The sequence below is a fragment of the Sebastes fasciatus genome, chromosome 22, assembly GCF_043250625.1.
Source record: "Sebastes fasciatus isolate fSebFas1 chromosome 22, fSebFas1.pri, whole genome shotgun sequence".
NCBI lineage: Eukaryota > Metazoa > Chordata > Actinopteri > Perciformes > Sebastidae > Sebastes > Sebastes fasciatus.
In genome coordinates, this window is record NC_133816.1 from 22837461 (window position 1) to 22898408 (window position 60948).

At 36.5% G+C, this 60948-nt stretch overlaps 4 protein-coding genes across 6 annotated transcripts in view; 3 read left to right on the forward strand and 1 right to left on the reverse strand.

The window, feature by feature from the left end:
- Positions 1-8480, forward strand: part of txk (TXK tyrosine kinase) — a 14846-nt gene extending 6366 nt beyond the window's left edge. Inside the window, exons 3-17 of one of the 2 annotated variants that reach the window (XM_074624707.1) lie at positions 1341-1389; positions 1581-1662; positions 1783-1914; positions 1999-2063; positions 2964-3023; positions 3188-3242; positions 3337-3416; positions 4098-4222; positions 4306-4380; positions 5536-5707; positions 5799-6015; positions 6678-6742; positions 6909-7027; positions 7980-8137; positions 8306-8480. In XM_074624707.1, coding sequence (XP_074480808.1) covers positions 1341-1389; positions 1581-1662; positions 1783-1914; positions 1999-2063; positions 2964-3023; positions 3188-3242; positions 3337-3416; positions 4098-4222; positions 4306-4380; positions 5536-5707; positions 5799-6015; positions 6678-6742; positions 6909-7027; positions 7980-8137; positions 8306-8377 — 1526 coding nt within the window. In that variant the 3' untranslated portion in view covers positions 8378-8480. Of the gene's footprint in view, positions 1-1340; positions 1390-1580; positions 1703-1744; positions 1915-1998; positions 2064-2963; positions 3024-3187; positions 3243-3336; positions 3417-4097; positions 4223-4305; positions 4381-5535; positions 5708-5798; positions 6016-6677; positions 6743-6908; positions 7028-7979; positions 8138-8305 lie in introns of those variants that run through there. The other variant, XM_074624708.1, reaches the window with a different exon arrangement.
- An 820-nt stretch (positions 8481-9300) lies between these two features.
- On the forward strand, positions 9301-17812 carry LOC141761355 (uncharacterized). Of its 2 annotated transcripts, none has more exons than XM_074624699.1 (11): positions 9301-9449; positions 10468-10641; positions 12016-12210; positions 12295-12479; positions 12571-12683; positions 12768-12907; positions 13030-13118; positions 13249-14979; positions 15869-15947; positions 16026-16179; positions 16443-17812. In XM_074624699.1, exons 2-11 carry the CDS (start codon positions 10474-10476, stop codon positions 16577-16579), a joined length of 2991 nt encoding a protein of 996 aa, XP_074480800.1. In that variant the 5' UTR covers positions 9301-9449; positions 10468-10473; the 3' UTR covers positions 16580-17812. The 2 variants fall into 2 exon arrangements, with proteins under 2 accessions (XP_074480800.1, XP_074480801.1); XM_074624700.1 differs by having other exon boundaries at positions 9354-9449; positions 10451-10641.
- Positions 17813-23196: 5384 nt separating this feature from the next.
- Positions 23197-38016, reverse strand: abcg2a (ATP-binding cassette, sub-family G (WHITE), member 2a). The gene is made up of 19 exons (XM_074624710.1): positions 37862-38016; positions 36706-36781; positions 35947-36077; positions 32069-32128; positions 31829-31943; positions 31516-31668; positions 30790-30947; positions 29027-29129; positions 28421-28469; positions 28244-28333; positions 28033-28137; positions 27772-27917; positions 26323-26405; positions 26074-26163; positions 25761-25885; positions 25009-25163; positions 23898-23987; positions 23684-23751; positions 23197-23585 (listed from the first exon to the last, which is right to left on the reverse strand). The coding sequence occupies exons 2-19, from the start codon at positions 36754-36756 to the stop codon at positions 23438-23440; spliced, it is 1920 nt and encodes a 639-aa protein (XP_074480811.1). The 5' UTR covers positions 36757-36781; positions 37862-38016; the 3' UTR covers positions 23197-23437.
- On the forward strand, positions 31956-60604 carry LOC141761360 (type II inositol 3,4-bisphosphate 4-phosphatase-like). The gene is made up of 27 exons (XM_074624709.1): positions 31956-31971; positions 38057-38117; positions 40591-40779; positions 41125-41183; positions 41855-41936; positions 42034-42249; positions 43268-43315; positions 43448-43557; positions 43669-43788; positions 48503-48582; positions 51882-51963; positions 52151-52220; positions 53195-53342; positions 53453-53583; positions 54357-54464; positions 54630-54738; positions 54996-55161; positions 55248-55448; positions 55518-55662; positions 55831-56051; positions 56228-56351; positions 56452-56578; positions 56676-56816; positions 57125-57222; positions 57356-57453; positions 58137-58291; positions 60266-60604. Exons 3-27 carry the CDS (start codon positions 40659-40661, stop codon positions 60384-60386), a joined length of 3081 nt encoding a protein of 1026 aa, XP_074480810.1. The 5' UTR covers positions 31956-31971; positions 38057-38117; positions 40591-40658; the 3' UTR covers positions 60387-60604.
- Positions 60605-60948: the final 344 nt, after the last annotated feature.

Below are 60948 nucleotides of genomic sequence, written 5' to 3' on the forward strand. Positions count from 1 at the left end.
GTGTCTCGAAACAGAACAGAATAAGAATAAGTAACATGTTTGATTTGCATTGAAAAACAGGTTGAAATATTCATAAAACACTGCAGTTTTTCATGAGAAAATACGATTTAAAGGACTCAATTCTAGTCTAAAACGACTTTATAATAACAATGCATCATATACTGTATGTTTTGTATGAAAGTAATCTGCAAAATCTGGAAAGTAACTACAGCTGTCAGAGTAGAAAGTACAAAGTCACATAAAAAGTACCTCAAAATTGTACTTTAACTGCAGTAACTTTCATGGTGATGTGAATAAATCACATCACCATGAAAGTTTTGTTGATTTTGGGGTGATTCTCTTGTAAAGATGTTATGAAAAGCTGCATAAATTTATCTTTAATTTATCCAAAATGTAAAGTTTTTAAGGAAAGAGGAACTTGTGTGTTGAGCCAATAGAAATCTCAGAGATGGGACGTCGGTTCACCACAAACCACCAGAAGAGTTCATCGCTCCTTATGGCGTCGACTCGTGACGTTGGGATGCTAACAGACTAATCTCTGAGGGCTTTTATTTTGGCAGTAAATCACATGACGACCATCGGTTTGTCTTCAACTCACACATGAAGAGAAACAGGAAGACATGCTGCCGTGTCTCTGCTCACTCACACTAAGAAATGACCCACACACACACTCGCCCACAGAAACACACACTGACAGAGAGAGAAAGAGTGTGTTAGTTCTGTAGAAAAGGAAACTGTACTTTCTGACAAAGACCTCCTACTCAAAACCACAACGAGAGAGTTCAACTAAAACAAAACTGAGAAACACCGTGAGGTCGTGTTTAACACTATTTACATCCTGTTATCCAGCAATCAAAGTTTGGTTGTGTGCCATTCTTCTTAATGGAGCAAGAGGCTGTAAAGAAGTATTAATAAAATGCCTGTTTTATTTATTAGTTATGATGCTTTCCAGGCCCGAAAAGTGAAGCCAATGATGAAGTGCCTTAAACCTGCATTCTCTCTAACAGCTCTACTCGACTCCTCTGGTTGCATAAAGAAGTCTGATTGTATAGAAGTCTATGAGATAATGAGCCTACTTCTCTCTTGATTTATTACCTCAGTAAACATTGTAAACATGAGTTTATGGTCTCAATCGCTAGTTTCAAGTCTTCTTCAATACAGCATGATGTTCATTTAGTAAATTATGGTCCCATTTAGAGTCAGATAGACCATAAAGCAGGGGATGCTTTAGGGCGAGGCTACCTTGTGATTGACAGGTCGCTACCGCTGCGTTGTCCGTGTCTTCGATTTATAACTTTAACCCTTCATAACCCCGGGGTTATGTCTGTTTCCTCCTCCAGATCACTCCATCTACTCGATCTTCTGCTGCTGTTGTGCCTTACAGACCAGGTACCAACATCAATCTTATCTTGTTTATAACTTTATTGATTAGCTTACTGTGGTAGCCTTTGTCAACGGCTGAGTGGGTGACTACAACTTGAGACAAAGCTGAGCATCTTGTGTGTCAGTTTTGTTCTCGTTACCAAAACATTTGGCGAGGTTTTCCAGACCACAGAGACGTAAACGTAATATTGTTTCAGGGAGATCAGCACCCGCATGGAGCTGGAGGGAAGCACCTCCCTGTGTTTCCAGAGCAGACGACAACCAGGGCACGCCTGCCGGGTAAGAGAGAGAGAGTGTGTGTGTGTGTGTGTGTGTGTGTGTGTGTGTGTGTGTGTGTGTGTGTGTGTGTGTGTGTTGTTAGTTTTTATGTGTTAATGTTCTCCTCTCCGTGTCTCTCAGGTCGACAGGTCGAGGAGGAAGCTCCCCCTCCCGCCTCCAGATGATGAGGACGGTGAAGGTCAGGGGTTGCTCAGTGTCGTCGCCATGTATGACTTCACCGCCAAGGAGGACACTGACCTCACACTCAAACAGGTACTCACACACACACACACTCAAACACACTCACATATAAAGTAGGCAGTAGATGTGTGATGATGAAGTGTGTTGCGTCCACAGGGAGAAGAGTACGTCATCCTCCACAAACAGGACCAGCTGTGGTGGAGAGCGCAGGACAAACACGGGTACGTCTGATTAAAGACTGTTTCACACAAAACAACACAAATATACAGGAAGAGTTTCACATCTATGGGTAATACTATCATTGAATCATAATCTGTGTTTCCATTCACATATTTTTATGCACATTTTGAAGTATCGCATTACAAAAGCCACATGGAAACGGCAAAATTCGATAAAACTTCCTTTTCGCTAAAAGTTTTAAAGATCCCATATCGTGCTCATTTTCAGGTTCATACTTGTATTTTGTGTTTCTACTAGAACATGTTTACATGCTGTAGTGTTCAAAAAAACTTTTTTTCCCCTCATACTGTCTGTCTGAATATACCTGTATTCACCCTCTGTCTGAAACGCTCCGTTTTAGTGCATTGCAACGGTATTGCGTTGCTAGGCAACAGTTTGGGTCCATGTTTACTTCCTGTCAGCTGATGTTATTCACATACACTGCAACAGGAAATAAACTGGGACACTTTTAGAATGTTTACGTTTAAAACCGTGTAATGGTCTTAATATTGTATGTCTGTGACATCACAAATGGACAGAAATCCTAACGGCTTGTTTCAAACGCACAATTTCTGAATACGAGCTTTGTGTATTTCTCCGTATATTGAGCATTTTGATAGTTTAACAGTATTTATATAGCACTTAAACCTGCTTTATAATATAAAATATATGAAAATCTCACTTTTTATAATATGGGACCTTTAACGTTTGAGGTGGTTTCTGACAATTAACCGTTGGATTGTCAGAAACCAGCCGTTTTGATAAAGCATGCTGACAGCTTTGTTTGTCTTGTTAACACATTAGCATGGTAACATCAACATGTATAGTAGAGGGTGACAAAGTTTACGTAGAATAAGTTGAGCCTTCTGCAGACTGTTCATGTTTCTACTTGTTTCTATCAGGAATAAAGGCTTCATCCCCAGCAACTACGTCACAGAGAAAAACAGAATCGAGGCGAACTCGTGAGTCTTATAATATAATTAATTCATATTTTTAAGTTAAATTATTCATTCTTTTTAACCATAAATTAATTTTTTTTTTTTTTATCAAACTGCAGCAACAGTGACATTATAAAAACTATTATTAAAAGAAAAAAATGAATTGTGTTTTCTTCTCCTTCCTGCAGGTGGTACTGCAAGAACATCACCAGGACAGAAGCTGAGCAGCTGCTGAGACAAGAGGTAACTAAACCTGTCGATGTACCTGCTTTAATATCTGTCTGTTTATCTGTACATGTACGGTGTTAAAGTGGAAGTACGTCTGGTTGTTTTCCAGGACAAAGAGGGCGGTTTCGTGGTGCGGGAGTCCAGTCACACGGGAGTCTACACCGTCTCTGTCTATACCAAAATGTTAAGGTGATTCACAGCATGTAAACTGAAATCATTTATTAATTAAGCTGAGAAGACACAGCAGACATTTATGGAGTCATAGGAGTGCAATAAAAAGCAATAAATAAAAGAAAAAGAAAATAAATGTGGAAATATAAAGAGAAATTAATAAAAGAATAAATAAGTATATAATAAATGTGGAAATATAAAGAGGAATAAATAAAAGAATAAATGAGTAAATAAATAAATGTGGAAATATAAAGAGAAATAAATAAAATCATAAATGAGCAAATAAATAAATGTGGAAATATAAAGAGGAATAAATAAAAGAATAAATGAGTAAATAAAAAGCATTTTCATTTATTTGTTAATTTATTTCTCTATATATTTAGATATTAAAATATACATTTATTTTTTTCTGTATATCTTGTTTTTAATATTATTTATTTTTTCCATATAATGTTATTTATTTATTTATTTATATCCTTTTATTTTTCCTTATTCTTTTGCCAAAAGTAATAGGGATTAAATTACTTGTTTTTTAATTACATATTTCTTCTTTTATTTATTTATCTTTATATTTCCACATGTATTTTCTTATTCTTTTACAGATGTATTCTTTTTTTATGGCATTCCTGTGACTCTATATAAATTCACATAAACAGTAAATCTTTACCTGTAAACATCTCTGTTTGTTTTTGTTTGCAGTGTTAACGCGATCATTCGGCATTACCAGATCAAAATAAGTGACACCGGACAGTTCTACCTGGCTGAAAAATACACCTTTAACTCCATACCGGATGTCATACAGTACCACGAACACAACGCAGCAGGTTCATACACTCACTCTCTTTAAGACAACAGTACTACATAAAGTATAATGCTTCAGTTAACATGGTTTGGTACGTATGTGTAGGTCTGGTGACCAGGCTGCGGTATGCAGTGGGTCCGATGGGAAGGTGTGTGCCCGCCACGTCAGGATTCAGCTCAGGTACATAAATAAATAAATACACACGAACACACATTTACATTGAGTTACCCCATTTAGCATTCATATGCATGCATATGTATGTATTTAATAAAAACCTCTTGAACGATGAACACTGAGAAAAAACTCACTAATTTATGAGAAAAAAACTTGAATATTTTCTGAGATTAAAGTCACAAATTTACGAGAATGTTTTTTAAAAAATAACGAGAAAAAAACTCACAAATTTACGAGAAAAAGTAAAAAACATTACAAGAAATAAATTCACTAATTTACAAGGAAAAAACTTGAATATTCTTTGGGATTATAGTTACAAATTTACAAGAAAAAAAGTTAAAAAAAAAAGAAAAAGAAATTACAAGAAACAAACTCACTAATTTACAAGGAAAAAAACAAATAAATTAATGACAAAAAAAACTCACAAATTTACTAGAAAAAAACTTAAATATTCTCTGAGATTATAGTCACAAATTTATGAGAAAATTCTTTTAAAAAAATAACGAGAACAAAACTGACAAATTTACAAGAAAAAAGTTTTAAAAAATGACAAGAAAAAAACTAATAAATTTACGAGAAAAAAAACTAACAAAATTACCAAAAAACTCACTAATTTACATGGAAAAAAAAAATATTCTCTGAGATTATAGCCACAAATTTACGAGAAAATTATTTTAAAAAAATAACGAGAAAAAAACTGACAAATTTACAAGAAAAAAGTTTTTAAAAATTACAAGAAAAAAAGTCATTAATTTACAAGGAAAAAACTTAAATATTCTCTGAGATTATAGTCACAAATGTATGAGAAAGATATTTTTTAAAAATATTGAGAAAAAAACTGACAAATTTACAAGGGAAAAACAAATAAATTTACGAGAAAAAAAACACAAAAAAGATTACCAAATAAAACTCACTAATTTACAAGGGAAAACTCACACATTTATGAGAAAAAATAAATCGGGAAAATAGTGTAGTCATTTTGGTTAAGTACATTTTGAGTCTATACATAATGCTGTCAGGCGGTGTTCCACACTTAGAAACTAAAAGTATGGGATTGATGAAGATCTAACTTTCTCATTCTTCTGTTTCTACCACATCTCTTCCTCTTTTCTGTATTTTCTTCTTCTTCTTCTTCTTCCTCTTCTCGTTCCCTCCCTCCAGAGAAGTGGGAGATCAACCCCAGCGAGTTGACCTTCATGAAGGAGCTGGGCAGCGGCCAGTTCGGCCTAGTGAGGCTCGGCAAGTGGAGGTCTCAGCACCGAGTCGCCATCAAGGCCATCAGAGAGGGAGCCATGTACGAGGAGGACTTCATCGAGGAGGCTAAAGTCATGATGTAAGGAGGGAGGAGGAGGAGGGTGGAGGATCAGGACTGACGGAGCAGAGAGGAACTGAAACTGTGTGTGTTTTTCTGTTGTCTCTCCCAGGAGGCTTTGCCACCCTAAACTGGTGCAGCTGTATGGCGTCTGCCTGCAGCAGCGCCCCCTGCTGATCGTGGCCGAGTTCATGGAGAACGGCTGCCTGCTGAACTTCCTGCGTCAGAGGTCTCGCTCTCTGACGGACGCGTGGCTTCTGTCCATGTGCCAGGACGTCTGCGAGGGGATGGAGTACCTGGAGGCTCAGAGTTTCCTCCACAGAGACCTGGTGGGTCTATAGTCACAGATTTACAAGAAAAAAATTAATTATAAGGAAAGAACTCACTAATTTATGAGAAAAAACATACTAATTTACAAGGAAAAAATTACTATTTACAAGGAAAAAAATCACAAATTGACAAAGAAAAAAACTCACTAATTTACAAGAAAAAAACGAAATAATTTACGAGAAAAAAGGTGAAAATTCTGAGATTATAATCACAAATTTACGAGAAAAAAAAATATGAGAAAAAACAGACAAATTTACAAGAACAAACTAACAAATTTACAAAAAGAAAATAAAACAATTACAAGAAAAAACTCACTTATTTACGAGGAAAAACTTAAATATTCTCTGCGATTATAGTCACAAATGTACGAGAATAAAACTCACAAATTTACGAGAAAAAAAATTACACCCAGAGACCTGGTGGTTTGTTTTACAATTTAATCATGAAACGAGTCACAAATGGGCGGCGTTGGAAGAAGTATTCAGATACTTTACTGCAGTAAAAGTACTTAAATCCACACAGTGAAAGTACTCCACTACAAGTTAAAGTCAGACAAAAATAGTGGAGTAAAAAGTACAATATTTACCAATAAAAAAGTGAATATTGAAAGATAAATTTATTTGTGGTATTTGAGGTTTCTGGTTATTTTTCTCTCGTCCAGGCGGCCAGGAACTGTCTGGTCAACGAGCACAACGTGGTGAAGGTCTGCGACTTTGGGATGACCAGGTACGGCTGACATTTCATTTTCTAGTTTTAAAGGAGCAGTGTGTAACATCTGGGGGGATCTATTAGCAGAAATGGAATATAATATTCATAAGTATGTTTTGTTTTAACCAGTGTGTTGTGTTTCGGGTGTGCTGTGGCTGTTTTGACTCTGTGTTCATGGTTGCAGGTACGTTCTGGACAACCAGTACACCAGTTCTAGTGGTGCCAAGTTCCCAGTGAAGTGGTCTCCTCCAGAAGTTCTCCACTTCAGTAAATACAGCAGCAAGTCGGACGTCTGGTCCTTCGGTGAGGAACCACAGACCCACTCGCTCTTATTAGTACTAATTAGAAGTACAAAACCTTATAGAGGAGAGTCAGTCACCTGTTTTGTACAATAAATTAAGAATAACAATTTTCATATTGGTGAGAAAACATCTGGATATGTACTTTTGCTCCAAATAAAGGCAGATATTTTATTTTCCAGTTAAAATAAAATATATATATATATATAATCCAGAAGCAGTAGTATTAACAATAGTAGTGTATGGAGTCATAGGAGTGCCATGAAAAAAAAAATCTGTAAAAGAATGAGAAAATAAATGTGGAAATATAATTGATAATAAATAAAAGAATAAATAAGTAAATTAAAATGTGGAAATATGAAAAGAAAGAAAGAAAGAAAAGTAAATAAAAACGTGTAAATATAAATAAAAATAAATAAAAAAATAAGTGAATAAAAAATGGGGAAGTATAAAAAGAAAGAAAGAAAGAAAATAATAAATAAGTAAATAAAACATGAAAATATCAAAATAAATAAATAAAGTAAAGCTAAAAATGTGGAAATATAAAAATAAAAGAAAGAAATGTGGAAATTTAAAGACAAATAACAAAATATAAAATAATTATTATTTCACAATTGTCATTATTTTATTTATTTTCATGTTTATTTGTTCACTTATTTCTGCATATATTTATATATTATAAATATTAATTATTTTTTGCATATAAATTGCTCCATTTTTTCCTGTATATCTTTTTTAATTTTATTTTCATCCCTTTATTTTTCCTTATAGTGTTTTTTTAATAAACTTACTTATTGACTTATTTATTCTTTTATTCATTTCTCTTAATATTTCCACATTTATTTTTAAATTTTTTAACAGATGTATTCTTTTTTACGTGACTCCTCTACCTCTATAGCAGTAGTGGCGGTATTACAGTATTAGGTTAATGTATCTCTCTGTGTGTGTGTTTGCAGGTGTGGTGATGTGGGAGATCTTCTCGGAGGGTCGGACTCCGTTTGAAAACAGCTCCAACTTGGAGGTGGTTAATGACATCACCAGAGGAATCCGGCTGTACCGACCTCACCGAGTCTCGCAGCCGCTCTACGCCATCATGTACCGCTGCTGGCACGAGGTACTCCACTTTGACGATACTTTCTCATCACTTTCAGCCACATCTAAAGATATTTGTTTTAGTTTTGATGATCACACCTATTGTTAACCACCGAATCACTTCTTCTTCTTCCTCCTCTTCACCTCAAACCCTTCTTCTTCTTCTTCGGTGGTGGTGATGGCGGTGTAGAAGCCTCAGGGTCGGCCATCTTTCACAGAGCTTCTGGAGGAAATCAGAAAACTGGCAGAAAATCCGGATTAACTCACACATACACGTATTATATCTCTGATTATCAAACTGTTTTTTATCATGAATGTACACAGACTGTATTTTGTTATTGTAAATAACAATTTTTTCATTAAAACCGTTTCACAGATTATTTTTTTTATCTTCATACAAACACATTATAACCAGAAAATACATAATATAAATATAATCTATATAAATATAAATTCAAACTTCCAGTGGTTTATTTATGGGCATTTGCTGGTCTTCATATGGCAACTTTTACTTTTCAAATAACATTCAGTTGTAACTGTGAAATTGATATTACACATTTTTGAAGCTCTCAGAATAAATAAGTAAATAAAAAATGTGGAAATGTAAAGACAAATAACAAATATATAAGAATAATCATGAGCATTTTAATTTTTTTTTTTTAAATGTCTGTGTATATTTGTATACTAGAAAAAATATATTTATTTTTTGGAATATAAATTACTAAATAATTAAAATCTATTTTTTAATTTTATGTTTTTATTTTCAGATAATGTAATTTATTTATTTGTATCCCTTTATTTTTCCTTATTCCTTTTAAAAATATTTTTAAAATTGACTTATTTCCTCTTTTATTTATTCCCCTTTATATTTCCACATTTGTTTAATTTAATTATGTCCTCCTTTATTTATTCCTCTTTATATTTCCACATTTTTATTCAATTATTTCCTCCTTTATTTATTCCTCTTTATATTTCTACAATTTTTTATTTAATTATTTCCTCTTTTATTTATTCCTCTTTATATTTCCACATTTTTAAATTTAATTATGTCCTCTTTTATTTACTATAATAATAATATAATAATATGTCATAATTAATATTGAAAACAAACTTTATTCAGCCTCCAACACGACCAAAAGGTTGAATCAATACATCTCTGCATGGAGCATGGTGGGAGGTGTTACCATGGCAACGTGTTGGGTGACACACACACAGGGTCGAGTTACTGCACACACACACACACGCACACACACGTACACTAACAAAACGTTACTCCAGTGTTTACGTTGAAGTTCAACGCTGCAATTTAACCGATAAAGGAATCCACCTGCAAGGTTAGTGTGTAACCTTTATTATGACTTTATTATATTAAGTTCAGTATCCTTTAATACCACGCTATAAAATACTCACTGAAAATACTCCTTCAGTAAAAGAATGTCAGTATAATCAGTTAAATGTAGTTAAAGTATTAAACTGTGACTGTTGTACTATTATATATCTTATGATTATATTATTATTACTGATGCATTAATGTAAAAGCAGGATTTTACTGTTGTAGTCTGTTGAGCTGGAGCTACTTTTGAACTATTAACTTGATTATTTTCATTATAGATTAATCTGCTGATAATTTTCTCCATTAATCGATTGATTGGTTTGTAAAAATAGTGAGAAATACATTATTACTAATACATTAACAATGTTAACATTACTACTAATACATTAATATTGTTAATATTATTACTAATACATTAACAATGTTAACATTATTACTAATACATTGACATTAACATATTACTAAAAAAAATTACATTATTAATATTATTATTAAAACTAATACATTAACAATGTTAACATTATTACTAATACATTTACATTGTTAACATTATTACTAATACATTAACATTATTACTGATACATTAACATTGTTAATATTATTACTAAAACATTAACATTAATATTATTACTAATTCTAATATGTTAACAATCTTAACATTATAACTAATACATGAACATGATTAACATATTACTAAAAAAATTACATTATTAATATTATTACTAAAACTAATACATTAACAATGTTAAAATGATTACTAATACATTGACATTAACATATTACTAAAAAAAATTACATTATTAATATTATTATTAAAACTAATACATTAACAATGTTAACATTATTACTAAACATTAACATTGTTACTAATACATTAACAATATTAACATTATTACTAATTCATTAACAAAGTTAACTTTATTAATAATACATTAACAAAAACAAACATAAACTATTAAGAGCAGTAATAGGTTATTAAAATGTATTTTTGTGTGATATTAGTGTTGTCGTCCCTCCAGTGTTTCATGGAGCGTTACGAGTCTCTGGGTCTGGTCGGAGAGGGCAGTTACGGCACCGTGCTGAAGTGCCGTCACCGAGACTCCGGCCGCCTCGTCGCCATCAAGAAGTTCGTGGACTCGGACGACGACAAGACGGTGAAGAAGATCGCCCTGAGGGAGATCAAGCTGCTGAGGGTACCTGTCAATCAATCAATCAGCCAATCAATCAATCAATGAGTCTGTATGAGACTGAAACCGGAGAGCAGCCTGTCAATCACAAGACAAAAAAACTCAGAGTCATATTCTTGACATGAGAGGAAACACTGGAAGACGAGACGCCGTCTGGATTATTACTATTATTAGTCTCAGTCTTTAATATGAGAGTGAGTACAGGGCCCAACAATAAGGATTACCTGCTTGCCCGGGGCAAGTAAAATGCCACATCGGGCTACTAAATCTATCAACTCTGCCTGATCGGGCAGTAAAAGAGAATTAAACACATTGTTTTTTTCTGGAGCTGACGATGGATATACCTATTAACCTCTAATATATAAAACAATTTGTATAGCGGCAAGTAAAAACTGACTTTGCAGGACAGAACAAAAATGAATTGTTGCTCAAATATCAAGAAAATAACTCTTGATTCTATAAAATGTGTCTGTCTTTCCTTTGGCAAATATATTTCCTATAAATATTACACCTAAGCTTTTTGGACAATTATTAATTATTTTACTGCAACATGTTGCACAATAAAATCTACATTTAAGGCAGCACTTAAGAACAAAAGTATGACTGATTTAACAATAACACGCAGGCTTCTTGGACTCACACTTATGAAACTAAAACCATTCAAATCAGCCGGTGCCAGAAGTCCATGAGTTTCAACCTCCAGGGTCTGAAAAGTGAAGCCAATGCTGAAGTGTCTTAAAGCTGCATTCTCTCTACCAGCCAGCAGGGGGCGACTCCTCTGGTTGCAAAAAGAAGTTTGATTGTATAGAAGTCTTTGAGAAAATGAGTCTACTTCTTTCTTGATTTATTACCTCAGTAAACATTGTAAACATGAGTTTATGGTCTCAATCGCTAGTTTCAAGTCTTCTTCAATACAGCATGATGTTCATTTAGTAAATTATGGTCCCATTTAGAATCAGATAGACCATAAAGCAGGGGATGCTTTAGGGCGGGGCTACCTGGTGATTGATTTTAACCCTTTCACAGTGTGTTTTCGGTGCATGAAAGTTAATTGCAACCTTTAGTTGCCTAAAAAATGTCTTGGTTATGTGTTCAGTTGTACGTAGCTCCACCCTCTCGTGTCACTTCTGGCTCCAAAAAAACGAAATGGCGATGCCAAAAAATGCCAAACTCAAGGCTTCAAAACTGTAGTCCACAAACCAATGGGTGACGTTACGGTGACTACGTCAACTTCTTATATACAGTTTACGGTGTCCACTCAAAGCGAAGGCAATTGGCACCATGTAAAAAAATATTTAATACAATGTTAGTCGCATGTTTTTCCTGTTTTAATTATTATTATATTAATTACTCTCCGCTCTCATCTTTCTAACCATAAAGCAACTACGTCACGACAACCTGGTGAACCTTCTAGAAGTGTGGAAGCGCCGCCGCCGCTGGTATCTGGTGTTCGAGTTCGTGGAGCGAACCCTTCTGGACGACTTGGAGCAAAACCCGAGCGGACTAGACCTGGACACCGGCCGGCAGTACCTGTACCAGATCCTGAGGGCTGCAGCCTTCTGCCACCAGCAAAATGTGAGGAAATCAGAGAAATGAACCACGTCTTCTCCAATATGGCTGGCATTTTCATGTATATTTTATCATCTCTTTCCTTCCTAGATCATCCACCGTGACATCAAACCGGAGAACATACTCATCTCTCAGGGGGGCGTGGTTAAGATGTGCGACTTTGGCTTTGCCCGGACCATGACGTCGCCTGCTGAGGCGGGCATCTATACCGACTATGTGGCCACTCGCTGGTACAGAGCACCTGAACTGCTGGTGGGAGACACCAAGTATGGAAAGTAGGTGTTAGTGTGTGCACCTGAGGATGTATTAGTATGTTGACTGTTGATACAGATGTTAACAGGTGTGTGTTTCTGTGTGTGCGTGTAGACCGGTAGACGTGTGGGCTGTTGGTTGTCTGTTATTAGAGATGTTAACAGGTCAGCCTCTGTTTCCCGGAGACTCCGACCTCGACCAGATTTACCACATCGTCAGGTGCTTCGGTAAACACATATACTACATCAAAATATCCAAAATCTTCTCTTTTAACTCTCTCAACACAGTTTTACTCTTCTGGGTTCTCCTAGGTAACCTGACAGCTCAACACCAGGAGTTGTTCTACAGGAATCCCGTCTTCTCCGGAGTCAGACTGCATGACTATTCTGGCAGAGTCCGACTGGAGCAGCGCTTCCCGACAATCACACCCACCGCCCTCGACTTGGCTCAGGTACTCGGACTTAAATGTCACAATACAAATACACAATCAGACCACCTCCCGAGGAGGTCTGAGTACGCTTCGTTTCAGAGGGGTCTCTGAGTTCTTCACATAGTTGAGTTCTTCTCCTTCAGAGTTGTCTCCAGATGGATCCAGAAAGACGACCTCAGTGTTCAGATCTGCAAGAACATCCTCTGTTCACACAAGACTCTTTCCACATCAGGTTTGTTTGTTTTACGTTACCCAGTCTCCCAGTTGGGCCTTTGGAGTAGGCTGGTTCACCTTGAAAATGTGTGTTAGTGATCCCAGGAGAAAAAACACCAAAATTTTCTTCTTTCTCTGCATCTATACAGATTTTTGGACGAGCTGAACGCTAAGATCCAAAAAGACCACAGAGAAAACTCCACCCTTCCCAAAATAACCAAAACTCCAAGAAGAGAAAGGAACGACGGTGATGACAAGAACCGGAGAAGCAAAGACAAGAAACAACCTGAAGATGTGGATGAGAAAGTCAACAAGGAGACAAAAGGAAAGCAACCGTCGAAGCTTTCTAAAACTATTCGTAACACCTCAGAACCTTCGATGTCCACCTCCACCTCCACCTCCAACTCCAACTCCACCAAACAATCCAAAACATTAGGCGCCAAGATTATCGATAATGCGGCAAAAACGACTGTGGCCATGAAAGGTAAACCAGGAAAAGCCACTGGTGTCGACTTGAGAAAGGAACCTGACATCCACTTAACACAGAAAACTGGGAAAATGTCCACTACAGAATACCTTGATGGTGCTTCAACAACTTCTAAAATATCAAATAGCGATCAAGTGTTGACACTTCAAGCATCTCAACCGTCAAGCGATGACCGTATTGAGGTCGCTACCCCTTCTGTCACCAAGCCATGCAAGACAACTAAGACCTCAGAGTATTGTTCAAACATGGACACAGAGCAAAGATGGACCTTTGAATGTCCAAAAGTCCTACCCTCAAACCCCAAACCCTCAAAGACTACCTCAAACTTTGGCCCCAAGATGACCAAAAACACATCTTTGTCCACCAGCCCATCCAAGACTCTTACCTCAGATCTTTCAAGGCAGTCCTCTGCCCACAGCACTACAACACTACCTAAAGAAACCTCAAATTTGTCTTCAGATACTAAAGCCACAAATGACACCACACGTGTACCCGACAAACCTTCGAGAGGCCTTCCAACAAACGGAGAACTTACAGAAGTATCGAACGCAACCAGAACTCAGCAGGATAGTCGTTCAAACAAAGACTTCAAGGAGGATCACGGATGCTTGACGATGAGCCCGGTGACCAAAACAGCTGCAAACCACGTTGAGATATCTGATGCTTCAGGTGGAGATTACAAGGAGTGTGCTGAATCCTCTGATCCCTGCAGTGTCCATCTGCAGAGCACTTCTAAGTCCAAGACCACCACCTCCATGCCGAATGAAATCTCTAAAACCAGCACGTCAGTAGGGACTGCTATTCTGAAAACATTGAAAGTCTCAGATAAAGAGAACAGGGAGGATTTAGCACTTTCTTTGTCCATCAATGCAACACCCAGATCTTTACTAAATCAGACCTTAAAGGTTTCTGGCAACTCTTACAATGAGCAAAAGAGCAACAGCAATGAAGCTGAACCGAACAAGAAATCCTTGAAACCCCCTCACTTCAAACCTTTGATCGGAGAACCTAAAACAAAACTTGGGTCTTTTAGCAACTACGCCGCAACAATGACCCTAAAGAGAACTGCATTTCCTTCAGAGGCAAGAAAAAAAAGAGACAACCCAGAAAAAGACGACACAACAATCGCAGATTCGACTTCGTTCACCTCTACAGCGACTCCAGACCGCAAAGCTTCGACAAGAAGCTCAGTCTTTCACAACGTGGACACCACAGATTTCAGTGTAACCCATTCGTCTTCACCGCCTCCTCCTCCACCTCCTCCCTCCTCCACTCCTCTCCTCCTCACTCCATCCTCCACACCCCTCATCCCCTCTTTCTCCGTCGTCAGCCCAGCCACCAGCGATCACCTTTCCCTGGGGGCAGGTTTCCATCCTGGGACACACGGCCTTAGGTACTTAAGTTCTCACACATGAGTACAATAAGTTACTAAATAAAAACTGTGAGCACACCTCAGAGTTATTTAGGCTTAAAGGGATAGTTGTAGTATTTTAAAGTGGGGTTGTATGAGGTACTTCTCCGTAGTCGGTGTATTACCTACAGTAGATGGAGTTTGGAGAAACAGACAGGAGTAAAGCAATATACTGCTGTGGACGGAGGCAGATTTTAGACACTCAAAAAAATTCATATCAGTTTAAGTATACGCTATATTTAGAATATTTTCACCGGTTTAACTTGCTGTGAGACAGGTCTTTCCAACGAGGGACTGAAACCGTTGTATCAATCTACACTCTCGCCAAAGCCACCAGACTCCATTGAAAAAAAACTGTAATTTTACCTCACAGAACACGGGAGTTACTGGTCTACCGCTGCCTCGATCGGTTAGTTTGTTCATGCTATAGTGTGACTTTGGTGAATCCAAACTAACCAAAGTCACACAATAACACAAACAAACTAACTGATTGAGGTAACAGTGGACCAGCAACCCTCGTGTTCTACGAAGTAAAATTACATTTTTTTTCAATGGAGTCTGGTGGCTTTAGCGAAAGCTTAGATGACTGCTTCAGTTCCCCATCAGAAACATAGATTGTCTAGCTGTCTCACAGCAAGGTAAACCGGTGAAAATATTCTAAATATAGTGTACACTTGAACTGATATTGACTTTTTTAGGTGGTTCTTTCTTTTAGGTGTTTAAAATACGTTTTTCTTCAAAATACGTCCATTGAAATTTTAACATTGACAGTAAAACATGAATTATTTGGTAAGTTTCAATATTTTAAGACTTCGTTGTTAATCAAATGTTTTGTAATTTAATATATGGCGTTTCTTTGTGTTCTTCACAGGTGTGTAGACAAGCCGAGGCACCACGGTGGCGTTTATAGTCGAATGTCCAGCCACATTACAGGATCACACACTGCACAGGTAACACAGTGTTTCACTTGTTTTACACAACAAATGTGAATGCGCTCTTCCAAAGTTACCGTCGTCTCTCCTTTTCAGGTGTCCGAGAAGAATCTGATCTGCGAGCGTCCCTTCCTGTCCGATCGCTGTAACCTTGGTAACAGCGGTGGCGTTATAGCGACCAAAAAGAAGTCAGACATCCATTTCCCAGATCTGAGAAGCTCAGCGCTGCCAGAGCTCAGAGGAAGAGAAGGTACGTAAACACACTTCACCATAGAGCTCAGCAGAGACCGTCCACTTTTTGAACTTCTGTACATCAAACAAAATCCCCCCTCAATCTAAAACACGATTAAAAGTACTGTCAACTAACTATTTTTCTCCCAATGGTTCTTATCCAATACAAGACATAATGTTAATAGCTGCAACATAAGAAAAATATGTTTTAGGCAAAGAAGACATAAATTATTGTGGATTTTTTAGTTGACACGCAACATATTTATTCTGATGTTTTCTCAGGCAAACACAACAAAGGCACTTCCAAGGATCAGAGGAAAGACAAACAACCACTTCCTCCATCAGAACCACATCATCACGGACACAACAGTACTGATACACCTGATAACACCATAACAACATGCATCCCTTTACTTTAATGTGATGGCAGCTAAACATATCCATGAATTAGCACCCTGGTCACTACATTATCAGGTTTGTTTTATAATGTTACACCTTTTTAAAGCAGCAAACAGATTATTCATAATCATAATACATTTTTAACAATTTTTAACAATAATCATATATTTTTTTACAATTGTTAAACAAACAGCAATTGTTTTATGTGGACATTTAAAGAATAAAGAAGCTTTATATAAATGAAGATTGGTTGTGTTGGTTATGGTTAATGGAAGCGGCTAAGCTAACATTTATACATCTAAATTTTCCTTGAAATTGTAATATTTTGCGCACAATACTTAAGAAATAATGATGCAAATACAAAAATGAAATTATACATTTTATTAATGACAGCTAATCAAAAGTTTTCAGGTTGTGTTTTTATGTTACATCTTTTTAATAAAGCAGCAAACAGGTTATTCATATTTGTACTTTTTTAACAATTGTTAAACAAACAGCAATTGTTGCAATTGTAGCAACAAATTTAACAATAAATTTAGTAAAATCTTGGGATTTGTGATATCTTTTGAAGGAAATCCGGCATATTTGTACTTTTTTAACAATTGTTAAACAGACAGCAATTGTTTTTAATGTGGGCATTTTAAGAATAAAGAAGTTTTTTAAAGATGAAGATTGGTTGTGTTGGTTTTGGTTAATGGCAGCAGCTAAGCTAACAGACATATATCTAAATTGTCCTGGAAATCTTAATATTTTAGTGCACAATACTTACTAGCAACAAATTTAACAATACATTTAGTGGTAATCTTGGGATTTGTGATGTTTTTTGACGGAAAGCCCTTTCCAGTGAATGCATTTAATCATTAGTAAACCAACAGATGTGCTAATGTGTCAAGAAACTGTTAATATAATAATAATAATTTCTTCCATCTTTGTTTAAAAACTAAAATGTTAAGACTCGTCACTCGAGTCCTCTGAAGAGAACGAACCTATTTTCCATCTGTTCTTGTCCGTCCTTCCCGCTCTGTTCAGCGGCGTTTCAGCTGACTCGTCACTTTCTGATGACGTATCGTAACCTCTGTGAGGCAGCCCTCCCATTGGCTCCCAGTGTCCTCTGTTATTGGCCATGAGGTAGTAGAGGAGGCTGTCAATGTTTGGCTGTGGCCTGACTGGTGTTCCAGTGTTTTTGGTTTCTGGTTTCCTTGGGGGTGATTGGACAGCTGGCTTTTTGGTTGTTGTTGTTGTTGTTGCCACAACCTGCTGGAAAATTATACAAAAGAGATTAAAATAGGCTAAGGCAAGTTTATTTGTATAACACCTTTCATTGGCTTTTTGTGGAGGGAACCAGTGCGATGCTAACTTCCTGGTTGACCTACAAAAATACGTCGTCCCTGGAGCACTCTATATCGGCATATCCCACAAATCTGAAAATGCTCCGTTCAGAATAAAGCCTAATTCAGGATATCTAAACAGAATATGCTGTTTACATGACCCACATCAAATTCGCAATATTGTCATATTCTGAATAATAGTGGAATATTAGTGTGCATGTTAACGTAGTCACTGCATCACCTTCTTATCCTGTAACTCAAGACAAATTCACCCAATACAAAAGCACATGTCAAAACCAACTTCTCACATGTTAATTATTAAATTTCACCAATTTAGGTACAAACAAAAATGTTTATTGTTAATGGCTTTAACTAGCTAGCTTTTTAGCTTTGAGAAGCTTGGGGTGTTGGTGACTACAGCTAACCCTTCATGCTTAAATTACCTTCTTGGTGATGGTTGTGGTTGTCGTGGTGATGGGTGTGGTTGTGGTTGTCGTGGGGATGGGGATGGGTGTGGTTGTGGTTGTCGTGGTGATGGGTGTGGTTGTAGTTGTCGTGCTGATAGGTGTGGTAGTAGTGTAGTCGGGTGTGGGGTCAAAGAAAAACCTGCAGGTGTCCACAGCCGAACCATCAATCTCTGGAAGCTCAACATCCGACGGAAAGGAGACGGACCGAGCTGTTGGAGGGAGATTAGAGGTCTGTTAACTACTTTTACTACGAGTCAGTGGTCTGTACAAAGTCATGTGTTTATAAATACAAATTAAAAAGCTTGGTGATTGTATTACCAAAAATATCATGCTGTAATTTCATACAATTTTCCACAAACCAATTAAAAGAGGAGGCGGAGGTTACGAGATTCATGTCATCCTTATCGTTAGCCTACTATTTTATAGGTATCTAGAGTGAATATACTGGTGTCATATGAAACTAGAAAACCTGAAGAATCCAATGGTACCAACCATGTCATACTAGCTTGTCGGGAAGGAGGTTAAATAACGCTCCAAACTTGCGCTAAATTTTTGGCGAGGAAAACTGTCATGACCAGGTTACAGGTTACGTTACAGCTCATGGTACTGTACTACAGTTACATCCTTTAGTTGATTGCTTTTGATTGGACAGAGCAGATATTTCCTTTATCTACACATTACAGTCCTTTTAAAGTGAAAGTTTGCCAATTTTCTATGTATTGATCATTAAAATATGCATCGTATATGCAAATGAACATGAGCATTTTGCGTCATTTCGCTTCATTCGGCAGATTTAATAAAGTAAATCATGACATAAATCTCCTCAAATGTGACGAATTGGATCCTGGTAATTTGTGATTGTTGTAGACTTTGCCATTGGATCCATTGTCTCACAGACTAGAGTTGCTTTTTTAAAACCCCTCGTATGTCTAATTAACTTTACCTTCTATCTGTTTCCTTTACGTAACAGTGAAACCTTTTACTTATCTGTACCGAGGTCAACAGGTTCTGTCGGTGAGTATTAAGGTGTCTGTGCCGCTATCTGATCTGATCCATCAATGATGCTGCATATTTCATGATGACAGGTCTGAGGTGTGTTTGTCTTTTGTTTTCGCAGTAAAGCTGCCACGAAGACGGCACGCTAACAAGTAGGCTTTGTTCCAAGATAATCACAAAGGTCCAATTATGACTTTAAACTTCAGGTATTTTTTTTTATCTTGCACTACAAATCGTCTAGAGTAGAGTATATTTGTACTCACCGTGAGTCAAGTGGAAGAGGAGAAAAAAGACAGACGGAGCTGCAAACCTGCAGGACATGATTATCAAACAACAAACAGCAAATGTAGAAAAAAATGAAATAGAAATGAAGGCAGGGAGAAAGAGTAAAACGTGTTGAAGGAGGACAGGTTGTAGACTGACTGATGGAGATTTAAGATGAGGAAGGTGATGGGGGATAAAAAGAGGGAGGGAATGAGTGAAGAGATGAAAGGAAAAGATGGATAACGTCTAGACTGTAAAGTTTTGTCTGAGCAGATCTGAGAAGGTTTTTGTGGTCCTGAGTTGCATCACAGTAGAAACCAAGTTAATCCTTAAAGCTGCTTTTTAAAACATTATTCATTCAGGGAACGTTTACAGAGCAACGCTTAAATATTTACAGCTTAAAATTCACAGTAATCTTTGAAGCAATAGTTCCTTGATTTTAGAAAGAGGTAGACAAAGACTGTACCAGCAGATTTAATGCAACACATTTGTTTTTCGGTTTACTTAATCAACAAAACTCCTTGCTCAGGCTCAGGAAAAGATGGTGGTTTGGCTTAAAATTAGGGCTTTCAGTCGATACAAATCTTTAATCGTGATCAATCGTATAATTGTCCATTGTTAATCATGATTATTCGCACAGTTTCTATCTGTTCAAAATGTACCTTAAAGGGAGATTTGCTATTTAATACCCTATCAACATGGGAGTGGACAAATATGTATAGATAAAATGTTGCCTAAATTCGTAGCGTTATTTAACCTCCTTCATGACAAGCTAGTATGACATGGTTGGTACCGATGGATTCATTAGGTTTTCTAGTTTCATATGATACCAGTATCTTCACTCTAGCTTTAAAACTGAGCCCGCCACAACCTAAAACTGTAATAATGCGTTAAAGAAATTAGTGGCGTTAAAACAAATTTGCATTAACGCGTTATCACATTAACTTTGACAGCTCTAGTTAAAATAATTTACAGAAAATAGGTATGTTTGTTACGCAATGTACGGAAGTTACGTAACAAAACTGCGGTAAAATAAGTCAATGGACTTGAGGTTATGTTACTGTACAGCATCCTTTTTATATAACGCGATTGCTATAATTGGACAGTTGTTTCTCAGGGGAGCAGTTTAGTAAAGAGTCAACTTCTTGTTCAGTTGTTTTAGATTTGTTTAGCCACCAGAAGTCTTTGCAAAGCGATCCAGTGAAACCTGTTCTTGTTAGTTACTGTGTGTATCTGGTGTCAGTGACTGAACAGGAGTCAGTCGGTTGTTTTCTTTGCTGTCTGGAGTTGAATAGAAGTCGGTGAGTCTGTTGTTATGGAAAGAGACAGAGACGTCACTTCTTCAACCTGGAGTTTCCCTTCCAGGTTTTCTTAATCAGTTTTACCGCCTAACTAAACCTCAGAACATCTTGTGTAATTTTATTTCCAGTAGAGATTAGTGAAGCTTTAAAGCTCTAAGCTTCTTGTGAAAGGAAAGATTATTTCCAGTAGAGAAATCATCATGATGCTGTGATTCAGTTTATCCAGTCTGGACTTCTACCTGCCAACATCGGGATACTTTATGAAGTAATCAAAACTAACTAAGTACAATATTGAGGTGCTTTACTTAGTTTTTCTGCCACTTTTACAATTCGGAGTTAAATATTGTCCCTTTGACTTCACTACATGTTTTCACAGTTGAACTTTGTAGTTATTTTGTACGACAAAGTATTAGGGCCACATTGAAGAAAAAAAAAGTCTCGTAAAATTATGACTTTATTCTCGTAATATTACGACTTTTTTTCTCGTAAAGCTATGACTTTATTCTCGTTATATTCCTTTTTTTTCTCGTAATATTACGACTTTATTCTCGAAATCTCAATTTGTTTTTCCTCAATGTGGCCCTTATACTCCGTCGTAATTTTGCTTTTACTTTCAAACAGTTTGTAAAAAAACGTGATGCTTATTGAGTATTTTCGGTCCTTAACTGAGTCCTTTATGCCTTATTTTGCTGTTTTTTTGAAGTGATAAAATTTGCCAGTGTTATAAGAATATTCTCATCTGTTTTTAATGCAAATGAACTCGTTTCAAGTATTTTCTAAAAATGTAATATTTCATAATTCTAGTGTAGCAAACTGTCTTATTCTTTCTTGTTCTACGTAATGAGTACTTTCACTTTTGATACTTTAAGTACATTTCACTGATTATTAGGGCTTTGAAAATGAACGTGATAATAACGCATTAACGCAAATTGATTTTAACAGCATTAATTTATTTAACCTAACATGCAATTTTATAGGTTGTAGTGCGATTAACTATTTTCTTCGACTGACAGCTCTAATGATTATAAGTTAGGATTTTGAATGCAGTACTTTTACTTGTAATTAAGTGTTTTCATAGTGTGGTATTACCACTTTTACATAAGTAAAGGCTCTGAATATTTCTTCCACCGCTGGATATAAGCGACATTTTTAACCTCAAGCGAGTTGATCTAAAGTAAATGAGAGAAAGATTTCTCCCTTTTCCCCTCGCTAATCTGCCTTTTAGCGTTTTATTCAACTTTAAAAAAAAAATCTGTTTTATTTAGTCTGTTATTTTTGCTTCTATAGGACAATGTCAGTATTAGATTTGTGTGAAAAAAGCGCCATTGTTTCCTTATTGTCTCCGCTGTTGGGTCAGTGCCTGGTTCAAGGGCACATTTTATGGAAACAGTTACTCATTCACTAAGCTCTCCGTTAACACCTGGTGTGTGTGTGTGTGTCTACCTGTATCCCTCCAGCCATTACTGATGTTACTCAACTGGAACTAGAGATTTCATCACATGCTGGGACTGTTTATATCCACGGTTGCTATGGTAGCGAGTGTCTGCTTACATACACACACCTACTGTAGTCAACCGTAACGCTCTGATCATGTGTGTGTGTGTGTGTGTGTTGATGATCCTCTCCCATTATCTTGTCACATGTAAACAAAAGGCACATTGTTGTTTAGGCTCTATGGATCTAAACGTCATTCAGTGACACTTTGGATTGAAATATCTCAACAACTATTGGATGGATTGGTGTGAAATTTGGTGCAGATATTCATGTTCTCCAGATGATGAATCCTAAAGACTTTGGTGACCCTTTGACTTTTCCTCTAGCGGCACCGTGAGGTTCACATCTATGGTTTTCACTGGAGAGCAACGATTTGGCCAAAACAGACAAAACACTACACACTAACAGATTAATTCATCAACAACAAGAGTCCCCACTAAAGAAAACGGAAATCTTTCGCAATCAAACTTGACATTAGTGTAAACAAATGGGCAGGAAGAATTAGTGATGTTAGTTTTTACTTTGTACTGAAAATTCACGAAGGATGGATGGATGACGTTATGGAGACACGTTAAATAAACACTTGCGCTATTGCCTCAAATCAACAAATTGGTCCTCCATTTCTGAGCTCCATCTTACTACGACTATGCTTCACATTTAGCGTTGGTTGGTTGGCGGTGGTTGTACTTCCTTCTTCAGTCAGCTTGGTTTTCTATCGTTCTTTTCCACGTGACTGCGTTATCGGCTGTCTTCGGGGGTTCCCCACACACAACAGGATATCCCATCGTAAATACTGAACATGTTTAATATTTACGGTTTGAGATGGGTTGGCTAAAACAACAAATATTTTGATTTTACACACAAATCATCAGTATTCGAAATCTGGAGGATTTCACATTTTATCACATTAATTAACAAATGAAATTACAAATATGTGCAAAAACAATAGTACAAACAGTCTTGAGCTGCTCTTCCTTGTTAGATTATATTACAGTGATGATGATGATGTTGGAGGTGGTGGTGAAGGTCTAGGTGAACTTCCTGATGAAGCGCAGTTTGAGGTAAGTGATGGTGAGGAAGATGACGGTCATGCTGGCCAGAGCGACGTGGTTCTGCCAGAGGCCCCAGGTGGAGTAATTGACACCCTGCTGCTCCAGGAATTGCTCCCCCGTACATCTGGAAACACAGAGAGTGAGTAACTAACCCATGTTGCTATTGACTTTTAGATCAATCACATCACATTACAGTTCAGATATGTGAATATCTATACTTACATGAGTCCAGCTGTGCTGTTTAACTCTGGACAGAAGTTCAGCCCAGTAAACTCATTAGCCTGCAGACCCTGGAAACACACACAAAACCTCATTGAGCCTCTCATCATGCGTTTAAAATATATTTTTTTCTTGGTGTTTTAAGTGCACCACAGGAGAAGAGAAACACTATCATGATGAGCTACAGGCACTAAAACACTTCTCTATGTGTACTTACAGCTAAGCCATATCGAGGTATACTTAAGTATTTCAACCAAGCAAGCCAGCTGACGATGGAGGGAAGATTCACAAGCAAACCTGCAAAGATCTGCAGAGAAAGAGATGATAACAGGTAAACACACGTCTTTCTTCAACGCAACAACAGTGAGGACGTCTGGGTGTTATTATGTAACATGTGAATGTTTGATGAGATCATGATTATCCTCATTTTAAACTGATAAAAATGTCTTCTCTTGTGCTAAAAATAGGTATGAATAAATCTAGATTTAACAATAAATATAAAAAGATAAAAGGGATTTATCTCTAAATTGCATTTTTGAGGGCCTTAAGGTGCTCGGAAAGTTGTTAAACTTGGCACACATCAGACGCGGTGGAAAATTTGTTATTTTAAGGGTCCCGGGCTTTGGGTGTTGCAAAGTGGCTCGCTAGCGCCCCCTAGGAAGTTGGAAAAATTGAGCCCCTTGTTCAGGTTTCACCTACATGTATGAAATTTGGTAGGCAGATGTAACATGTGGAGACGCACAAAAAAGCCTCTTGGAGGTATGCCCAAAACTCAACAGGAAGTCAGCCATTTTGAATTTAATGTGCGATTTTCGCCCATTTTTAGCGTTTTATAGGTTGTGTACTTTAACGAACTACTCCTAAAGATTTAATCAGATCGACTTAAAATTTGGTCAGGACCATCTTTAGACCGTGAGGATGAAAAGTTATTCACATGGTGAGTTTTCACTGAACGACCTGACCGTGGCATGGTAGGCAGATGTAACATGTGGAGACGCACAAAAAAGCCTCTTGTAGGTGTAGAGTGCTACAAAACTGAGTCCTAAAACCCAGAAATGAGTTAGCATTTTAGCACTTTAAGTAACATGTTTTGCAAAGTGCTATATAATGTGATGTAATGTAATGTAGTGGCTTTGGGAAGCTGTGATCGGTCGAACAATTTGCTATGAACAGGGAGTGTTTGATTCAATGCACCAGAGCAGGAAGTCCAGATGTCAAAAAAGGTTAATTAAGTAAATTATAATTGAGATTATTACAGATGAAGCTGTTCAATTAGAAACAAATAGCATGTGTCAGTGATTGTGCTGCTGTTGTGTGTATGTCATCACCATCATGAAGACGCAAGCGATGGTCATGTAGATGTTGGCGATGGCCACCACCGTCTGGTCGGCTGAGATGGCCAGAGCCATGGCGGTGGCGGCGTAGGCGATCAGAATCACGGTGAGCAGGAAGATGAAGAAGGCTCCGACTTCCGGCTTCAGACCTGCACGAGGAAAAAAAAGAGGACCGACAAGAGGTTAGCGGTGAAAACTTAAGTGGACTAAGCGTAAAAAAAACAAATTGCCGAAACGAATGAATTGATATTATTAAAAAAATGTGAAAGAAATCTGTAAATATGTCTGCAAACAAAATATATATTATATATAATATTATATTATATCATATTATTTTTTTTATTTTTATTTTTTATTTTATTTTATTTTATTTGCAAACAAAAAGAAGCACTCCCACTAGTGAAAACTCCTCATCTAAAATTTAGCATAAAACCCCCAAATGAAAACATAGAAAGTTGCTTTTATACACATGTGACTACGTCCGATTTTCAAAATAAGGTGTGAAAAAAATTTCATAAATAATTCCTGACAATGACTACAAACATACATGCTGAAAATCAAACATTTTTACTGGATTAATTTAGATATTTTCCAAAGTAAAAGTTCCTCGAAGTGTATAATTCAACTTTTTCCCTTCATGGTCTAGTGTTGAAAAAGTTAACAAAAATCGCATTATCGAATCGGCACCCAGGTTTCATGATGGTATCAAAGCGAGATGGATGTATCGTCCCAGCCCTGCTACCCACCAATCATGAAGTACGACACGCCGGCGAAGACGAAGGCGGGGAGGGTCCTCAGTGTGATGATGTCAGACAGGATCTTACACAGGAAGTACACGGACACCCTGTAGTAACCGCTGATGTACTCGTGACTGATGAGAGAAGAAAACACACAGAAAGTTGTATTAATAAACCTCATCAAGATGTTTTATCTGCATAAAGCAGCATATTTACCCACTCCCATGTTGATAAGAGCATTAAAAGACTTGACAAATCTCCTTTAAGGTACATTTTGAACAGAAAAAAAAGTGCAATTCATTTGTTTGTGCGTTAAACCCACATGAAGAGCTTCCTCTCTGAGATGAAGAGTTCAGCAGACGACAGCGAGCCGAAACACTGATTCACAGCGATGAAGAAGAGAGCGCCGAACCTGAAAACACAACAACAGACTGATCAATACACGGAAAAATACATAGTTTAATCCTGTACAATATATACCATACAATTTCAGAATATTGTAATAGAATAATTTGATATATGATAATAATATATGTAGTAGTAAGTAGTATATAATAGTAGAATAAAATACCTGTTCTGCATTCCACTGTCATCCTCCTTGACGCCAAAGAAAATGGCTCCTACGATCACAGCGAGGAATAAGGTCACTGCTAACTAAACAGAATAAAAACACAGTAACAGTCAGCAACACTTAATACGAAACGCTGTTGTGAGACCACAACATGAGGACCTTAATAAAGGAACATTTCAACATTTTGGGAAACATGCTAATTTGCTTCAAAATCTATACAACAAACAATTATACAAATGAATTATTGTTTTTTCTCTTCACTTTTTTTGTACAGATTAATCAGAGATTAGGGCCGTCAGTCTATTAGAATATTTATCCCGATTATTCACACGATTGTCCATAGTTAATCGTGATAATTGCAAATTAATCGCGCATTTTTTATCTGTTCAAAATGTACCTTAAAAAGGTATAATATGCAAGAATTAACTAAAAAAACAATGTATAGACTGATACAATAAAATAATTAAATAATAAAAACAGCATATATCTTGAGGTCAGAGGTCAAGGGACCCCTTTGAAAAAGGCCACGCCAGTTTTTCCTCTGCAAAATTTAGCGCAAGTTTGGAGCGTTATTTAGGTGTTAAACTTTTGCTTTAAGTATCTAAAGCTGCAATTCCTCTTTTGTCCACTAGATGCTGCTCCAACTTAATTGAAATTGTACAAAAGTGACAAAGTAAACCCCAATCCTATTTTTTCTTTTTAAATACAGTCAGTTTATTTCTTAAAAAAAAAATTATGTTGATGTCTAAATTAATAGAAATAAACCAAACTCCAGGTTTTAAAACATAAATTTAAAAACTGCAATAATTGCCATGTTTTTATACATATTAGAGAGCTGCAGGGTATTTTTGTAAGCCAACTTTGTAGGTAGGTAATTAGCATCGCCCTGGTTACCTCGATTAAAAGCCAATGGGATTTTTCCATCGGCTTTTGGATTATTACAGAAAATAAGATCTGTGGCAAACAAAAGTTTATGATACTTACAGGTTTTGTTCAGCAAGATAATCTTAACGAATGAACACCACTTTTATGATTTTTGAAGTGTGAATGCAGAAGTAAAAAGCTAACGTAAGGCTATAAACGAACTACACCACGGTCGCATGACTTCACGTCACCACCACTAAACTAAAGGTGGACTAGTGTTGGATGTAATGACGTTTAGTAGTTTAATTTAGCCACTTGTTAGCAACCGCCTTTTTTAAGAACAAAACGATAAAATCCCTTCAACTTGTGTTTATCACAGACCTTATTTCAGGCATCTAACTAAAGATAAACCCATTGACTTCCAGATGAGGTAACAGGAAGTGCTATAATGCTAACTCATTTGTACTCTATGAACTCTGTCTCCTATAGTAATTAAGTTTGATTGCTTTACAGTTACACTTTAGAATGATATAAGTCAGTATGGACTTGTTAGGATGGGAACTGAAGCCTGCTCGATGTTCTCACCTGAGCGATGGAGGTCTGAGGGTTGAGCATGAGGTTGAGGAACGTTCTCTTGAGAACCCATCTGAACTGGGTGAAGAAGCCGGTGGTGTAGGTGATGGTTCTGGAGGTCGAGGTTTTGCTCTTCGGCTCACCCTGATTGATCCTTTCTGAGAGAGACAGAAGGTGATAATTGTTTTTGATTTGGTGAAATTGACAAGCAGTGTATGAAGCAGTTTATATATACAGATATAGATATCGACCCTGTGACCTTTTTGTACCTACCCAGCTCTGCTTTGGTCTGTTTGAAGTAATTGCAGTTTCTATATCTCTCTACGAGTTCATCCGCGATCCCCTGTCTGGACACCAACACCGAGTCTAAATCTGGATCTAGAGGGAAGAAAGAGGCATTCAGAATCGTGCAAATAAGGAAAAATGAATAAAAAATGCATTATTTATACGGTCCAAAATCTGACCCGATCCCAAACATACACACCTTCTTTGTTGAGGGAGACTGCGGTTGAGTCTCCATTAATGATGTCCAAGAAGAAGTCAGCAGGGTTGTTGTGGGGTTCACAGGTGTATCCTGGGAAATGAAGTTCCAAAAACGAATTACAAGTACATCACCTTTGCATCATGTTGTGGTTATATTGGATTAATTTCCCGTTCCTACCGATGTCTGAGAAATAATCCAGTGCGCTCTGAGCCGGGCCGTTGTAAACCTGATCATTTTAATTACAGTGGAAAACAAAGAGTTAATGTGAATTTCTGTATTATTAAAAAGTCAGGACACAACACGGAATATGACAATAGCTGATATGAAAGTGAGGAAGCTTCACTATGAAACAAAAGAGCAACGGAAAAGAGAACAAAAAAAGATGAGATGGAGTGAGCAACAAGAAAAAGGAAAAATAGTGACATAAAAGAAAGACATAGCGATAAAGAAAGCGAGAGCTACAAAATAGACGGAAAGTGCGCCAATGAGTGAGCAATAGGAACAAGTGAAAAGAGTAACTAAAAAGAGAGAAAGAAAGCAATAATAAAGATATAAAGAGCAACAAAAAGAGTGAATAAAAGCAAATAATGAACAAGTGAGCAAAAAGAAAAAGCGACAAATAAAGGACAAAAAGCATTACAGAAGACAGAAAGAGCAATAATTAAGACCGTGTGAAAGTGATAATGAAAGAGCAACACAAAAATAAAAGAAAGGGTGAAAAAAGGATGACAAAAAAGAAAGAATTACAGAAATAAGGAGTGACAATGAGCGCATGTTGCCGACCTGTTTTCCGTCGATCAGCAGCGTGAGGCTGTCGAACAGGCGGTAGATGGAGTAGCGAGGCTGGTGGATGGAGAGGATGATGGTGCGACCTTTGTTTGCCATCCTGAAGAAACAGGGAGAGAAAAAGACGTTCGTAGACGTATAAACTTAAAGGGATAGTTATCGGTTTAAGTGTACGCTATATTTACCGTACCGTGAGATAGCTATACAGTCTATGTATCCGACGGGGAACCGAAGCCGTTAGCGATTGTTAGCAGTTGATAACTTGATAACTAAATTTTTAAAAGGTCACAACTGTGACCTAAAACCAAAAATCTGGTCCTCTCTCTAGGTTCCATGGTGGAGAGGAGGTCATGTTGCTCTGGCTTGATCTGTTTTGGCATGGGAAGGAAGGCGTGTTGCTTTGGCTCTATCTGTTTGGCGTGGAGAGGAGGTTGTGTTGCTCTGGCTCTATCTGTTTGGCGTGGAGAGGAGGTTGTGCTGCTTTGGTTCTATCTGTTTGGCGTGGAGAGGAGGTTGTGTTGCTTTGGCTCTATCTGTTTTGCGTGGAGAGGAGGTTGTGTTGCTTTGGCTCTATCTGTTTGGTGTGGAGAGGAGGTCGTGTTGCTTTGGCTCTATCTGTTTGGCGTGGAGAGGAAGTCATGTTGCTTTGGCTCTATCTGTTTGGCGTGGAGAGGAGGTTGTGTTGCTCTGGCTTGATCTGTTTTGGCGTGGGAAGGAAGTTGTGTTGCTTTGACTCTATCTGTTTGGTGTGGAGAGGAGGTCGTGTTGCTTTGGCTCTATCTGTTTGGCGTGGAGAGGAAGTCATGTTGCTTTGGTTCTATCTGTTTGGCGTGGAGAGGAGGTTGTGTTGCTTTGGCTCTATCTGTTTTGCGTGGAGAGGAGGTTGTGTTGCTTTGGCTCTATCTGTTTGGTGTGGAGAGGAGGTCGTGTTGCTTTGGCTCTATCTGTTTGGCGTGGAGAGGAAGTCATGTTGCTTTGGCTCTATCTGTTTGGCGTGGAGAGGAGGTTGTGTTGCTCTGGCTTGATCTGTTTTGGCGTGGGAAGGAAGTTGTGTTGCTTTGACTCTATCTGTTTGGCCTTGAGAGGAGGTCGTGTTGCTTTGGCTCTATCTGTTTGGCGTGGAGAGAAGGTCGTGTTGCTTTGGCTCTATCTGTTTGGCGTGGAGAGGAGGTTGTGTTGCTTTGGCTCTATCTGTTTTGCGTGGAGAGGAGGTTGTGTTGCTTTGGCTCTATCTGTTTGGTGTGGAGAGGAGGTCGTGTTGCTTTGGCTCTATCTGTTTGGCGTGGAGAGGAGGTTGTGTTGCTCTGGCTTGATCTGTTTTGGCGTGGGAAGGAAGTTGTGTTGCTTTGACTCTATCTGTTTGGCCTTGAGAGGAGGTCATGTTGCTTTGTCTCTATCTGTTTGGCGTGGAGAGAAGGTCGTGTTGCTTTGGCTCTATCTGTTTGGCGTGGAGAGGAGGTCGTGTTGCTCTGGCTCTATCTATTTGGTGTGGAGAGGAGGTCGTGTTGCTTTGGCTCTATCTGTTTGGCGTGAAGAGGAGGTCGTGTTGCTTTGGCTCTATCTGTTTGGCGTGGAGAGGAGGTCGTGTTGCTTTGGCTCTATCTGTTTGGCGTGGAGAGGAGGTCGTGTTGCTCTGGCTCTATCTATTTGGCGACGCCGGGAAGCTGGATGGCTAAGTACATCATACAACCGCACTTCAAAACACCCGAACTTTCCCTTTAAAGCAAAGGTTTTGGGACATAAGAACTCGGACAACTGACCTCTTGAGCAGCAGCATCACAGAGTTGGCGGTGCTGGCGTCGAGGCCGGTGGTCGGCTCGTCCAGGAAGAGGACGGACGGGTCGATGATCAGCTCCATGCCGATGTTCGTCCTCTTCCTCTCGCCGCCGGAGATCCCACGAATCAGCGGAGTGCCCACCTGCACAAACACACAGACGTACAGTGAAATAATGCCTTTTCTTTGTTTTTGTTGCTCTACTCTCTATTTATTTTTCGTTTTGCTTGGTGTCTTTTAACACCCTTTATCTTTATTGTTTTATTATCTTTCTTTCTTTTCTGACGTTATTCCTTATCACTCCTTTCTTCCTCCTTGTGATGTAATTTCCCATTAATTCCTCTCTTATTGGTAGAAAGGTCAGAGTGTCCCTCTGTTGACATTATTGGGTTGGAGTCCTGTCTCGAGGAGCCACCGTTATCTGTACAGCTGTGTCGATAGTGGAGACCGTAGAGCCAGTCGCTAGGGCAACCAGGGTCAGAGATGCCAGAGGAATGGAGTAAGTCAAAACATGATAAGGGGTAAGACACTGAGCACCAGGGAGGAAGGGCAGAGTTGTGAGGCCTTCACGCAGAGAGCACCTCAATGTGGAGACCTGATAATTGCTCCTTGATCAAGCTTCAATAAACCTTCTTTGTAAGACATCATCAGCTCCGGACCTCTTCCTTCCTTAAGTTAACTTGTGTATCAATTATTCCATCACACTCCTCACCCTGGAGTCGGCCACTCGACTCAGTCCCAGCTCCTGGATCAACGTGTTGACTTTTTGATCTTTCACCTCCTGAGAGATGGACGTCGGGAGTCGCAGCGCCGCGGAGAAGGTGAAGTTCTCTCTGACCGTCAGAGTTCCCATCACCACGTCGTCCTGGAGACAAGAAGCCATCGTCAACAACAACTACAAGATGATGGATGCACCTTTATTTCAACGGTATCTTTTCATATTTTAATTATGACCTCAGTATTTCTAAATTAATTTCATGTATACTGTGTATGACAATATACATCTGCAGATCTGACTAACCCACCTGCACCACGTATCCAGACAGACACTTGAAGTTTGGAGGCTGAGGAGCTCCGTCGATCAAAACTTCTCCTGACAGACCTGCAGGGTCCTTCCTGGCCGCCAAAACATCCAAGAACCTGAACAACAAAGGAATCCCATTAAAAGGTATAATATGCAGGATTATCAGAAAGCGTAGTAATAAAGTATTTGCATTTCAAAGTTTGAGGTACACTTCATAATTATAACACACAAAGACACTCACGATGACTTCCCGCTTCCCGTCGGGCCCATGATGGCGTTCAGACCCGGCTTCATGATCCCACTGAGAGAGAGAGAGGGAGAGAAAGTTAATGTTAACAGCGAAGTAAATTGAGAAATGTTCATATGAATTAGCTTTGTATAATTGTGCAATGCATAATAAACCACAAACTAAGTAACTCCAAATACAGGAAAACAAAAATCTAATTTCAATGCTTGCATATGTCTACACCACATATTTTCATTCTCTTTGCTATTTCAAATAATCAAACTACATATTTGTACAAAAGAAAATGGGACTCACTTTCTTCCCTAAATAAAAAGAATATACACATTAAAAACATAAAATAAAAAAAAATAAATAAATAAATAAATTTAAATTAAAAACAATAAAATGATACCAATCTCATTGTCTGTATGGTAAATATGAAGCTACAGCCAATAGCTGGTTAGCTTAGCTTAGCTTACCATTAAAGTGCATGGAAAATTTTAAAAAAATAAAAATAAAATCAGAACTTGTCCTTCCTACATGTTTTATGTACAGATTAAACAAACGATAAGATATAATGTATTTTAGAGGTGCTGGTACAGATCAGGCTAGCAGTTTCCCCCTGTTTCCAGTCTTTGTGCTAAGCTAAGCTAAGCTAACCACATCCTGACTCCAGCACAGAGACATGAGATTGATAGCAATCTTCTCATCTCACTCAGAAAAAAACGTTACGTTTCTTATTTCCCAAAATGAACCATTTCTTTAACCAGAAAAATAAAATGTTAACCATGTGGGGACCTAATTTGGTGTCCCCAGATGGGAAGTGAGTCCCCACAATGTGGCTATATTAACATATGTGTGTCCCTACAGTATGAAGTGATGTCACCTTGTGCGGATCTCATTTGGTGTCCCCAGATGGGAAGTGAGTCCCCACATTGACTGTATTAAAAGATGTGTGTGACAACATTATGAAGTGATCTCGCCTTGTGGGGACCTCATTGATTGTCCCCAGATGGGAAGTGAGTCCCCACAATGTGTCAATATCAACACATGTGTGTCAGTACAATATAATTAAGTGATCTCACCTTTTTGTGTCTCTAAATGAGCTTTATATGTAATAGATGGATATGAGTGTGGTATCAATTTACACATTCATATTTGCTCATTCATCTCTATTCTAATGTTTACAACTGTTTTGTTTGAAATGATGAGGCAGTTTCGCTTCTGTCATGTTTTTCTAAGGAGCTGAAACATTTTAAGTTGTTGTTTTGCAATAGTTTGATTAATCTCTTGGTGTTTTTGCTGACTCAGGAAGAGCAACTTCCTCCTGTCCAAAGTCTATCGTGTCACTTATTCAGCAAATTTCCTGACATACAACACTTTATTTCACACCATATTTGCACATTCATCTCGATTCTAACGTTTGGAACAGTTTCTTTTGAGATGACGGGGCAGTTTCTCTTCTGTGTTTCTTCGAAATGACTACTGGTGAACTCTGTGATTACTGGTATTGCCATACACTGTATTTGAGGAACTGAAAAAGGTGAATTGGGACATTTCAGTTGCTGTTTTGCAATCGTTTGATTCATCTTTTGGTCTTTTAGCCGACTCAAGATCAGGACTTCCTCCTGACTAAATTTCACAGATTTATTTCCAACACATGACACTGCAGGTTTTTTTTACCTCCTAAATGATGATTCATACTTTAAACTTTTGTTAAGGAACTGAGAGATTTTATGTGTTTTAATGTTTAGTAAACAATGAGTACAGTTCTTGATGAAACTGTTGAGAAATGTTCTTGTTTTTTACTTGCGGACTTACGGTGTCAAAACAGTCTCATAAGTATTCACAAACAAATGTTCAAGTTATGTAACCTGTAAAACACAATGCACAATTAAATGTAGAGCGATTTGTACCTGTAAATCCATATCTGTATCTGTGCTTCTAAATTACAACTTCATCATTTGTAAATAAACACAAACAGTATTGTCATATACAAATACATTGTCATATTTTTTACTAAAACATCCCATTTGCATGGCTTAATAACATTATTAATTTGCAATTTGCTAACTGAATATGAACGAGTCACGTGTTCACTGTATTTGTGGATTTTTGTGTGTAACAGCACAGTAAAAGAGTCTCAAAAGAATCCACACAAAGGTGGAGATTCATAAATATAGTGCCTTTGAAAAACGCTAAATTTATAAGTACAAATGATGACAAATACAAAAATAGATTCAAAGATACAAATCACTCTTTGTGCATTGTGTTTTACAAGTTACATAACTTGACATTTGTTTGTGAATGAGAACTTCCCCCTTGTCCAACATCTGTCAGATCATGAGTCAGCAAATCTCATGAAACATGACACTGCACTTTATTTCCAACTCTGAAACCATGATGCAGCAAATTTGTTTTGCGTTCAATATGATGCAACCTTTTCCTTTCATGTCTTCATTCCTGTCCAACAGAGAAAGACAGAGGGGGGAAAGGGTCGACCCAAGTTTATCCCAGTGGTTAGTTTCTCAACACTAAAAAGGTAAATCATAATTGATGGTAAAGTAAATTTGAATAAGCTCTGAGTGGAAAAAACAAGCTATCAGGACGGGCATCATCCTCACATGAATAGATCAACTGAAGCAGCAAATGCTCCAACGTTTCAATAAAAACACTCAACCTTCAACTTTGTGTTGAGACTTGTCAATGATTACACACACACTGGACAGTAAAACACCAGAGATACCACCCTCTATAAACCGCATGTACACACTGCACTTTGACCCACTGCATTTTTACATAATTAAAGACTTTTCATAACAGATCATAATCACATACTTTTGACGGTTTTGCTGTGTTTCAGCTACAGAGTAAAAAAAGAAAGAATATGACCTCTTGGTGAATAACAATGGAGAAAAACTTGGGGTTATACCTTTTTCTTGAATACTCTGATTTATGGTTTTTAGCTTTTGTCTGGGATAGATGTACGTTGAAACACTACAGAGTGCTTAATTGGGCAAACAATTAATTAGCTTAAGGAATAAATAAAACTGTTGCATTACTATAACAAGAGTCTACAGCCATGCAAACTCTGTGAGCAGAGCTAAATGCTGAAATCTGAATGATAACATGCTCACATGACAATGCTATCATGCTGATGTTTAGCATGTATAATGTTCACCATGTTAGTTAAGCGTGTTAACATGCTAACATTTAATAATTAGCACATTTGTCAACCTCAAGGTGGCACTAGAGCAAAAGTCAGAGGATCATCAAAGTCAGTATGATTCATCCTCTGGGAACCATGAATGTTTGTATCCTATTTTATGCCAATCCTTTCAGTAAATGTTGAGATATTTCAACGGATAAGTGAAAATCGTACCTGTTGGTGGCGCTAGAGGAAAAGTCAGAGATCACCAAAATTGGTAGGATTTATCCTCTTGCCACCACAAATACTAGGGCCAAATTTCATGGAGATCTATCTGGTAGTTGTTGAGATATTTCACTAAAAACTAAAGAAAAGTTAACCTCATGGTGGTGCTGGATTATGGATGGACCTACGGAGGCAGTTCAGCATCATGCCCCCTGCAGCTGTTTTTGTTGGTTTAAGCTGAGAGTCATTGTTTTCTGACAAGCTTCTGTACGTTTGTGTTTGTCTCAGAGGAAATGTGAGTTTCTTGATCAAGCAAACTCCCTTCCTTTGCCAAACATGTCTCTGTGTGTGTGTGTGTGTGTGTGTGTGTGTTTGATCCATGTGGGCCTTGATCGAGTCACGTTTGCTTCCCAGGTGTCCTCCTGTTAGCACGTAGACAAACAAACTCACATCCTCAGTTTGCCAAACTCAGAGCTCAGACGTTTGCTCTCCGAGGTTTCAGACCACAGAGTGTACTCACTTGAGGTCGACGAGGATGTTTTTGGTCGTACCCTTCTTTCGACTCAGGCAGCCTCCTCCCTGTGTCACCTTGTAGTCGATGTTATGAAAGCTGACAGTGGCGCCGTGCCGCGATCGGCTCGAACTTGCAGACTGAAAAAAGATACAGATAATTCACCCCAAAACTGACTGACTGATATTTCTCAAGACACGTATCTACCAGGAAGAGACTCAAAATGACCTCAAAGAAAACTCAAAAGAGACACAAAACAACTACAAAGAAACTCAAAATAACCACAAACAGACACAAAACACTTGGAAAAAGTCTCAGTCTCAAAATGGCCATTAAGAAATCCAAAATAACTAAAAAGAGACGCAAAACAACTACAACGAGACTCAAAATTATCACAAAGAGACACAAAATGACTACAAATAGACACGAAACAACTAGAAATAGACACAAAATGACCACAAATAGACACAAAATGACCACAAAGAGACACAAAATGACCACAAAGAGACACAAAACAACTACAAAGAGACTCAAAATGATCACAAAGAGACACAAAATGACTACAAATAGACACGAAATAACTAGAAATAGACACAAAACAACTAGAAATAGACACAAAATGACCACAAATAGACACAAAATGACCACAAAGAGACACAAAACAACTACAAAGAGACTCAAAATAATCACAAAGAGACACAAAACACGTAAAAAGAGTCTCATAAATATGTACTATTAGCATCCAGAGGAAGTGGAGGAGGAAGGTACCTGATGTTCTGAGTTTCCATTCAACCCGAGTTCCACTACAGTCTCCGACATCTTCGACCTCTCACCTCCTGAAACACTGAACAAACATGTCACTATGTAGATTAACATTTCTTACAAGTAACGATAATTAAAACATTCACTATAGACGAGTACCTCATACAACCCCCACTTCAAAAACACCTGGACTATCCCTTTAAGAGCTACAACCCTCTATATCTAAATATATATAAATATATATACGCACCAATCAGTCATAACATTCAGACCACTGACAGGTGAATTGAATAACATTGATTATCTGGTTACCATGGCAACTGGCAGCAGGGCATTCTTGGCATTCTTTGATTTCAACATTTGTATTCACTTATTTATTTCTAGAATAAATAACTGTGGAAATAACAAAATAGAATAATTATAAGCATTTTTCATTTATTTTCACATTTATTTGTTCATTTATTTATATATTAGAAACATTTATTTTTTTTTGCATATAAATTATTCTATTTTTTTCTGTATATCTATTTCTTTTAAATTGTAGTTATTTGATTTCATATAATATTTATTTGTATCCCTTTATTTTAAAGATTTTTTAAAATTTTTATTATTTCTTGTCAAAGGCGTTAACACAAATTAATTTTAGCAGCACTAATTTTCTTTAACGCGTTTTCAGCTGACACACTGACAGCTGTTGTTGTCTGTTGGGCTGCAGTTTGCCGTGTTATGATTTGAGCATATTGTTTTATGCTAAATGCAGTACCTGTGAGGGTTTCTGGACAATATCTGTCATTGTTTTGTGTTGTTATTTGATTTCCAATAATAAATATATACATACATTTGCATAAAGCAGCATATTTACCCACTACAATATTGATAAGAGTATTAAATACTTGACAAATCTCCCTTTAAAGTACATTTTTAACAGATAAAAAATTATTAATCGTGATTAAATATTTTAATCGTCTGACAGCCCTAAAAAAAAATTATGTTTAATTTTGAAAAGTTATGCAAATGTCACAGATTTGTTTGAAAGGATCATTTGTGGTATTGTGAAATGTCTGTGGTGACATTCCCTGAAAAAAAATACTATATTACAGTTTTCTCCATTTTATATATATTTACACAAAAAATGGAAATATTCTGAAAGTTCATTACTCACCTGCTGAAGCTACAAAGTCCCAGTGAGAAGAGCTGCTGACAGACGTCCAAACCTCAGGACACCAACAGCAGAGAGCAGAGAGAGAGAGAGTTAGTGCAGAGTTTACTGGTTGTGTTGTGTTTTATGGCCGGCTGAAGACGTGATAAGAGAAGTAGGAAGAGGAGGGTGACTCTCTCTCTTTCACTTCTCCTCCAGTGCTGGACAAATACACACAGCAGTCCTGCATTCAACAGATTATCAGCAAAATGTACTTACAGTAAGTCATAGTTATATATATATTACATTATAGGATTATTATCACTGAAGCAGCATTTTGGTAGTTTTGTAGTACATTAAGAATATTTCAACCTTTTTTTACCCAAACCAACTCATTTACACTTTTTTCTTACTTTTACTTACTTACTTTTTTCTTTATTTTAATGTACTAAATGAAAAAAATAACAGCATGTAAAGAAAGACATGTTTTGAAACAGATGGTCTAAAACTATAATGTGTTTATTTTATTTATTTTATTTATTTTATTTATTTTATTTATTTTATTTATTTTATTTATTTTATTTATTTTATATTTAAATATAAATAAATAAAATGATAAGTTAAAAATGTTAAAATATAAAGAGAAAGAAATAAGTTAAAAAAAACATGTGGAAATAAAAATATAAATAAGTAAAATAAGAAATAAGATAAACAAATGTTAAAATAAAAGGAGAAAGAAACAAGTTAATAAAAATGTGTAATAAATATATATGGAAATATAAAGACAAATAACAAAATATGAAAGAATAATTATAAACGTTTTCATTCATTTTTTTCATTTATTTGTTAATTTATTTCTGTATATATTTATACTTTCCAAAAATATATTTTTTTGCATTTTTCTATATATTTTTTATTTTAATGTTTTTTTAATGTTCATTATTTCGTCTTTTATTTATTCCTCATTATATTTTAACATTTATTTTCTTATTCTTTTACAGATTTATTCTTTTTTATGGCACTCCCATGACTCTACACATGATGCCATGATTTATTTATTTTTGGTTTGTTTGCTGAACAAAGTAGCTGTGTATAAATCAAATAAAGTACAAGTACCTCAAACAGCAGCCTGTACTGATGTTTACAGTTGGTTGGTTTCTTTTCTCTTCCTTCTCGCGAGATCTTGAGTTCCTGCGTGAACAGCTCAGCCAGGAGGAAGCAGCTCTCGCGAGACTTGAGCGGTCCAAAGGTTTTCCACTATGGTTTCCACTAAAAGCAGCTGCTGTAAAAGTTGGTTTTAATCCCACAAATTTGCTTTTTTCTGCCGGTAAGTGATGCCGATAAACCGAAATCTACGTTATATTATTAGTTTATATACACTTTATGTAATATGGAGTAATTTTATTAAGATTAACGTTGTTTTTTGAAAACTTTACCCTTTTGTCAGCGGAGTCTGGTTAACGGTTTTAATGCAGCAGCTGTCATGACTAAATGAGCACATTTGGCTAATAAAGACTGTACAGTTTTTAATTAACTAAGGCTAACAAACGAATATAATTCAACAGCATTCAGTTTTAAATGAAGTTAATTGTTTGATACTGTATTTACTTCATGTTACTTCTCTTAATTTATCTCTTTTATTTTTATTTTTATATTTCCACATTTTTATTTACTTATTTCTTTCTCCTTATATTTTAAAAAAAATTTTAAACTTATTTATTATTTTATCCATTTCTATTTTTATTTCCACATTTTTTTATTTACTTATTTCTTTCTCTTTTTATTTGCTTATTTCTTTCTCCTTATATTTTAACATTTTTTAAAACTTATTTATTATTTTATCTATTTCTATTTTTATTTCCACATTTTTTATTTGTTTATTTCTTTCTCTTTTTATTTGCTTATTTCTTTCTCCTTATATTTTAACATTTTTTTTAAAACTTATTTATTATTTTATCCATCATAAATCATGGCATCATGTGTAGAGTCATAGGAGTGCCATAAAAAAAGAATAAGTCTGTAAAAGAATAAGAAAACAAATGTGGAAGTAAATTAAAAAATTGGAAATATAAAGAGAAATAAATATAGAAGACTTCCTTAAAATAAAGAGATACAAACAAAATATTTTATGAAAATAAATAAAATAAATATACAGAAAAAATAGAACAATTTATATGCAAAAAATAAATATGTATTTCTAATATATAAATATAGACAGAAATAAATGTGAAAATAAATTAAACCACTTATAATTATTCTTTCATATATTCTTATGTCTTTGTATTTCACATTTATTTTTAATTTTTTTTATTTTTATATTGCCACATTTGTAGTAACTTGTTTCTTTCTCCTTATATTTTAACATTTGTTTTTCTTATTTCTTATTTTATTTATTTCTATTTTTATTTCCACATGTTTTTTATTTACTTATTTCTTTCTTCTTATATTTTAAATTTTTTTTAAAACTTATTTATTATTTTATCCTTTTCTATTTTATTACCAAATTGTTTTATTTACTTATTTCTTTCTCCGTATATTTTAACATTTAGTAAAACTTATTTATTATTTTATCCATTTCTATTTTTTATTTGCTTATTTCTTTCTCTGTTTATATATTTGTTTTCTTGCTAACGTTACATATTTTAATTCCTCAGACATTTTAACCATCACCAGCTTTATATTTTAAAAGTAACGGTTTAATAAACATGGAATATTTGTGGTTGTTGTGATGAAATATCTGTGTATTTGTTTAGGTCGTGATGAAGATCAGATCCTGATGATGATGATGATGATGGCAGACAGTTGATGTGCTCAGAGGAGGATGAAGATGAGGAGGGTGAAGCTGAGGGTGAACCACAGCCAGCTGCTGCTTCTGTCCAGAGAAGAAACATCTGGAAACTTCCAGAAACAAGGAACGCTGCGAGTTGGACGACAGAAGAGAGGTCCGACCCATTCTATTCTATTCTATTCTATTCTATTCTATTCTATTTACGCTGCTGCCTTGCTCCACGGCTCCTCGGCAGCAGTCTCCTCTCTTCATCTATTTCCATCCCCTGACTCACTCTGACTTTACTTCCTGGAACGTCTGTGTGACCAACAGAAGAAGAAGAACTCTGAATGTCTAACAACTGACTGATTTAAAGGGTCGTCTCTCTGTCAGTAGTAAACATGTCTAGGAAGTTGACTCTATTATACAGCGACAGCATAAACAAATGTCACGTAGATGATGACGTAAGTGTTCGGTAGGAAGCAATACGCTGTAACACTCCTCCTCCTCTGTGTCTCAGATCTCTCTGAGAGGTTCTGTCGGCTGAGAGGAAACCTGCTGTTCATCCTGAAGAAACAGGTGAGAAACAGGAAGGACGTTTTCTGTGTGTTTTTGTACTTTAAAGGGAGCAGTGTGGAGGAATCAGACGGCGGCTGGCGGTACCACGGTTTTATCACAAGCGTGTGGGAGAACTACGGTGGTGGCGGTGTTTGGTTTGTCCGTTAAAAAAATTTGTGTTTTTTTTGTTTACATTTTTATTTGTATCTATCATTGTTGTAGGTCGACGGTACGACGGTACGACGGAGTATTAGGGCCACATAAAGTAGTAATTTTTCGTGCTATTTTCTTTTTTTCCGCATAAACATCTGACTTTATTCTCGTAATATTACGATTTTTTTCTCGTAAAGTTACGACTTTTTTCTCGTAATATTACGACTTTTATTCTCGTAATATTATGACTTTATTCTGTAAATCTCAGATGTTTTTTCCCTCAATGTGGCCCTAATACTCCGTAGTACATTGTCTCTTTGGCCCTCACTGCATTAGACTTATATACTATATACTTAGACTATAAACTGAGTTACCTTCATCACAATGATCACATGTTTTGAGGCTGCAGACAGATTTTTTTTGTTGTTTTTTTTGCCTAAAATGGCTCTTTTGATAGTAAAGGTTGCTGACCTCTGTCATAAAGTGTGTGTGTGTGTGTGTGTGCGTGCGTGCGTGCGTGCGTGCGTGTGTGTGTGCAGGGTGGTAAGCTGGAGGAGGTGTTGCTGTTGGAGAGATGTGAAGTCATGAAGCTTCCAGACGATGACAGACGACTGGCTGTCGGTTAGTAACACGGTTCTACTCCTCTGTTCTCTCCTCTGTGTGACAGTAATGTTGGTTTAGTGTCGCCGCAGGGTGTAAAATCTGTGTGTGTGTTCAGTGTTTGTTAGCAGTGACCCTGCTGTGTTCCTGGAGTCCAGCAGCTCTGCAGAGTGTGCGTCGTGGCTCGCCGTCCTTGGAGACGCCAACACTGAGGCGATGAGGCGACGCATCGCAAGCCTACGCACGCTCATCAACACACACACCAGTCAGCACACACACACTGCTGCACACTGCAGCGGGGGGGATGAAAACATAGAGGATGCTGCAGGTGCAGGTGAGTGTCTGTTTAATATTCATAAACATATTAAAGCCCCAACAATGACATATATAACTAATTACAGATATATATTCATATATAAGAGTTTGACTTTTTGTGTGAAGTAAAAACTAGATTAATAAAATAACAAAAGAATAGAATAATATTCTACAAATTAAATACAATAAAATAAGTGATTAGTAAAATAACAATACAATTGAATAAAATTATACAAATTAAATACAATAGAATACGTGATTAATATAATAACAATAAGATATAATAAAATTAAACTAATTCAATACAATAGAATAGGTGATTATTAAAATAACAATAAAATAGAATTAATTTCTACAAATTAAATATAATAAAATAGGTGATAATTAAAGTAAGAATGAAATTGAATAGAACTATTCAAATTCAATACGATAAAATAGGTGATTATAAAAATAAAAGTAAAATATGATAAAATTATACAACTTCAATACATTAATAAAATAACAATAAAATATAACACAATTATACAAATTAAATACAATAAAATAGGTGATTATTAAAATAACAATAAAATAGAATAAAATTATACAACTTCAATACAATAAAATAAATGTTTAATGAAATAATAAAATTATAATAAAATAGGTGACAAAATATAATAAAACATTTCAATTAATACTTTTACAAAAATAAAGTATCTGAATACATTCTCCACTACTGGCAGCTATTTATGAAATATGAAATTTTAAAAGGACTTCATGTGAAAACCTTACAGCTATAGTTTTAATGAAATTATATATTCCAGATTAATTTAGAAAATAAAGATTTTGGAGACAAATACCAGCTGACCAACACGTTCACACTCAAAAACTAACATTTTTTTTATATTGTTAAAAATGTGAAGTTTATTAAATCTGACCTCTGTATCAAGAATATTCTAGAAACCTTCAGTTCTTGACGTATAACACATGTTTATGAATGTTTTAATATAGTTCAGTTAGCAGTGTGTGTTGATGTAATGTTGTTTTGTGGCCACAAGGTGGAGTCCAATCTGCTGCTAAAGTCTCTCCGCTGCACCTGAGAGTCGGTACGAGACACATTTCTGATGTTTTCTCTCCACTAGTGTGAAAAAAAGAAGTGTTATGGAAGTAAAATAGACCAAAATCATCATAGTTTCATACACACACACATTTCATCATGCTCTCTCTCTCTCTGTCAGAGTGTCGAGGTGTTGTTGCCGTGGCAGCCAGCAGAGTCAAGGTACAGGTGTGTGTGATCGACACACACACTCACACAGTCAGGAAGCACTGCTGCTGCAAGATGGTAGAGGTACACACACACACACACACACACACACACACACGCACACACACCTTTTGATGAGGACTTTGTAACACGCTTATCAGGCTTTATTTAAAAGTGTGTGTTTGTGTTTCTCAGGGACCGGATGACAGTGTGTTTCTAACATCAGTGTGTTTCCGTGGCGACTACCCTCTCTACCATCACAGCAGGATTAAAGTCAACGTTTACCATCAAGAGGAGCCGACAACACACGCCACAGTGAGTGTGTGTGTGTGTGTGTGTGTGTGTGTGTAAATGTGTCTGAAAAATTGTGTGTTTAAGAGGATTAGAGCAAAGGATGTGTGATACGAGTGATGGTAGCTTTTCAACAAACACACACTCTCAGTTCTGTTAATCTCGCCGTCACACACACACACACACACAGAGAGAGAGAGAAGGTAAATTGAGGACAGCATCAGAGAGAGAGAAAGTGAGATTTTAGATATTTCCGTTTCCGTTCTCGCTTTTCCTTTCTGTCCAACTTGACCCTGAACTATGGAGTCATAGCAGTGCCAAATAAAAGAATAAATCTGTGAAAGGATAAGGAAATAAATGTGGAAATATAAAGAGGAATAAATAAAAGAATAAATAAGTAAATAATAAATGTGGAAATATAAATATAAATGAATAAATGAGTAAATAAAAAAGAAATTGGAAATATAAAAATAAATAAATAAGTAAATAAAAAATGTGGAAATATAAAATTAAATAAATAAAAGAATAAATGAGTAAATATCAATGTGGAAATTCAAAATCTAAAACTAAAAGAAATAAATGTGGAAATATGAAGACAAATAAAATATAAAAGAATAACTAAGCATTTTCATTTATTTTCACATTTGGTCATTTAGTTCTGTATATATTTATATATAAGAAATATATATTTATTTATGTATTGCATCTTATTTAATTAGATATTTTTATTTATTTTCATATAATGTTATTTATTTATTTTTAGCCCTTTATTTTTTCCTTATTCTTTTGACAGGGATTAAAGGTTTTTTTATTTACTTATTTCTTCTTTTAGTTATTCCTCTTTACATTTCCACATTTATTTTCTTATTCTTTTACAGACTTATTCTTTTTTATGGCACTCCTATGACTCCATACTGACTTCGCTAATCTGCATATTTCCCATGCCGATGTGTTTTTAATCCCGTTGGCCATGACGAAGGAGGAGGAGGAGGAGGAGGAGGAGTGTGGAGGTGATGGAGGGAGCCGAGAGATACTCGGCCGGTGTGTTTTCAGTTTAGTGACGAACGACTGAAGCAGGATTTTCAACTGATGGATTATTTTGTCCGGATTTCTCTTTTTTCCTGCTTTTAATTCTTCTTTTTCTTCTTCTCTCTTTTATTTGTTCTGCATTTTTACAGTCTGTACCTCCATCATGTAGCAGGAAGAGAAATCATCTCTTATCTGCTGCTGACAGATTTAATTGACTCTCTTCTTGTGCAACAATAAGCTTAAATTTCAACGGTGCATTCAGGTGCAGGTGGGAAACTCTATGTTAAGTATTGCATTCATATTTTAGTTTATCTCATGTAGTTATTCTTCGATTAGAAAGTTCCAAATTTAAATCAAAATTTTGCTTTTTATTATTGTCAGTTCTTGTTCAGCAGCTCGTGTTTTGTTTAACGTCATTTTTTTTAATATAAAGTACTGTTTTGATCTGAATTATAGTATTATACCGCAACTGTTACAATACCCAGCCCTGTTCATAGTCCTTTTTTAAAAATGATATTCTCCATTATACCATATTTAATTGCGTATAACTGCAGAACATAAAAGCATTCATGATTGGACAAACATTTATAGAAAAATTATTATGAAAAAGTAGTTTTACAGAAACAAATTAAACGAATCGTAGTCGGATAAAAGAATAAAGAATAATTCCTTTAGTTGTAGTTTCACAGCTGCATTGTTTATGTTTCTACAGTTGTTTAAATTATTTTTTATGCATTTTAAATTCTTTGACATTTAAATATCGTAGCACGGTTTTGATATTTTATTAGCTTACTATCTTTATACCTCTATTCTGTTATTTTTTTATTATATTTTTGATTTGTATCTCACATTAAGTGTTAATAATATGGTACGTGAAGCACTTGATATTGCACAGTTTTTTGCTGAAAAGGTGCTGTATAAGAAAAACTTTTATTTTGGTAGGATTAGACACCTGCAGGACAAAACAGGAAGTGTGACCTTTTGCATTTCTTAAGTTTTGTGATGTAATAAAACAGGAAATACAAAAGAGAAAGCAGGAAGTAAAAAGGAAGGAAGAGGGTTTTTTTTATAGTTATTTTACGGGGATGCAGAGCGGGATGATGGCGTGCATCAAATGTTTCTGTCCACCAGCAGAGAACAGCTCCTCTGCTGGACAGGTAGGGAAGTACACACACACACACGCACACACACACACACGTACTGTAAATGCTATGTAGAGTCTGACAGAGTGTAGTTTGTATTCATGTGTGTGTGTCTAGGTTTGATGGGGATTAGCATGTAATCTTAAAAGCCTCTTGTTTTGCTGAAGAACTCGACAGATTAGCTCAGTGTGTGTGTGTGTGTGTGTGTGTGTGTGTGTGTGTGTGTGTTGTTGTTGTTGTTGGTGCTTAAACCTTCAGCTGCAAAACGAGGAAATGTGGCAACAGTTTGTGTGTGGACTCGGAGTTAAACCTCAATATCCTGTTTGTTTCCTTCTGTTTTTCCTTCTTCTGTTTCTTGGCATCGCACCAGTTTACAAAGCATACCTAACCTTGAGACCTCAAAAATAAGGAGGATTTTGACTGACTTTTTTTCTCATAAAGTTATGACTTTATTGTCGTAATATTACGACTTTTTTTCTCATAATATTACAACTTTATTGTGTAAATCTCAGATGTTCTTTCCCTCAGTGTGGCCCTAATACTCCGTAGTACATTGTCTCTTTGGCCCTCACTGCATTAGACTGATATACTATATACTTAGACTATAAACTGAGTTACCTTCATCACAATGATCACATGTTTTGCGGCTCCAGACAGATTTTCTTTTTATTTTAGTTAGTGTGTGTTATTGTGTGACTTTGTTTAGTTCGGATTCACCGATGTCACACAATAACACAAACTAACTAACCGATCGAGGCAGCGGTCGACCAGCAACTCCCGAAATCTGTGAGGTAAAATCACTGTTTTTGTCAATGGAGTCTGGTGGCTTTGGAGAGAGCGTAGATAACGGCTTCAGTTCTCTGTCACTGCGGCTCGTCACTACAGTTCTCTATCAGCAGCTGAATGTCAACTCTTGGAGTTCACTGAATCTTAAATATTAAATATTCATGCTGATGCTTGAAAATCTCCATTTGACATCGATAGAATATAATAGATGCACATTAGAAATACAAGAATGAAAGACACGTTATTAATAAAATATCAAAGACAAGAACGTTTAATTTCAGTTTGGTGTATTATACATGAGTCTGTGTGTGTGTGTCGGCTGATTTGAGTGCTTTTCACTCGTCAAGGTAATCCTCTGATTATCGTCATAGCAACGAGTTAATGCCTTCGCTGTGGGGGTTTTCGGTCCACGGCCGTGACCCTGGTGTGTGTGTGTGTGTGTGTGTGTGTGTGTGTGTGTGTGTGTGTGTGTGTGTGTGTGTGTGTGTGTGTGTGTGTGTGTGTGTGTGTGTGTGTGTGTGTGTGTGTGTGTGTGTGCGTCAGACAGAATGGGACATTTATTAATTAATTAATGTTGCAGAACATGAGGAAGAAGCTTAAATCTGTGTGGCAGCCCGTTATGTAACTTCACATAATTTAGGGAATTGGTGACGTGATGGTTGAATGTGTTGTTTGTTTGTTTGTTTGTTTGTTTTTGTGTGGAAATGTTCAGGTATTGTTGAAACTGTCAGAGAGGTATAGAGTCATAGGAGTACCATAAAACAGAATACATATGTAAAAGAATAAGAAAATAAATGTAGAAATATCAAAAGTAATAAATAAAAGAATAAATAATTCAAATTTTAAAGAATCCTTAAAATAAAGGGATACTAATAAATATTACATGACATTTTATAAATACAATTTTGAAAACAGACATACAGAAAAAATATAATTTATATACAAAAATAAATATATATTTCTAATTTATCAATATATACAGAAATAAATGAGCAAATCAATGAAAATGCTTATAATTATTCTTTTATATTTTGTTATTTGTCTTTGTATTTCCACATTTATTTATTCTTTTATTTTTATATTTCCACATTATTATTTACTTATTTCTTTCTCCTTGTTTCCATTTTTTACTAGTATTTATTTATAATTTGTATTATTTAGATTTTTATTTTCACATATATTTCTGTATATATTTATATATTAGAAATATATATTTATCTATTTGTTGCATATAAATAATTTTCCTGTAAATCTTTTTTAATTTGTATTTATTTATTTTAATATAATGTCATTTCTTTTCTTTGTTTCACTATTGCCAAAAGCAATGGGGATTAATTGTTTGTTTGTTTTTACTTATGTATTCTTTTATTTTGGCACTCCTATGACTCCATAGATACTGTATGTGCTGATTCAACTGAATTGTACTGCAATATACTGACAGATGTGTCTATTATTTTGTGTTAATAATATATAATAAAATGATGATCAAATAAATGTCTTGTATATTAACAGTATACTTTAAATATTCTATATATATATTATATATTATATTATATTATTATGGAAATTGGACACAATAAGAGCTGGCTATCAACTAGATTTTTTCCAAACAAAACAAAAATGTAAAATCTAAATCAGAGAGATTGTTTAATTAAGCCAACGGAAAACCTTCTATGAGCTGGATATAAACTGGATTACTGCGGGATTACAGCAGGAAAATATGACAAAACAGTTTAATGTAACATAAAACAACTCTTTGTCTCACTCTCTCTCTCTTTTAGAGGAGCTTTCTGGGTTTCACCTCCTTCTCCATCAGAGATCTGTTCCGGTCCAAAGAGCCTCACATCTCCCTGAGTCTCAGGTAAACACTTTTTCAACTATCCTACATTTCCTAGTCCTTTAAAATTCTCCCTGAAACCCAAGTTTATTAGCAATTTACATTCTCCAGCTCTTATTTTATGTCACTGTCAACATTTTTCCCAACAAAAGCAGCTCCAAACAAACTTAAACTCTAAATAAAAACCCTCATTACCAGTACCACTTAACTCAACTTTACTATATAAACTCAATCTCTTGTAAAACCACAAAAAAATGCACACTCTTTTAAACTCACTTTAAATTTAACTGTAGGCACCTTTAACATACCATTAGATAATGTCTAATTTGCATAATTAAACAAGGTATGAATATTAGCACATCATTGATGAGATAATGCCTAATTTGAACATTTAAATAGAATATTTCAGAAAACTTTTGATACAAAAAAATACTTGTCTTAATATAAGTAATAAACTGGGGAAGTTTCATGGTGATACCTATTAGTTAACATTTTTTACCCTATTCATCTGTAGTGTCTTCAAAATGTATGAAATTTTATAATCCATATCTTTAAAGCAAAATTTTATTCCTTAAAACATGGTGAAAATTGAGTTTGTCTTTATGGATGTTGACAGTATTTTCTGATTTATGGAGAGACAAAAAGTAAAAACCTTTGACTCTAATATGTCAACAACATGAAACAAGAATTTTTAAACTGTTCTGGAAATGTATGAAAATTAGCACATATTTGATGAGATAATACCTGATTTGCATCTTTAAACATACTATTTCAGAAAACTGATAATACAAAAAATAATTGTCTTAATGTCAGTAATCAACTGGGGAAGTTTCATGGTGATATATATTAGTTAATTATTTTACCCTATTCACCTGTAGTGTCTTCAAAATATATGGAATTTTACAATCAATATCTTTAAAGGTCGTTTTCTCAGACTCTGAGCCAAAAATCTCCACTTCAGCAGCACTTACATCAACCAAACTTTACAGTTTCATTCCTATCTTTATTCTGAAGATTTCTACGGAGGGATTTGTTCATATATCATTCATAGCCTGATTTATACAACATTTTATTCCTAAAAACATGGAGAAAATTGATTTTTTTCAGACTCTAATATGTCAGCAAAATGAAACAAGAATTTTTTTTATCCAATGTTCAGATTTCTGTTCCGGAAATGTATGAAAATTAGCACATATTTGATGAGATAATACCTAATTTGCATCTTTAAACATACTATTTCAGAAAAACGTATAACACAAAAAATAATTGTTTTAATGTCAGTAATGAACTGGAGAAGTTTCATGGAGACTTTTTGAAGAAAGAAGACAATCTTTTTGTAGTGAAATGAAAACAAAATCATCAGTTCATCTGACTCCCCTGAGGTGTAGAAGCTGTCACCTGATTGGCCGTTGCCTGGATACCTGTAGCCACATGAGGAAGTGAGAGAGGGTGTGTGCCTGTGTGTGTGTGACTCCACCCCCGTAGAAAGTAGAACAACGCTTCCTGTTTTCATCCTCAGAGAGCGAGGCAGCGTGAGAGACGCAGGTAGTGTTCGGTACAGTAGGTGTGTTTGTGCATATTTGATGACTAACACATACCTGACACAGGTTGGCTGCAGGTACACAGCTCTGTGCTGCAGTGAGCTGAGGCTAGTTTGTCTTTTATAACTTCTCATAACCAGGTTAGTTTGGAAAGGTTTCTTGTTATGTCATCTGTGTTGAGTTAGATGAATCTTTCTAGTCATGTTTTTTATATAAAGTTGTGAGCTTAATAATTTAGTTATCATATCTCTAGTTGATTCGTCTTTCTAGCAATCTTGTTTCTGGTAAGTTTTCCTTGTTAAATATTGTCTCTTGTTAAATTTGTCTTGATAGTTATCTTATTTCTCTGTAAATTTGTCTTACTAGTCACCTTGTTTCTTTTTAACTTTGTCCTGCTAGTAATATTGGTTGTAGTTATTCTAGTTATGTTGTTCCTAGCTGACATGGTCTAGCTAGTTATGTTGTTTCTAATTAGATTTGTCTTACTAATCATGTTGTTTATATTTGGTCTTGTTTTTTGTAAGCTTCTTTTAAGTGATCTTCTCTCTAGTTTGGTTTGTCCTAACTAGTCATCTTGTTTCTAGTTGGTTTGTCCTAACTAGTCATCTTGTTTCTAGTTGGTTTGTCCTAACTAGTCATCTTGTTTCTAGTTGGTTTGTCCTAACTAGTCATCTTGTTTACAGTTTGGTTTGTCCTAACTAGTCGTATTGTGGGTAGTTTGGTTTGTCCTAACTAGTCGTATTGCGGGTAGTTTGGTTTGTCCTATCTAGTCATCTTGTTTCTAGTTTGGTTTGTCCTAACTACTCATCTTGTTTCTAGTTTGGTTTGTCCTAACTAGTCATCTTGTTTCTAGTTTAGTTTGTCCTAACTAGTCGTATTGCGGGTAGTTTGGTTTGTCCTATCTAGTCATCTTGTTTCTAGTTTGGTTTGTCCTAACTACTCATCTTGTTTCTAGTTTGGTTTGTCCTAACTAGTCATCTTGTTTCTAGTTTGGTTTGTCCTAACTAGTCATATTGTGGGTAGTTTGATTTGTCCTAACTAGTCATCTTGTGTCCAGTTTGGTTTGTCCTAACTACTCATCTTGTTTCTAGTTTGGTTTGTCCTAACTAGTCATCTTGTTTCTAGTTTGGTTTGTCCTATCTAGTCATCTTGTTTCTAATTTGGTTTGTCCTAACTACTCATCTTGTTTCTAGTTTGGTTTGTCCTAACTAGTCATCTTGTTTCTAGTTTGGTTTGTCCTAACTAGTCATATTGTGGGTAGTTTGGTTTGTCCTAACTAGTCATCTTGTGTCTAGTTTGGTTTGTCCTAATTAGTCATATTGTGGGTAGTTTGGTTTGTCCTAATTAGTCATATTGTGGGTAGTTTGGTTTGTCCTAACTAATCATATTGTGGGCAGTTTGGTTTGTCCTAACTAGTCATGTTGTTTATAGTTTGGTTTGTCCTAACTAGTAATTTTGTGTCTAGTTTGGTTTGTCCTAACTAGTAATTTTGTGTCTAGTTTGGTTTGTCCTAACTAGTAATTTTGTTTCTAGTTTGGTTTGTCTTGTTAGTTCTTTGTTTCTATCTTACTAGTTATCTTGTTGTGAGCTACATGTAGCTTTGTCTTAACTTATTATTGGATTTGGATTTGATTATCCAAATATCCTATCAACTATGTTTATTGGCTTCCTCGTGCTTTAATTAATTAAGATAAACATCTTTCTTTGCAGTCACCAATTGTTGTTTCCTAACAATTAAAAGTGTATTTTTTGTCTTTCTTCCGTCCTCTTGTTTTAAATCAGGACGATAGATGGAGTGAACGAGGTCGGGGAGGTGAAGGTGTCCCGTCTGCAGATGGAGGGAGAAACTCCTCCTGAACACGAGGTAGAGGACGAGAGAAGAACAAACGTATATGTCTCTTTCAGTCCCTCTTTCTGGTTGTACTTGTGTTCATAGAGGTGTCACAGTTTCACACTTTGCTCTGTGGTTTCTGCTCAGTCTTCTGAGAGTGAGAAAAGAAGAAAAAGAGAAGTATTTTCTCGCCGTTCATACCACGTTTCTCTCTCTGCAGTGTCCTGCTCTGTGTGAAAGTCTTCACGGCTCCGTCCACGACAAAGAAAACAGTCCAATGATGAGAGCTGGTGAGACGCAAACTCTCTCTCTTTCATACTATTTAGGAACTTTCTATGTTGTATGGTCTCAGAGCAACGTTCAAATAACGTTATCTTATTTTATTTTTGACTTTAATTTCATTTTAGTTTAGTTTAAGTTAGTTTTCAGAGTGCGTTTGCTAGTTTTTAGTTTAGTTTCAGTTTTCCAGAAAGGTTTAGTGTTTAGTTTTTATATATTAGTTTATATATTAGTTTATATCATATTTATATTATATTTTGCTGAAGCAATCTGCTGGAAGGTCAAGTTCGTTTAATAACTGTGGTTCAACGTCACGAGAGTTGACGGAAATTCATGCTGTCTCCTTTTTTCGGAGGTGATATATTACAGCTAAAAAAAAATAACACTGAAAGAGATTTATTTTCATTTTTATTTCATTTTTATTCATTTTATTTAACCAGGAAATAGTTTAGTTTTTCTTAAATTATATATTTTTTTCTTAAATGTATTAAATTATATAATTTTTATTAAATGTATTAAATTATAAATGTATTAAATTATATAATTTTTATTAAATGTATTAAATTATAAATTTATTAAATTATATAATTTTTATTAAATGTATTAAATTATAAATTTATTAAATTATATAATTTTTATTAAATGTATTAAATTATATCATTATTATTAAATGTATTAAATTATAAATTTATAAAATTATAGAATTTTTATTAAATGTATTAAATTATAAATTTATTAAATTATAGAATTTTTATTTAGTTTCAGTTTATTACAAATATTTTCTTCTGGGTGAAGCCTCCATTTGTTCTGCTCTGATTAAGTGAATGTATGATGTGATTAATCAATAAATCAAGTATTATTACTTTTACGTGTGTGTGTGTGTGTGTGTGTGTGTGTGTGTGTGTGTGTGTGTGTGTGTTTGTGTGTTTGTGTGTGTGTGTGTGTGTGTGTGTGTGTGTGTGTGTGTGTGTGTGTGTGTGTGCAGTGTTGTGTGCTCAGGTGTGTAAGGTGTACAGGTTTCAGACGGAGGACCAAAGATGGCTGCTGGTCCGGGAACAGATGTCCGAGACGCCGCTCTCGTTCTCTTTACCCAAACAGCTGCTGAGCGCGCTCATACACAGCCACACCAGCAGGTGTGTGTGTTTGATTTGATCGATTCGATTCATGTGAAGTGTCTCTATTATAAACGATGTGTTTTCATGAGAGGAAAAAGATGATATATTTATCTCTCTCTCTTCTTCAGGATCCAGGAAGTGAAGGAGCTCGGTGACCTTTCACCCCACTGGGACGGGCTCCGCCATGACGTCATCAACCACTGTAACCACCTGATTGGCTGTTATCAGGAAACGCTCGCTGAGCTCGACAAACTCTCAGGTGAATTTAAATAATACGACATCAACGCTGTTTTTTTTAACCTTTTTCACAAATAGTTATCATCCCTTAAAGGAATAGTTTGACATCTTGGTGGAAATATTAAATATTAATATAATATTAATATTAAATCAATATGAAATATTGCAGCCCGTTAGCTTAGCTTAGCATAAAGACTGGAAACGGGGAAATATATAAATGTGGAAATATAAAGTGAAATAAATAAAAGAATAAATAAGAAAACAAAATCCTCGTTGCTTTTAGTAATAGGGAAAATAATAAGGAAAAATAAAGAGATAAAAATAAATAAATTACATTATGTGAAAATAAATACAAATTTCAAAAGAAAAATAGAGTAATTTATATGCAAAAAATAGATATAAATATATTTTTCTAATATATAAATATATACAGAAATATATAAACAAATAAATGAAAATGCTTATAATTATTCTTTTATATTTTCTTTATATTTCCACATTTATTTCTGTAAGTGGAAAATACAAGAAAAGACATTTACAACACAAAACATTCAAATCAGATGGATATAGTGCATCTAAATGCGGCGCCGAAGTTCACTAAGTCAATGGAGCGAGCTAAAGGAAAACGCCTCTTGTATTTCCCGTTGTTTCGTTTACTTGGATATTATTTGGTTAGTTACGGGTCAGTGTGTGAGTCAAGGTATTCCTATTAAACAATATTACTGTTAAAACTTTGAATTCACCTCGTGGCATTGTGGGAAAATGATTTCAGTGTTTTCTTTGTGTTTCAAACAGCCTCGTCCTGCTTTAAGTCGAGCGGCAGTAAATCAAACAAACACCTTCAGTTTGTTCCGACCAACCTGCACTCCCAGAGGATGGAGGTCACCGACCCCGACAGCACAGGTTCACTCAGCGGCTGCTGCTTTACTCTCTTTATCATGATGCTTTTATCTATTTCCCTTTTCTTCTGCATGATTTATAGAATACAAATAAATAAATAAATATATACAAATTAATTTCATTATTATATGTAAAACATATTAATGGTCTCTCTCTCTGTCTGTCCAGGTGTTTGGTATGAGGTCATAACCTTCGGCGCTCCGGCCGATCACCACCAGGCCTTCAAACACGGAGGACTGAAGAGGCTGCTCAGCAAACACACCAACCACAGAGACAGGTGTGTCTCTATTCATGCTCTCTGTCTGTGGGTTAATCTCTGTAATCTCTGCTCTGTCAGGATCAGCGTTGTAGATTATCATCAATCTTATCAATCATATCGCGTATTCTGCTTGTGCCTGTGTGCACCGGACCGTGACGGTTTGGTACGAACCGTTAGAGCCCTAATTCAAGTGGTAAAACAATAGGTGGATTGATAGATAGATTTGTTTGTAGATTTAGTTTTCAGAGCTCTTTCCTCCGTCTTCCTCTCTCCAGCTCCGTCTCTTACTCCCAGGACGAGAGCTCCAGAGCGAGGGAGCTGCTGGCCAGCGTGGCCGAGCTGCAGCCTCTGGTGTTCGGGCTCGCTGAGGAGCTGCTGTCCGTCTCTCTGGAGCTGAGCACCGCCCGGCTGCAGCTGGTCCTGGACGGCCTGGCTCGACAGGTGAGGACGGGGAGACAGACACACGAGTAAACACATTCAGATATCTGAAAGTGATGTTTTGTCTTGACTCCGTCCTTCTCGCTCAGACGGAGCAGTTTGTTCACGCGCTCAAAGACGACCTGGTGAAGAGCGCCCTGTTGACGATCCACAGCCAGTTTTCGCCCAGCTCCCACGTCCACAGCAACGGGCTGTTCTGTGACTTCACGCCCGCCAATCAGGAGGGGCTGACGTTGCCGGGGCAACAGGACAACGGCCGACGGGATGCGGAGTACGACGAGGAGGAATGGGTATGTCTGAGATCTTAACGTGTTTATGAGTGATGTATTGTTTTTATATGTGTGTGTGTGTTTGTGTAGGACAGGGCGTGGGCGAACGTCGCCATGAGCCTCAACTGCATCATCGCCATGGGCGACCGGCTGCAGGGACGGGAGGAGCGCCCTCAGGCGGTGACATCATCAGAGCAGCAGGAAGCAACAGGGGACACAAACTCTCAGAACACCGGTGGGACGATATTCTGCTGCTGACGCAGTATTTATAGTATTTATAGTATTTATAGTATTTATAGTATTTATAGTACGACAATATTCTGAACGGTTTACTTGAATGAATCGAGGAAACATCACGTTCATCTTTATTTTATTTAACTTTCCCCCGTGATGACATCAGTAGTAACTTGTCCGTCTCCTCCAGCTTCGTCCTCTTCCTCTGCGTACTCCTGGCAGGAGCAGCTGCTCCCCCTGGTGGTCACCCTCAGGGACTGCGTGCGCGAGGCGGTGGGGAAGGCCCGAGTCGCCATGACCTTCGTGGTCCTGCAGGGGGCGGTGGCCACGACCGTCGCTCAGGGACCCGCACACATCGTCCAGAGACGCCACGCCGTCTTCAGCCAGGCGGTGAGAGAGAGAGAGAGAGAATGAATCAGTTTGTCTGTATATATAGAAAAACATAATAATATGTCTAATAGATCTCTTCTCAACTCGACTCCACTCGACTCATCTCATCTCATCTCATCTCATCTCATCTCATCTCATCTCGACTCGTCTTGACTTATCTTCTCTTGTCTCCTCAGCTGTCAGCAGTGGTTTGTGGTTTCATGTTGAAGCTGTACGGAGGTTTGGAGGATCCGGACTTCCTGCTGCAGCTTCACTCTGTCGGACTCCTGGTTCAGTTTGAAGGCCTTCTCAGCACCTACGGTACACACACACACACACACACACACACACACACACTCACTCACTATCCTGCTACACACTCTGTATGCAGTCTGACATGGTGTGTGTGTGTGTGTGTCAGGTGACGAGGTGGGGATGCTGGGGGACATGGAGGTGGGTGTGGCCGACCTGAGTGCCGTCGCGTTCACTGTCACCGAAGCTAAAACAGAAGAACCGAACGACCTGCTGCCGACGCTCAGTGGAGCATGGTGGGAAACAAACACACACACACAAACTCATAAACACACACACGCACACACATAATGCACCCTCGGCTCAGTGTGTGTGTTCACCTCCTCCACTCAGGGGCAGTTTGGTCGTCGAGGTCCCGTTGCCCTCGGAGACCTTCGGGTCGTTGCCGCAGGAAGTGAAAGACGGTGGTTTGATACGAGTTCATCCTGTTCTCTTTAACATCGGAATCAACCAGCAGCAGAGTCTGGCCGAGAGGTACGCACACACACACACACACACACACACAAACACACACACACACACACACACACACACACACACACACACACTACAACATACTTCTATCTATATATAGTAATATAAATCAATAATATAAAGCAGCATCAGTATCAGCCCAGTAGAATGAACATTTTTAGCTTTTATTTTGAAGGGCAGTAGAGGTTTGTTTACTTCCTGTAACCTGCAGAAATCCTGGAAATGTTCAGTGCAAAATCCATTTTCTTTAAACTTGAGACATCCTGTCAACTTCTGGTTAACCTACATGGTATTTCTGTCTGATTCAGGTTTGGTGACAGCTCGCTGCAGGAGAGAGTGAACCAGCAGAGCTGTGAGTGTCTCAAAGCGTACTGTAACTCACTGAGAGACGCACTGCCTCACCTGGGTAAGACTCTGATTGTGTTACCTTATTGTCTTAATAATGACACAAGCAGAATGAACCAGAGAGTAGAAATGATATTTTACTGACAGAAACTACAAACTGAACCAGAGTGTCTCTTTCTCTCTCTTTCTCTCAGCTGGTATCCAGTCTCTATCAGACCTGTTGTTCTCTCTGGATCGCAGCGTAGAAACCAAGAAGAGGAAGAACGTGGAGGTTCTGTGGACGGCTGCTTCGGTGAGACGCCCGACCGTCTGGGAAAAAAAGAAAATTAGACTTTTTAACAAGAAAAGATAAGATCAAATAAGATAAGATAGAGAAGTAAAACAAATACAATAAGACGAGGTACACACAGGACTCATCAGGTTCATCAAGTCATTGTTTGCACGATCCTGTTTAAATCGATCTAAAATATAAACCATAGTAGTTAGAGCATTTCTTCTTTTTGCAACAGAAAGCTAAGGCTTTTTTTTCCGCATCATCACGTTGTACGCTCATGATGATGTCATTACGTTACATGCAAAACGTTACAAAACTACCAGAACGCCTTTGCACTAGCTCTGCTCATAAACACCATCATATCTCAAAAAACAAAAAAAATTCATGATTCAAATAACTTCTGGATTATATTTAGTTCATGTTTCTATATTTAGAAATATTTTGGACCAATATGTTTTGTGTGTTTATTTAGTAAAATTGGATGAAAATACAGATTTTGTTTTAATTTATGACACATTTTCTATACTTTTATTATTATAGTTTATTGACTTACGTAACATTTGAGCTCAGGTTGTACAGATTTAAGTGATATGAAGCATTTGAAGAAACTCCAAGAGGATGTTGGATGTGGAAATAAGCAGCTCCGTGTGTCAACCTGTGTGTGTGTGTGTGTGTGTGTGTGTGTGTGTGTGTGTGTTCAGGTGTGTCGTAAGGTGAACGGCGTGCGTCTGACGAGCTGTAAGAGCGCAAAGGACCGCACGGCGATGTCGGTGACGCTGGAGCAGTGTGTGTTACTGAGAGAGCGCCACTCGCTCAGCCAGCAGCACTTCAGCACCGCACTGGACTGCATGAGGAGGTTCGTTTAACCCCCTGAAACACACACAAACATCCACTTCCTGTCTCCTTCCTTTCCTTTCCTTTCCTCTGTTGTCTCCTCACTCACCTCCTTTGGTTTCCTTCGTCTTCTTTCATTTATGTTGCTTTCAGTTTTATGTTTCTTGCTTTGTTCCTTACGGGATCTTTATCATCTATTTTTCTTTATTTCCTTCTCTTCATCTCCCTTCATCACACACACACACACACACACACACACACACACACACACACACACACACTCCTCGTCCTCCTCCAGCTCTCGTCTGTCCTGGGGGCAGATGCTCGGCTGTTACACCCAGCCAGGAGTCCCTGTCTGTGGGTTAGACCCAGGGGAGCGCCCCCCTGGCCTCCAGAGCTCCGGGCTCCTGCTGGGTTTGGCCCCTAAAGCTCCCAGACGACACCTGTACCCGGTGGCCTTCCTCCTGGTGTCCTCTCACCTCCTGGTTCTGTGGCTCATCCTCAGCCTGGTTCTACTGCTGGCCAAATACCAGTAGAGCAGCACAGACCACTGGGAACACTGGGCACAAAGTGGACCACATGGATCATCACTTATCACTGAACAAGACAGACCTCATGAAAGAACTCTTTTGTATTCTTATCCTAAATCTTTCTTATTCTTCTGTGAGGTTTGTTCAGATGAGATCATCAACGCCTCAACGCTTGACCTGCTTTCTCCTCCTAAAAACACTTTGACATCTTTGCGTTTAAACATGATTTGGACAATTAATCTACTACAGAGTCATAGGAGTGCCATAAAAAAGAATAAATCTGTAAAAGAATAAGAAAATAAATGTGGAAATATATAGAGAAATAAATAAATTAGTAAATAGAAATGTGGAAATATAATAAAAGAATAAATAAGTAAATAATAAATGTGGAAATATAAAGAGAAATAAATAAAACAATGAGTAAATAAAATGTGGCAATAAAAAGAGAAATAAATAAAAGAATAAATAAGTAAATAGAAATGTGGAAATATAATAAAAACAATAAATAAGTATATAATAAATGTGGAAATATAAAGAGAAATACAAGAATAAATGAGTAAATAAAAATGTGGAAATCTAAAAATAAAAGAAATAAATGTGGAAATATAAAGATAAATACTATAAAAAATAATATTTATAATCATTTTCACGTCTATTTGTTTATTTCTGTATATATTTATATATTAGAAATATATATTTGTATATTTATTTAATATAAATTATCTACTTAAAAAAGACAAAAACGGGTCTATTGTGGGTCTCAGAGGGTTAAATCACTCGTACGTGCTGCTTAAGAACGGATCTGTTCATACGAGCGGTTCTTATATGAGGCCCAATGTTGTTTTTTCTTTACTCTTCTGGGAAATGTTTATTTATTCATGATTGTTATAATTACTTTTATTGTGCATGTATGTCTGTGTGCGTTATTTTTGTTTGTTTCTAACTAGAAACGGGCGTGTGTGTGCAGTGGTGGGTTGCTGCTGTAATACATTTATTTATCTGGAGAAAGAACGTTGCATCCTCCACCAAACTCCATTTAAAAATGTAGTAATTGTATGCTGCCTTGCTCATGGGCAAAATTCAGTGACTAGTTGGACATCACTAAACAGTTATTTTAACTGTCTTGAGTGTGCTGATAAATTCGGCACACATCTGATCCCGAAATCAGCTGTTAAATAAGTACAATTTAGAGATTCATAACCTTTATTCTTTGTTAGTTTCCATTTTTACAATGTGTTTTCTTTGCATTTCCAGTTTAAATGTGGTCAGTTTTGATTCTGATTTCATAATGACTTATGGACCTGGTTCTTGTTCTGTTCTGTATTTTAATTAAATATAAAAAAATAAGACATAAGTGGATAGTTTTTCACTTTCATATCATTTTTAGTTTAATTTTAATTCTTAAAAATGTTCAGTTTATTCACTGTATAGGTTTAACTGGTTGTTTTGTGCGTGTGCGTGTGCAGGGACGGCTGCAGGATGGAGAACGTGCAGAAGAACATCGGCAGCAGGAAGTTCGCCTTCAGCGGCGTTCAGCTCCTCACTTTCCCCAAACTGTACCGACCTCCAGACGGCAGCTTCGGATAGAAACACTGACCTTTATTTTAACTTTCTGTACAAATTTTTTTATCAAAAGATTGTTTGTTTTATCATGTAAAGTGTGTCATATTATACATTATGTAAATGTAATGTAATTTAAATGTAATTTAATAGTTTATGTAGGTAATGAGCCTCTGTGCTGTTCACTGCTGCTGCAGGTGTTTGATTTACAAACACGTTTCTGCAATAAATCAATACTTGATTTATTTCTGTCAAATATCAAATTAATTCAAACAAATGGATGATGATGCTCTACACCACACACATTCACCCACTTTGTCCCAGAAACACACTTTTTTTTAAAATATGCACCATAAAAGTATGATTTAAACTAGATCTTCACACATGGTCTGCAGGAGCCACATTAAAGTTTTAAATTCTGCAAATGTGTAATAGATTAAATTATGAGAAATAACTGTTGCAACAGGCTAACTTTGTACTGACGGAGGAACTGAAAGAAAGCAGGTGAGTAAAGTTCTCAGGTGACAAAATAAAACATAAAAGCTTGTTTTGTTTGATCCGGAGCCCAAAGACGCTCAATTTATCAGGG

Coding starts and splice junctions, on each gene's coding strand:
- LOC141761355 (XM_074624699.1), top strand. CDS start 10,474: ATGGAGCGTTACGAGTCTCTGGGTCTGGTCGGAGAGGGCAGTTACGGC. Junction 14,980..15,868: donor CCTGGGACACACGGCCTTAG/GTACTTAAGTTC, acceptor TGTTCTTCACAG/GTGTGTAGACAAGCCGAGGC. Junction 16,180..16,442: donor AGAGCTCAGAGGAAGAGAAG/GTACGTAAACAC, acceptor ATGTTTTCTCAG/GCAAACACAACAAAGGCACT.
- abcg2a (XM_074624710.1), bottom strand. CDS start 36,756: ATGTCGGAGACTGTAGTGGAACTCGGGTTGAATGGAAACTCAGAACAT. Junction 28,470..29,026: donor TGCTGATCGACGGAAAACAG/GTCGGCAACATG, acceptor TAAAATGATCAG/GTTTACAACGGCCCGGCTCA. Junction 23,988..25,008: donor TCGCTTGCGTCTTCATGATG/GTGATGACATAC, acceptor CTTTCTCTGCAG/ATCTTTGCAGGTTTGCTTGT.
- LOC141761360 (XM_074624709.1), top strand. CDS start 40,659: ATGAAGATGAGGAGGGTGAAGCTGAGGGTGAACCACAGCCAGCTGCTG. Junction 54,465..54,629: donor CACCGACCCCGACAGCACAG/GTTCACTCAGCG, acceptor CTGTCTGTCCAG/GTGTTTGGTATGAGGTCATA. Junction 58,292..60,265: donor GCACTGGACTGCATGAGGAG/GTTCGTTTAACC, acceptor GTGCGTGTGCAG/GGACGGCTGCAGGATGGAGA.